The following is a 72,089-nucleotide window of genomic DNA, read 5'->3' as shown; positions in this document are numbered from 1 at the left end:
ACTCAGCAAAATGCAAAGCTAGGCCTTCCTCTCTGAATGCTCCTGTCTCAAAGTCTTCCTTAAATTTGTTGTAAGCATGTGTGTGTGTGTGTGTGTTGCAATATGTAGCCAAAAAAGTCATGATGGCCATAGTTGTTTTATAGATATTGCATGTGTCAAATATGCAACAAACAGGTTGCCATCTTGAGGGGATTTTTTTATGATATAGGAGGCATATATCATCCTTCAGAAAAGGGGGAAAGGCATTTAGTTTATATATTTTTATGTTTTTGTTTTAATTCTTCAAGAGCATGGACATGTGACATTACTATCATTTGGCATGACGAAAGATTTATGCTTTCCCCTTTAAATAAATCTAGGCATTGCCCATTGCATATTATAAAAGACAATTTAACTATTTTGGTTCCACTGAAAATTATATATAATACTTGATAGTTTATACAATAGTGTGACTGAGAGGCTACAGCATGGGTGTCAAACTCGATCATGTCACATGACGTATCATGACGTATCCCAACATTTTTTGCCTTTGTGAAGTCAGGGTGGGCATGGCCCATGCATGACACATCCGGCAGGCGGGCCACTAATTTGACAAGTCTGGGCTAAAGAGACGGGTATCTAAATCCAGGAATCTGATTTCTCAATATATTGAAACATGTATTTCTAACAATATAATTAACTATAATGTATTTATATGTAGCATTGAGACTAGATGTTGTGTTCGTAACTAATTTCTTTTGATTTTCTTCTATACAATTAATTGTACAATCATTAAGTTTTAAAGAGCCCAGTGTCATAAAGGGGAACAGAAACAGGACATAACTACATGCTCCATTAATAGCCAAATAATTTTCATGAAAACAGAGAACTGCCTATGAAATAAAAGAAAAAGGCTATTCAGGAAGATATGATTTCAAAAGAAGAAGTGTTAACAATGAACGAGTTAAATGATAGTTCTCTCTGATAAATCACAAGCCTAGGTTTAATTGTTAACTTTAATTCTGGACTGGTATCATTTGAAATTGGTCAAGTTCCAGATATAGGCAATTTCTCCTTTTTAAAAAAATATGTCTCTGATTTAATGATCCAAATTAACAAAACAGATTTGCTATTATATGTAAAAACAATGATAGAGTAAATTATTATTTCATCCAATTTACAGAGACAGCCAGAGACTCCTAGACTGATTTTGTTTTTGCTTTGAAACCCCAGAACCTACCATCATTTCTTCACCCTTCTTCTCACCTGTCTTAACTTGCTTAGTTTTCTAAACTGGTCCTTTTAACTCTTTCACCTTGCTCCCTCAAGCCAAAATCTGCTGGGTTTTCTATCCAGCTGTTTCATATCATCTTACTGTATTCACATCCAGACTAACCTCAATTACATAGAATTCCTTCATGGCAAATCTCAAGCAATGGATTGCTTCATGGCAGAAATATTACATTACACATTGGTCACAGACTAACTTGCTCTCTACTGAGGCCATACATGGTTATCTAAAAGCAGTTATGAGAAGAATTAAGTCTCTGCATCAGCAGGAGTAGTTAGTACTTTTTTTATATAGTTAAAAGCTTAACAGCTTTTCTATTGGAGGATGTTTGCATTCCCTTGAAGGATGATTATGATAAGGTGTGAAATTCTCAGAAAGCATTTTCTTCTTTGGACTAATTTTTTAAAAAAATAAAATTCTACCAGTCTTTCGGAAACAAGCATTGGTAAGAAAGCAATCTCTCTGCCTTTCCTCTTTCTGCAATGATATTTTAACAAATCCCAATGTTGGTTGAAAATATTGTTTGGCAGCAAAGAATACAGGTAATCACAATTTTCACCCAGAGCTGCTGTCTTTGCATTCACACTGTTCTATTAACATTCTAGGACAGGGGTCTCCAACCTTGGCAACTTTAAGACTTGTGGACTTCAACTCCCAGAATTCCTCAGCCAGCAAAGCTTGAGTTGAAGTCTACAAGTCTTAAAGTTGCCAAGGTTGGAGAACCCTGTCCTAGGAGGATATGACCGTCTGATTCTTTGTTTTGGTAGTTGCAGATCAGTGGAGATACTGTTCCAGAAATTATTTGTACTTTTCATTCTATTAGCTACTAGCAATATTATGAGTAGAGATAGCAAATAGAGATTCCTTTTCTTTATTCAGGGACGCGGTGGCTCAGGGGCTAAGACAGCTGAGCTTGTTCATCAAAAGGTCGGCGGTTCGAATCCCTAGTGCTGCCGTGTAACGGGGTGAGCTCCCGTTACTAGTCCCAGCTTCTGCCAACTTAACAGTTTCGAAAGCACGTAAAAATGCAAGTAGAAAAAACAGGGACCACCTTTGATGGAAGGTAACAGCGTTCTGTGCGCCTTTGGAGTTGAGTCATGCTGGCCACATGACCACGGAGACGTCTTCAGACAGCGCTGGCTCTTTGGCTTTGAAACAGAGATGAGCACCGCCTCTAGAGTCGGCAACGACTAGCACGTATGTGCGAGGGGAACCTTTACCTTTTCCTTTCTTTATTCCTCTCTCTCTCTCTTTGCTTGCTTCCCCATCTAGAATGCCCTTAGGCCTTCTCTTTAGCTGACTTCAGATAGCTGAATCCATGTTCTGCTAAACTGATCCCATGTCATCTAATATGAGAATTCCAACCAGGCTGCATCAACATTTTTCTCTGCAGGAACTATCATTTGCCATCCACCATTCCTATCTCATAATTAAGAAAATGACTTTTATGTCAAAGGCCTTATATCTCAGGGAGAATGCCTTGATGCCTATGACAACAAATCCAGGCAAGAGAATGTCAAGAGATTAAAACAGATGCTTTCACATAGCGTATGCATCAAAAATGATTACAGTAATTGTTTCATAGGCTTTAAATGCATCAAGTAATTCTGCTTTGGATTTGGCATTTAATAGTCCATGTAGAGAATGTGCAGCTCTTGATGCATAGCTGATGTTATTAATTACATAGAGTGGTTAGCTTATTACATTTTTATCATGCTTTTCATCTTTGCATGATTTCCAAGCAGTTTGCCTATTGTACATTAGGGCCTCATTGAGCAATATGTCATAGTGAAGAATCCCTTTTCTTATGCGCTTGTAATAATTCCTGTGCATTTCCCAGAGTTTTTTCCCCTCCAAAACAGAAGCTGTAATAGTGTTTATCCAAGGACTGCTCTTGGATATTAAAAAAATATTTTATATATACTGATAAATACACAAAGATATACACACACATGCACACACATACACACTGCAAATAGTAAATGTCTAGCTTTGATCTTTGTTATGCTACAAAGTGTTAACACAGAATCCATGCTGTTTATCTCTTTGGGCTATGTTCTGAACTGCATATCCAGCCCCATGATCTTCAGCAGAAATTGTGTGTAATATCCCGAAGGACATTCATAGAATTTGGGCCAAAGGGATTATTATATTATGCAGATGATACTGGTACTTCCCAGCCACCTGGCAAGATCAAAAGAAAGCGTGCGAGTGAGAAAGTGAACATTAAATTGCTATAAGTTGTTTTAGATACCAATCAGTTCAATTTTATTGGCAGGATACGGTTGGATGAAAGTCAGACATTTTAGATGAATACACCAATTCAAATAAATAGAATTATCTAGGAAATATACAGAGATCAAATCTGCACATCTCCTAATGGGCAAAGTAGCTGATAGCTAATGTCTGTATTGGGAAAAATATACAGGTAGTCCTTGACTTATGACAGTTTGAAGTTACAACAGACCCCTCCCAAAATGCCGCAGCACCCATTGTCATTTACTCTTACAACAAACTGCAAGAAATAGATCTCTGCAGCCAAACATCTATCCAAGGGAATCAGGGCAGCTGTATTGTGTAAGAATTGGCTAGAGTTTACAAGCCTCCGGCTTCCTTCCCACCCAGCGAACAAAGGGAGATCAGGCCATCTGGAGTTTGCAAACTGCTGTTGTTCTGCAACAGGTGCTATTGCCATGATCCTAGATCTAGCGGCTCCATTCTCTATCTCTAGAGGCTCCTATCTATCTATTTTTATTTATTTATTTATTTGTCACAACAGCATATATAAGCATAAGCATGAAATAACTATACAAATTTGATATAATCAAAGGGAACATTAGGACAGGGATGATAGGCACGCTGGTGCTCTTATATCTCTAGAGCAGGGATGTCCAAACTTGGCCCCTTGAAGAGTGGTGGACTTCAACTCCCAGAATTCCCCAGCCAGCAACTTGCTCATATTTATAGCTCACGCAGGCTGGGGAATTCTGGGAGTTGAAGTCCACCACTCTTCAAGGGGCCAAGTTTGGACACCCCTGCTCTAGAGGATCCATCTCTAGAACTCCATTCCAGGGTATGTTTGTTTGTGGAGTCTCTTTGAAAAGGGAGTACCCTACAGGTTCCCAAGAATAATATGTCCTTTGGCACAGGCTAGCTCTGTAAGAAAGCTGATCCTCTATTGGGTTGGGCACCTATCTCAGAAGCTGCAAAAAACAAAGGTGAATGGGGTTTTTTTAGACCCCCAGAAACCTAGGGGACGCAGTGGCTCAGTGGGTAAGATGCTGAGCTTGTCGATCAAAAGGTCGGCAGTTCAGCGGTTCAAATCCCTCGTGCCACATAATGGGATGAGCTCCCATTACTTGTCCCAGCTTCTGGCAACCTAGCAGTTCAAAAGCATGTAAAAAATGCAAGTAGAAAAATAGGGACCACCTTTGGTGGGAAGGTAGCAGCATTCCATGCGCCTTTGGTGTTTAGTCATGCCAGCCACATAACCATGGAGACATCTTCGGACATCTTCAGACAGTGCTGGCTCTTTGAAATGGAGATGAGCACCGCCCTCTAGAGTTGGGAATGACTAGCACATATGTGCTGAGTCCTGCAATTCCCTGGGTGGGAAGGAAGTTGTAGGCTTGCAAGCTTTATCTGTGATAGCTCCTTTACCAAAGGATCTAAACTGTATCTTTTTTTTTTAATGTTATGACACTTTTCTCCCAAGTATTGATATATTAAAGTATACAATATTTTCAGAGAAAATGCCTACTAAATACCTATTTGAGTGGACTAAAAACAAATTGCAGATTAAAAAAACACGTAGTAGGAAATAAATGGAACAAAATATGGTTATAACTGGAAAGGTATGACCATCAAATAGGTCAGACAGTGACAGATTCACCATTGTCTATCAACTATTGACTGCTATTGCATGGAACTTTTCCAGCTTTCAATCTGAACACAAACAGGTCATTCAAGACTTTGCCTTTAGCTGAAAAGGAGAAATGGAGATGCAGTGATGGATAAAAATATGGCTTAGTTTTGTCATATCATTCTGTCTATAGATCATCAAGGGGTAAGTGTTAGCTTTGCAATCATGCATGAACTTGAATCAGTTCCCTTCACTGAGGTCAATGGAATTGAATCAATTTATACACAAGCACTTTTATTTTACAAAATAATGGATTGGGCTTTTAGCTGAAAAAACAATTGATCTTTCTTGTCTTTTTCTTTTCTGTGTGTTTAAGGGTTTTGGGGTGTTGTTTTTTTTGTCATGGCCAAACAGTCACTGAGCTAATTCTGAATGCTATTGATAGTAGCAGAAACATGGTAAAAGGAAAAAAGCAAAAATAAGTATGTTAAGACTGAAATTCAAGAAGAGAACCAGTTGGAAATGTCAAATATGTTTTTAATTCAGTGTAAAAACAGTAAGACAGTAAAAACAGCTCCCAACAAGCAAAATCTGCTCTATCTTCTTTCTTGACAAAGTAGAATGTTTCATTAGCATTAATAAAAGTAAAATAAAATTGATTCTGAGAAGCCTAAAGGAAAATATTATGTTTTGGTATAATTTTTTTAAATTATTTAGGCTCATGATTGTAAGAAGAGTGAACTGACAGAGAAGGATATATGCATTTCCTTACATCAGAGAATATTATCTGGATAGTCAAGGTTAACATAAGGTGCTAAAGTGATAGTTCTATCATGATTTAGAGAAACCTAGGATGAAATCTCCACCTTAAACCCACTCTAAAATTAAAATGAATGAAGTCCTTGTTATGCCTGCAGAGTTGCTGTATTCAGTCCCAAACTCAAAGGTCTCACAAGATTTTATGAGCTAAAATTGTAACAGTTAAAGAATTGGATTCAAACAGGAAAGAACCTAGTTCTTATCCTAATCTCAGCCAAATCTTTTGGTAGCTTTGGACCAGCTTGGATTGCCTTTGAAAGGAATCTCACTGGATTGGAAAAGAGAACACGGTATACAGGTAGTCCTCAACTTATGACAAAATTGGGACCAGAATTTGTGTTGCTAAGCAAGTCTGTTGTTAAATACGTCACACTCATTTTTTGTTTTTTGCAATGGTTGTTAAATAAATCACTTTGGTTGTTAAGTGAATCACTTCAGTTGTTAAGTGAATCTCCAAAGCAATCAACTTCCATTTTTATTCTTACCTTTCTTTGGGGTTATACGTGTGAGATCACAGTTCCACCTAGTACAGCAAACTCATTATCCATAACTCCATTGAAAACTTACATTCTTTCCTGAATTTTTAGTCTGCATGATGTTACTGGTGTTATCATTGCATATTTAAGTTGCTCATTTTTCCACCATTGATCCAGTTGTGTGAAGTAGATGACTATCAGCATATGCAGTGAACGTAATTGGGTTCTTGTCCATTGAGTGTCAAGTATGGAATGGTAAATTTAAGTCAGGAAGCAAATTCTGGCCAGATAAATATAATGCCTGCAAAAGGGAACAGGGGATAAGAATTAAGGTGGTAAACAAGTGAGCTTTCACTAATGGTCAGAACTAAGATGGTGTTAGTCCTTAGAAATAGTCTAGAGAAGAAGTACAACAATAAATCCTAGTTTTACCTTTTTGCCCTGGTGAGTCAGTGGTTAGAATGTAGTATTGCAGGCTAACTCTGCCCATAATCTGGAGTTTGGTCCTTGAGATCCTTCTGAGATCAGTAAAATGAGGACTCAGATTGTTGGGGGCAATAAGCTGACATTGTAAACTGTTCAGAGAGTACTGTAAAGCATTATAGAGTGGTATGTAAGTCTAAGTGCTGTTGCTATTGCTATATTTATTGCAAGGCTACATTAACAAATAGAATTTCTCCCTTCTTCTTGCTTTTGTCCCCATAAAACTAAGGAAATCTTTCCAGTGTCTTCTCTTCTTCTGTGGACTGTTATTTATTTATTTATTTATTTATTTATTTATTTATTTATTTATTTATTTATTTATTTATTTATTTATTTATTTATTTATTTATTTATTTATTTATTTATTATTTGCATTTCTATACCGCCCTTCTCCGAAGACCATTCACTTAAATCAACAAATTAATGCTTTAATTCCCTTTCTACTATTCTTCCCCTGTTAACCATTTTCTTTTATTTATTTATTTATTTATTTATTTATTTATTTATTTATTTATTTATTTATTTATTTATTTATTTATTTATTTATTATTTGCATTTCTATACCGCCCTTCTCCGAAGACTCAGGGTGGTTTACAGCCAAGATAAAAACACATACAAAAGTTAAAACACAATATTTCAATTAAAAATCTGATTCAATTGGGCTGAAATATTAAAATAACGAGTAAAACTATAAAACCAAACCATCAATAAAACCACCCATTAAAATTGCCCTTAGGCCAGCCCTGCTCGATGAAACAAAAAGGTCTTGAGCTCGCGCTTAAAGGTCCGGAGGTCGGGGAGTAGGCGTAGCCCCAAAGGTAATTCATTCCACAGGGCAGGTGCCCCCACAGAGAAGGCTCTTCCCCTGGGGGCCGCCAGCCGACATTGTTTGGTTGACGGCACCCTGAGGAGGCCCTCCCTATGAGAGCGCACAGGTCGATGGGAGGCTATTGGTGGCAGTAGGCGGTCCCGTAAGTAACCTGGTCCCATGCCATGGAGCGCTTTAAAGGTGATCACCAACACCTTGAATTGCACCCAGAAGACCACCGGCAACCAGTGCAGCTTGCGCAGGAGAGGTGTTATATGGGAGCTATGAGACACTCCCTCTATCCCCCGCACAGCCGCATTCTGAACCAGTTGAAGTCTCCTGGTGCTCTTCAAGGGGAGCCCCGTGTAGAGAGCATTGCAGTAATCCAGGCGGGAGGTAACGAGGGCATGAGTGACCATGCATAACGAGTCCCGATCCAGGAAGGCGAATCAGGCACACCTGATAAAAAGCTCCCCTGGCGACGGCCGTCAGATGCTCTTCTAACAACAGCCATGCATCCAGGAGAATGCCTAGGCTGCGAACCGACTCTGTGGGGGCCAGTGACTTGCCCCCCACAGTCGGCGACGGAACTAGCTGACTGTACCGGGATGCCGGTACCCACAGCCACTCTGTCTTGGATGGGTTGAGTCAAAGTCTGTTCATTCCCATCCAGACCCGAACGGCTTCGAGGCACCGGGATATCATATCGACGGCTTCATTGGGGTGGTTCGGGGTGGAAATGTACAGCTGAGTATCATCAGCATACAGTTGGCAGCTCACCCCAAAACCACGGATGATCTCCCCCAGCGGCTTCATATAGATGTTAAACAGGAGGGGCAAGAGAACCAACCCCTGTGGCACCCCACCCGTGAGGTGCCTTGTGGCCGATCTCTGCCCCCCTGCCAACACTGTCTGCGAGCAGTCGGAGAGATAGGAGGAGAACCACCGAAAAATGGTGCCCCCCACTCCCAAACCCCCTAACCGCCGCAGCAAGATACCATGGTCGATGGTATCAAAAGCCGCTGACAGGTCTAATAGGACCAGGATAGGGGAATAACCCCTATCCTGGGCCCTCCAGAGATCATCAACCAACGCGACCAAAGCCGTCTCCATGCTGTTCCCAGGCCGGAAGCCGGACTGGCATGGGTCTAGATAGACAGTTTCCTCCAGGTACCGGGGAAGCTGCCATGCCACCACACTCTCAACAACCTTCGCTACAAAATGAAGGTTGGAGACAGGCCGATAATTAGCTAACACTGCTGGATCCAGGGAAGGCTTCTTGAGTAGGGGCCTGACCACTGCCTCTTTCAGGGCGGTTGGGAAGGTAGCCTCTACCAAAGAAGCACTAATAATTCCCAGGAGCCAGCCTCATGTGACCTCCTGTTTGGCCAGTACCAACCAGGAGGGACACAGATCCAGTAAACATGTGGTCGCATTCAGCCTCCCCAGTATCCTGTCCATGTCCTCGGGAGTCACAGAGTCGAACTCCCCCCAAATAATATTCTCAAGAACTGCCTCCGCCGTCCCACCCGAATCTACCCAATCAGCGTCTAGCCTGTCCCGGATCTGTGTGATTTTATCGTGCAGATACACTCCAAACTCCTCAGCACGTCCTTGCAAGGGGTCCTCCCAAGCTCCCTGAAAAAGAAGGGAGTGGGTCACCCTAAACAAGGCGGCTGGGCGGTTATCTGCCGATGCGATAAGGGCGGAAAAGTATTCCCGCTTTGCTGCTCCCATCGCCACTAAGTAGGTCTGAATATACGACCGTACTAGTGTTCGGTCAGATTCGGAACGGCTGTCCCTCCAATCACTCTCCAGGCGTCTTTTCCGGTGCTTCATCTCTCTCAGCTCCTCAGAGAACCAAGGAGCTGGTCGAGAACGGCGCCGGGTCAGAGGCCACAAAGGCACAATGTGGTCCAAAGCCCCCACCGCCGCCCTTTCCCAGGCAGCGACAAGTTCTTCGGCCGAGCCGTGGGCTAGATCCTCAGGAATTGGCCCAAACTCCATCAGGAACCTCTCCGGGTCCATCAGGTGGCTGGGACAGAACCATCGAACCGTCTCCATCTCCCTGCGGTGTGGGTTTGTGGTTCGAAAGTCGAGACGGAGGAGCGAATGATCCGACCATGACAGGGATGTAATAACTAAATCCCCTAATTCCAGATCATTCAGCCACTGTCCGGAGACAAAAATCAAGTCCAGCATGTTTCCCCCAATGTGAGTGGGAACATTCACTAACTGGGTCAGGTCCAAGGCTGTCATGGAAGCCATGAACTCCCAGGCTATCACCGATGCTTCGCCTACCGACGGCAAGTTGAAATCGCCCATGACCATAAGTCTGGGGGAGTCAACTGCCGCCTTGGCTGTCACATCGAGCAGCTCGGGCAGGGCTGCCATCATGTGGCAGGGAGCCAGGTACGTGATCAGCAAGCTCACCTTCAACCCCTGGCCCCACCGCACAAGGAGAGACTCATATCCGGCTATCTGCGGGACAGTGACTTCCCTTGGCTCCAGACTCTCATTAATAATAACCCACCCCCACCCCTACCTTGTACCCTTGGCTGATGGAATGCTCGGAAACCCAGTGGGCACATTTCTACAAGGGGGACCTCCCCTTCTGTGCCCAACCAGGCCTCTGTAATGCCCATCAGGCCCGCATCCCCCTCTCATATAACATCTGAGATGAGGGGGGCTTTATTCATCACGGACCTGGCATTGCACAGCATCAGCCAAAGGTCAAGGCCCTGAGGATTCCAGCCACCCAGGGAACGGGAAAAGACAGAGGGACCGGAGTGTGCAATCGCTTGAAAACAGCGAGGACGCACTCCCCGAACATGATATGGGCCCCCGCTTCCGCCATACCTGCCCCTCCCATTAACCATGCCAATTGAATAGCCCTCATGGCCTCGGGCACTAGCCTCCTCCCCCAATTTTGCCTCCGAACCTACCTCTAAATCGCGAGCTCTTGCAAGGTCTGGCCCCCGCCCAAGTGGGTCTCCCCCCTGACCTAACCTAACCCTCCCTCCCCTTAAAAACTCTTTAAAAGCCTTAATTAAAAAAACCCTAAGGTTCCTTTTTGACGCATGCCACCTCTCGGGAGATGCCAGTTGTCCAGTCTACAGCTCTTCTTCCTCCTATCTCCCAAAGTCACTGCCATATACCATTACAAATGACTAATGATTCTTCAGCAACCTATGTCAATGGGAGGGAGGGATGGTTGAAGTAGGAAGTTGATTCTAGCTTGTGAACATGGGAAAGGTGGTTCAGGCCACTTGGTGGAGCTCTACAAACTACTGGTGGACCATGAATCTCACTTTGAAATAACTCTTTTACAAGTATCCAGGGGGTTCATTCCTTTTGTAGTATGTTTGGTACATAACATATGCTAAGTAATTTGTTAAATTTGTAATTAAGATACCAAGGTAATAATTATCATCTATGTAATCTAGCAAACACCTTTTTCATATTCATTCATATTAGTCAAATCAAGCACATCTAAAAGCAAAAGTAAGCAGGTAAGCCTGAATTTCTAATGCCTTCATTTGCAGCTACTTTAATATTCCGTTGATCTGAGTATTTTAAAAGGTAAAGCAGACAAGAAAAAACACGATAAGGATTTTTGTTAATCTTTCTGATTTCATATGTGAGGGAAAAGAAATGCTAAAGTAACAACAGATCAGTTATAAAATTGAATTTGAGACAGTTGATGATAAATGATTGAGGTTTTCAAATAATTGCCAGAATTTCACTTACTGAGTTCAGCCAATGTCTTCGTATTACAGAAATCAAGCTTGACTATTTTGTGGTTATTGGCACAGGCTTAACTGCAAAATTGCTTTCATAATGGATTTGAGGATCATGCAGTTTGCAAACTTCTCTCTTCTCTTCTCTCTTCTCTCTTTCTCTCTCTAATGTTTAACAGGACAATGAAATTATCTTTTTAAAAAAAGTATAGGTTTCATTTCAAATTCATGGGGCAATTTCAAAGATGATGGTGATGGAAATCAAGTGCTATAGCAGAGCAATTTTTATAATACAAAATACAACTCAAATGAGGTGGAAAATAAAGGTTAGTCCTGAGAAATAAACAGTTATGATGCTAAAGTGTGGTTATATATGATGAAAGTAGTCTCTGTTTTATGTTAATTATGTTATACTATATTTTGTGCAATATATTGTACTATATTCTTGAGGGAGATGGGCACTCTACAAACACAAAATATAATATAAAATATTTTTAAGAAAACCCCTCCATATTCCAAGAAATGCAGAGAGAGAGAGAGAGGGAGGGAGAGAGAGAGAGAGGGAGGGAGGGAGGAGGGAGTATTCTTTGCTACTTACTGCCATATTACTGCATCACTATAATCTAAGCATAATCTAGTTTACAAAAACATAACATTCTCTGTATCTCATAATCATACCAATGATTATTGTAGTTTTATTCTGATAGTCTCTTGGATCTGTTGATCTTACCAAACCCCCACAAATAATCTGGTAAGAAGCCAGGTTTTATTAGTGTAGGAAATAAAGTTTTCTAAAATCTTTGTAGAAATTGCTGCAAAATTACAAATTAATATACATTCCTTCTCCTTTTGTGTTTTAAAAATGTAAATCCTACACCTGCAGTCTGAAAGTTTCCAGACTGCTGTACACATTTAAATATCATTGCAATATAAAAACCTCTGCTGAAAATCACATACATACTGTTAAGCACAGTTAAATTGAAAGCAGCAAACAAAAGTATTCAGCCACCTAAAATGACATCGTTTAAAACGTCTGAGTCACTTTAATCTGGTGGTGGATTGAATACAGTTCAGGGCTAGGTATTCTTCATTATATTTTAGATATGGGATATTATAATGCATCTCTTCTAAATAATGGAACATCAGAAGTTTCATCTTAACATGATGAAACTTAACCAGCTAACAAGATAAAACTTAATATGTGATGTTTAATATAAAATATTCCTACATTCCATACATTTGGCTTCCAAGTTATTGAAAGTGTATTTTTTAGTGATCTTCTGCCATCTCTACATATCACACTCTTTACCAAGAAAAATGACTATCTCCTCCTCCTCCTTCTCCCCCTCCTCCCAGGAACTGCTTTAACACCCAATTAGCCTTTCCAAAATGCAGGCAAGGCAATCCATTATCAAATGCCTCTACAGCAGTGGTTCTCAACCTTTATAGTGCTGCGACCCCTTTAATACAATTCCCCACGATGTGGCGACCCCTTTAATACAATTCCCCACGATGTGGAGACCCCAACCGTAAAATTATTTTCATTTTGAATTTATTGCGCCTGAAGCCGTATTGGTTAGTGATCTGAACTGCTTGCGATTGCCTTGAGGATGGAGGCATTAAAGCGGAGACTCCTCCCCTATTAAGTTTATCGCGCCTGAAGTCACATTAGGCTCGCGATTGGGAGTGATTGCAGCTGGCTTAAGAGGGAGACATCAGAGCAAAGATTTCTCTCTTTTTTAATTCATCGCACCTGAAGCCAAATTCGGCTAGCAATTTGAAGAGCCTGCAGCTGGCTTGTGGAGTCAACCATTGGGGTGAAATTCTTCGACTCGCAAGTATACTTCCCATATTTCCGATGGACTTAGGCGACCCCTGGCAAATCGTCATTCGACCCCCAATGGGGTCCCGACCCACAGGTTGAGAACCGCTGCTCTACAAGAACCTGGTCTCCACTGCTGAGGGCAAAATGGCTGTGGGGAACAGTGCTGAGAGTTGGGGAGGAGGTGTACCTAAAGTGACTTATCGATCTGTCTGCCTGTCATCATTGATAGCAGAGAACGAAAGAATGTTATGTCCAATGTCCAATCAGGCATATATTTTATGGTTGAGCAACAACTCAACAGCTAACAGCACAATAATATTTCTGAATGAGCCAGGCTGATCCATAGTGTGGGTGATGTTTTTTTTTTAAAAAAAAACAAAAACAAAATGGCTATGACCAGGGGTGGGATTCAGTCAATTTGGACTAGTTTGGGTGAACTAGATGTTACTTGTAATGGCTGACCCAGCCCACCCTGCTCCTCCCCTCCCAGAAGTATCCATGCGACCCGTTTTGGATGCCAGGTAAGTGCAGGTGCCCATGTGGAGGATCTGGGATGGAGAAAAATGGGCCCACTGGAAGTACCAGAACTCCAGAAACGGGCCAGTTTCCAGCCTCCAGAGGGCCTCCGGAGCCCAGGGGAGGCCCTTTTCACCCTCCAAGAGGCTTAAGGAAAGCCTCTAGAGTCTGGGGAGGGTGAAAATGCCTCCCCCCCACCGTGGTGCAGGAAGCTGACTAGGCCACCCTCCATGGCCACCCCCAACCAGAGACCAGGCAGAGAACTGGTTGCTAAAAAATTTTCAATCCCATCCCTGCCCATGAGTATAGCCTTGTTTCTTTTTTTCAAATTACTATTTCTGATCTAGAGACATCCTGTATTTTCAATCTGAAGCCAAAAAGGTGCTTTAGAGATCACATGGATGTACTGTATATGGTACACCTTTCAGGAAGTCTGCAAAAAGATATTTCTTTATGGAAGCTGCACCAACCCCGGGGGAAAAATCTGTTTGAGTCTATAAACGCAATGACTATAACTATAAACCTATGACTATCATTAAGTGTTGTAAGTGTTGTACCTTGATGAAGGTATCTTTTCTTTTATGTACACTGAGAGCATATGCACCAAGACAAATTCCTTGTGTCTCCAATCACACTTGGCCAATAAAATTTTAGTCTATTCTATTCTAAAGCTCCAAACAGGCCCAAAGTGTGACAAGTTGCTTTGGAACAGGCCTGGACATATTGATTGATTTATTCATTGATTAAAATTATATGCCATCCATCTCACCTAGAGATGACTCTGGGTGGCTTATAAAATATTAAAAACAAGATAAAACTTTGAAAATATTAAAACAATAAATATTAACACTAAAACTGAGTAAAAAATTACTCAGCAAAGTAGGCAGCAAAGCACACATTGGGAGGAGATGGGGTTTTATCTTAGTCTGTTAACCCCGTGCCTGGGTAGGGGGTTGGACTAGAAGACCTCCAAGGTCCCTTCCAACTCTGTTATTATATTAACCACCTCCAAATGACATGCCCCTGTTGGGATCCCCAGCCGGTTAGCAGAGTCAGGTCTTCAGGTCTCTCTGGAAGGCCAAAAGAGTGGGTATGGATCTCTCCTTAGAGAGCATGATCTTCCAGACAATCCTCCTTGACTCAGATTGTTATTCATTTTCTGGCAGGTTTGGCAAGCATAGTCACATTTTCTCTGAACCGTTGTTTTGACTTTGGATTTGAACCGCAGCCTATCTATATCTAGGTGTTCCTTCTCCCTTGCGTTCCTGGGGTGTGTAGAGCTGGCTATGATGGGAGGGCATCAACCTTCCCAAATATATTCCATCAGGAATTTTATCTATTGAGACCATCTTTTTATTGTTCCAGTGAAAGCAGATAATGAACTCTCTTACTTTGTTCTGCAAAGGAAATTGCAAAGGCCTTTGGTGGGATATTAAAAAAGCAGCTAAACTTGTTCAAACAGCCACACAGTGGAAATATTGGGTATGACTTCAGTCACTGGAAGAACCCTGATGAAATATGCATCATTGACCTGGGATTTGATGTAAGCTAGAAAGTGTTCTAGTATTGTGCAGAAACTTTTCCTAATCTGTCCTGGTTTATATCTTAATCCTTCTTAATGTGTCCTCCCCTGAACTGATCATATATTCACATTGGGTTTGGACCAGTGGTGGGTTGCTACCGGTTCTCATTGGATTGGGTGAACTGGTAGCAGCAGCAGCGGGAGGCTCTGCCCACCTGCCCGGACACTTCTGTGCATGAGCAGAAGCATCACGTGTGCACGAGCGAACCAGTAGCAACTTGTTTTGAAACCTATCCCTGGTTGGACCAACATATAAAAAAGTAGATCCATATAAATGTGATTATTAGTACTTTATTTTTGTCGAATCACTTTAAAACTGTATTTGCATTTTTTGCAGTTGTATAATATACAAAATAATACAAATAGAAATACAAATAATACAAATAGAAATACAAATAATACAATACAAAATAATAACCAAAAGCCAACATGGGTTTGTCAAAAACAGATCATGCCAGACTAATCTTATTGCATTCTGTGAAAAAGTGACAAAATTAGTGGACCAGAGGAATGCTGTCGATATAATTTACTTGGACTTCAGTAAAGCATTTGATAAAGTAGACCATAGCCTACTACTAGATAAAGTAGAAAAATGTGGATTAGACAGCACCACCACCAGATGGATTCATAACTGGCTGAACAACTGCACTCAACGTGTAGTCCTCAATGGAACTACATCCACATGGAGGGAAGTATGCAGTGGAGTACCCCAAGGTTCTGTTTTAGGCCCAGTACTCTTCAACATCTTCATCAATGACTTGGACGAGGGGATAGATTCCGAACTCATCAAATTTGCAGATGACACCAAGCTGGCAGGAATAGCCAACACTCCAGAAGATAGGCTCAAGACACAGAAAGATCTTGACAGACTTGAACATTGGGCACTATGTAACAAAATGAAATTCAACAGTGAAAAAAGTAAGGTTTAGGCCAAAAAAACAAAATGCACAGGTACCGGATATATGGTACCTTGCTCAATAGTAGTAACTGTGAGAGGGATCTTGGAGTCCTAGTGGACAACCATTTTGATATGAGCCAGAAGTGTGCAGCAGCTGCCAAAAAAGCCAACACAGTTCTGGGCTGCATAAACAGAGGGATAGAATCAAGATCACATGAAGTGTTAATACCACTTTATAATGCCTTGGTAAGACCACACTTGGAATATTGCATTCAGTTTTGGTTGCCACGATGTAAAAAGGATGTTGAGACGCTAGAAAGAGTGCAGAGAAGAGCAACAAAGATGATTAGGGGACTGGAGGCTAAAACATATGAAGAACAGCTGCAGGAACTGGGCATGTCTAGTTTAATGAAAAGAAGGACTAGGGGAGACATGATAGCAGTCTTCCAATATCTCAGGGGCTGCCACAAAGAAGAGGGAGTCAAACTATTCTCCAAAGCACCTGAGGGTAGAACAAGAAGCAATGGGTGGAAACTAATCAAGGAGAGATGCAACTTAGAACTAAGGAGAAATTTCCTGACAATTAGAACAATTAATCAGTGGAACAGCTTGCCTGCAGAAGTTGTAAATGCTCCAACACTGGAAATTTTTAAGAAAATGTTGGATAGCCATTTGTCTGAAATGGTGTAGGGTTTCCTGCCTAGGCAGGGGGTTGGACTAGAAGGGACCTCCAAGGTCCCTTCCAACTCTGATATTATTATTATTATAACACTCCTGACTTATATTCAGTCTGAAGTTGTTTTGCACAGAAGTGCTCGTGGGGAAAATTTACTATTACCAAGCCAAGCATTCCACATTGTATACTGTTTTCTGATCCCTAAGTGAAGATTTTTGCATATAGATATGTATAAAATTTAATTCTGTTATTGTCAGCCTGTGTCTATAACCCTTTAATATAGTCTTGCCTTTTATTTCTGTCTTCTAAAGTATCTTGTATCCCACTCAGTTCTGCATTATCTGGAACTTAGATGTCATTAAAGATAAATTTGTTGAAGAGTACAGGGCCCAGCTCTGACCCTGGCTTCCAACTTCCTGAGTTCTCTTCCTCTAGAAATAAACATCTGTTTTTCTATTTTATTTTCAGAATAATTTCTTTGGAGGTTATTTTATCATTGTGAAGTAACATGGAATACCAGTGCTGTTTTCTGTTAGATCTCTCTCCATCACTCCAGTCTCTCTAGCTTCCTGGTCTGAAATGCCTTATAGGAAAAGTTCCTACAGAAGTTTTCCCTTGATATGTAATTGAAATGTAGGACACCAGGGAGGCTTCTGACTGCTGGGGAGAAGTTGTAGAATGTAGGCTAGACACATGGACTCTCCTTGGCCTCAAATATATTCAAGAAACCAACGTGAATACTTTAGCAAACTTGTCTTTTGGGGGAAAAAGTAGCATTTTCCTACCAATTTGAATGAGACTTAAAAAATTGCAGAATCTCATTAGTGTAATTTATGTCTATAGCCCTAACTAAGCTAAAGTTTGGCCAAATTCCCTAGCTACATTTCAAATCAGAGATTGGTATCGTAGGCTTGACACCTTGAAATCTAACTCACTATTCAACTAACTTGCTACAAAGAAATTGATCTTTTTTTCTCCACGGAAATAGGGAGAAAACTGTATTTGTTTTCTCCCTATTTATAAGCTTTAAGGAGAACACCAGATGCAAGGATCAAGGTGCAAATGATTATTATTTTTATCTTGTGAAAGACAGGAAACAGGTTTGCACTGAGCTTTGGGATAAACCTTGTTAAAGCTCAGTTGAATGGCTTTAGAATTAAAATCCCTAATACATAACCAATTTGATTCAGCTCTGGTGAAGTTGTCACTTCTGGGGGCTGTCTGATGATCCTATCTTGCATCAGGAGGTCCCAGATAAAACGCCTTGAATTGGAAGCAACTTCAAAGCTGGTTCAACTGTGTCTAATATTGAATCCCGATGCCAAGAAAGTAATGACAGGTGTCTACCTTTATTAGTAAGAAAGGTAATTGATTTAACAGACCTGACTCTATCACTAAGATTAAGCAGGTATACAACTGGCCTTGCCAATAAAACATGGGAATCAAAGTTAATTGTTCTGAAATTACAGGCTTACAGGGCAGATCATGGGGTAGCTAAGTAACAAGAATTCTTTTGATGTTGTATATCTGGACAAAATAAAGGCCACACTAGATGAGATCCAAGTGGGTTTGAAAAGTTCTCTTTAGCAACTCATCATATATGGGGATTTGTCACTAGTAGAAAGGATTTACAGCTGCATTTGAGAAAATTGAGCTACTACTTGGGTTGAGGGTTCTTTTTTTTTTTTTTTGGATAAATTATTGAACAATGATGGCTTCCTTTCCTGATCTCCTATTTTCCCCCTAGCTTGCATTTAATGGCTTTCTTCCAAAAGACTGTCAGACTTAAGTAATTGTCAGCAAGGGCTTCTGATTCCAAGGGGAAGATCAAAGTGAGCCTGCATAATGCATAAAGCAGGCATGTTTATAAGACATCACAAACAATCCAAATGGTTGTGACTACAACACATTTTGCTTTAAGCCACAGAAATTTAGGAACTCCTAAATTAAATCACTGGATATAGTTTAGAAGTCTGATTTAGAACAGTTGAGTATAGTTCTTGACAGGAGGAAAGGATTTTTTTTTTCAGTTTAACTGGATCACTTCCTCTGAGACAAACCCATCAACCTCAATCAGAATGGCCAATAGCAAAAGATTACAGGAACTGTAATGCATATCTTATGTAGAACTCAGCTCCTTGCAGGCACTTGGAACAATGAATTTAAAAGTAGAATCAGGGCTTCACTTAAGGACCCTACAGTATACTCTGTAATTCCATAGTAAAAACAACAGTCAACCATTGCAAAACCTCCAAGATGTAACTCATTATAAAGTGTCTGATTCTTCCATTTGAAGACACTTTCACAAACAATCATCCTAGTCAGTGGTGGGATTCAAGTAATTTAACAACCGGTTCTCTGCCCTAATGATTTCTTCCAACAACCAGTTTACCAAACTGCTCAGAAAGTTAACAACCGGTTCTCCCGAAGTGGTGTGAACTGGCTGAATCCCACCACTGATCCTAGTCCAATAACTTGCTGTTGGGGTGGATACTTCTTAATCTGAAGTTGTCACATCATGTTCCTCTTTTGGAAACTGACTTGCAGACCTCCAACATTTTTCACTAAATAGGGAGATTCCTCAGAATGAGTTGAGTTTTTTTCACATATTGAGACATCAAAGTGCAGGAATGGAATCCATGCTTTCCATGATTAGTATTATTTCTATCTGTAGTGAAGATTCAACAGGAGATGGGAAAAAGCTTAGCTTTGAACTACCGGTTTTAATAGTGAACTAAAGCAATCGGATATTGAACTGGAAGATCCTTGGTGCTCTCTGAACTCATTTTCTTGCAGATGTTTCATTACCCAAACTAGGTAACATCATTATTGCACTGATGATATTATCTAGTTAGTTTGGTAATGGAACGTCTTCAAAAGAACAACCAAGCTCAGAGAGCACTAAGGATCATTCAATAGGAGATAGTTTATTGGCATGCACAACTACAATGATCACTGGGCTTCTCATTGAAGGGATGCAGAACAAGGCAAGGCTACAGATTACATCATTTTGATAGACTACATTGGAATGTTAAATAAAATATAAATCACTCCTATTGCTAGAATTTCTTAAATAAAATTTAGGGGATGATTTTATTGTGGCATGGGACTGTGGGACTTGATTCCTTCTGTAGATACTATATCATATACCATAAACAATATACCCATCTACTGCCTTCTTTCACACCAGAGAAAAGACAATAGTTTGGTTTTAGTTATCTATCTCGTTTTCAGGGTTGTAGTTTCAGCTCCCAGTACATCCATCCATCCATCCATCCATCCATCCATCCATCCATCCATCTATCCATATCATTCATATTCTTAAACATTTGCACTATTGATGTCAGTAACTGTGGATATTAGCCAGATTGAAAAAAACAACACCTATGTGTGCTAACATAGGGTAACTTTCCATATTTCCTGTAACAGGGTACCAGGAAGTATCTCAGTTGGATCATAATGTACTAGTGTGAAGAATGTGACCTCGTATGATACTATTGGCTATTTTAGGCTACTGTGGGCATGAATAGCTTCCACCACAAATTGGAAGCCCCACTCACAAGCCTTGTTACTGAAACAATAGGGCCTGGCAGTGAGGTCAGTTTGAAGGTGTGCCAGAAAACTCTTTTACCACTCACAGGCAGGAGGAAAATTTTAACATGACCATGTTGTGTCCCGAGTGTGAATATGCATAATGTGTACATATTTTGACCTATCGGGAGCCCTTCTTAAATAAATAAAACTGGGAAGGATGAAGAGGCCTCTCAATCAATTACCAGCAGCTTTACAGTAATTTTCAATTCTTATGCATGGATTCAAAAATGGAGCATAAATATATTTATTGCAAAATAAGGTAATATGTATTTATTACTAACCAAACAGGTGATTTAATGCTTTAAGTCTTGCTAAAAGTGCAGCAAGCAGGATTGCTCAGCAGATTCTTTGATTTGATTTTTTATGATTATTTTTTTATTCCACCTTTTTTGTGTGTGTGTGGGTGGGGGAAAGAAGGCAAGAGAAAAAAAATATTCCTTATGCATTACCAATTAAGGTATAATCCTTACCGCAGGTTTTATTTGTTCACAACAAATCCCTTCCCTGGCCCCTTAAAAAGCCAATTATCAGCCAAGATTCCCTCCAGTGACAGTCATTAGTCAACAGACAGGAGTGACAGTCTAGCTTGGTGTCAGCTCAGCTTCTGGGCCACAGCTGCCAACTGCGCAAACTTCAGCATTCTCAAACACTCAGTTGCAGGGTGACCTTGTGGTAATTGAGGTTATGAAAAAGCTCTTGTTCTTTAAAATCGTGAATGAACACCTTTCCCTGTGGGAGAGTAAGAAAGTCCAACAGATACTACTGTGTTGAAGTCATATGAACGAAAGTGGAAGAGAGTAGGGAAGAGAACAGGGAGATGTGGCAAGGATAAGGTCTACTTGAAGGGAATTATCCTTGCTTGTATTACTGCTGATGAATACACTATTTCAGCTTTGTAAATGTGATTAGTTTATTTCCCTTGGGTGGCCCTATTCATATATTAATTCTTATCCTGCAGGATCCTTTTTTTAGTCACTTGCAAGTCAGGTCAGATCAAATGCTGTAGCATCTCTCTGCCAATAATGGTCAAGTAGCCTAAGACTGGGGTCTCCAACCTCGGCAACTTTAAGCCTGGAGGACTTCAATTCCCAGAATTCCCCTGGGAGTTGAAGTCCTCCAGTCATCACTCTGCTAAACAAATAATTCCCTCAACATTGTCAAACTATTTACTAAATCTACACTACTATTAATCTTCTCATCGTTTTCATCACCAATCTCTTTCCACTTATGACTGTATGACTGTAACTTTTTGTTGCTATCATTAAGGGTTAAATTGCAACCTATGACCACCATTTGTGTTGTAAATGTTATACCTTTGATGTATTTTTTTTCTTTTTTCTTTTTCTTTTATGTATACTGAGCGCATATGCACCAAAACAAATTCCTTGTGTATTCAATCACACTTGGCCAATAAAAATTCTATTCTATTCTATTCTATTAAAGTTGCCAAGGTTGGAGACCCCGGCCTAAGAAACCTTAAGTCATGTAGAATGAATATGTGGATAAAGACCCTGTTTTAGGGTAGGCTAGGGATAGGTAGCTCGTGGGCCATAATTCCTTCAAGTAGACCATATCTTTGCCACAACTTATTCTTTTGGTTCTTATAGGCCCCATTGTGGAAATTCAGTGCCAAACTGCCTAAGGTGGGGAATGCTTTTTTTTTTTTTTGAGGAGGTTAGAAGTGATACAATACCTGACAAAGTCACATAGAAGATTAAATTGTTATTTATAATTTCAGAAAAGAAAGCACAGAACAGTTGATTTAAGATCAAAAGGGACAGATTTTGTTGAATATTGGGGGGGGGGGAGAAATTCCTAACTCTAAGAGCAGTTTGACAGTGAAAAAAATTACCTCAGATGTAGTGAGCTGCCCTTTAATATATGTACTGAAGAACTGAGAGATGTCTGTTGGGAGCTTTGCCCTGCAAGGTGTAGACTTGAATTTTATGGCCTAAATGGCCTCTTTGTGATAATATAGTAAAAATAAATAATCAATTTCTTGGGGAACGAGTCCCTAAAAAGAATGAAAAAATGAACATTTATTCTGCTCTTTCTAATCATATCTGCATCACTATCATTCCATCCAGGAACCCAGAGAAAGGAGAAGTAAAAGAAAATAAGTAGCAATGGTCACTGCAGCCATGTCCATTTTTGTGAAAGATCATTAGTTGTATCCTTCTATATTGCTTATGCTAGAGGATTATTCATACAGCTCTCTCCCTATATGAAGGATTGAATTTAGTACTTAATAATATACAAAGTATTCACTCTGTATTTTAATATGGCTTTTATGCTTAGTTTCTGAGTGGTGTCAGACCGATTAAGTGAAGAAGGATGATATGCAAACAAAACCTATTGTGTTTATTTCCAGTGTCAACCAGATTTTCCCATAGAACTAGACCAGCATAAGAAGCAGCAGCTGCAGTTCTACCAATATAATGCTGGATGAGTCCCAAACTTTCAGTTATAGTTACTGTTTCCCATGTAAAATATATGGTGAAATTTTATAGGTTAGTGGTTGGTTTGCATAATATAGCATTTTATGGAGCTGCTTCTATCACAGAAGATGTGACTGTACATGGGCACAAATGTTTATTCATACAAATGGTGCTGCAAGTTAGCTACAAAATAATATTTTGCGTCCATGGTCATCATGTTTTAAGCATCCTGGTGTAAAAGCAATCCTTTACTTGTAGTAAACTCAATCATTTAAAAAACTAATTCTAATGACTATTTCTTGGAAATATTTAAATTTCCACGTATGATCATTTTTGAGAATAGTCTACTTCACTAAGTAAGGTAATGGACTTAGACTGGGGAAGGTCAGATTTAAGTCTCCATTTGATTTCAGAATGCAGTGGATAACTTTGAATCCACCAGCTGTACTCAACTGAGCGTTCCTCAAATTATTGGGAGTAAATATAGGAAGATGTCCCCTGAGTACATCATCTTGAATTTGTAGAAGAAAGATGAGATATAAATATCATGGATGGATAGATGGAGGAATAAATTGAATAAAAGAGAGGCAACAATCCAAGAATGAAATGTGTCTAATCAGTAGGACATGAAATTATTCAGTTTTAGGGGAAACGTGTGAACTCCCAGACATTTTACTTTAAAATATCTCTTTGAAATGTGCCACTGAATTATAATAAAATTGGCCTGAAATGACAAGCGTTGATTCTGTAGGAAAGGAAAATAGCAAAAGGCCAACAGCATATCAAGAATTCTGAAGCTTCCAAACATGTGAGACTTGAAGGGTTTTTTGTTAAAAAGAAGTAACTCACACATTGAAAAATTCTGTATAAGATATGTGTAAGTCTTCAATCAAGCAGGCTTATTTGAATGTCAAATATATGCACTGAACATATTTACAAAATGAAATTGTTGATGACTTAACTCAAAAACTATGGAGTTTTAGGTCCTACAACAGATTCAAGATTCTAAACAAAATGAGAATTAATCCTTATCTTTTACAGATACTAACTTTTAAAATACACTCTGTCCTGTTACATACCTTGTCTACCTTGTCTACCCACTTGAGATGGGTCTGCAGATGTAACTGGGAAAAGATGGCCCTTTAAATAACCTGGCCGCAAGACATGTAGGGCATCAAAGGTGATAACCAACATCTTGAATTTGACCCAAAACGAATTGGTAACCAATGCAGCTCCTGCAAGAGAAGTACAAATCTAGACCTCCACAAAACCGTGCGGGTTGCTGCAGTTTGAACCAATTAAAGCTGCCAGATACTTTTCATAATAATGCATTTTCATACATAATATATTGTAGGAATTTCCTCATTGGCTGTCTCTGTCTTGGGATCAAGAGCTGAAGAATGACAAAAAGATAAATATGTTTATTATACGTTGTGTGATGCAAAGCCACTGTCAGCCTTGCTAGATAAACCAGACTAGGAAATCAGTTCCCCAGGAAGACTAAAGCTACTTTTATTGAGTCTGGAATCCAATCTTGCAAATTGGGTTATGCTGGGCCTTCTCTTTCTTATAATTTAATGAATTAGGGAAACATCTGCTGAGTTTTTTCCAAATGTTATCTTTTTAAAAATGCTTCATCCCCTTTTGCCTAGGTAACATATTTCTTGCATATTTCTGTCAAAGTCATCAACCTAAAGGCTTGATTGGACTTCTGCATCACTGCCCATTAGGAAACATATGTGCCTGTTGTTTGGAGACAGTTGCATAGTTGCTGCATTTATACTTCTGTGGATGTTAACATTCTGCTAAGGGGCACTCAAATGTTGTGGTCCACCAGCAGCCTGCAGAGCTGGCAATGGAGTCAGATAGAAATGAAGCTGAGGAAGAACATGGGCCAGTCCTGGAGGCTGGGAAAGGCCTGGATGAGGGCTCTGCGACAGAGGCTGAAGTGGGGCCAGGGCCATCGGGGAGTGAGGTGCGGACTCCAGAGCCTCCAGAACCTGAGAGTAGTGAGGCAGAGGAACAGGAGGAGCCTGCTCCTAATGCATGCATGAGAAGAGCTGCCAGAAGGCAAGAGCAGCTCAAGCAAAGAGGACAACTCGGGAGTAGGGCCAAGAGATGATTGGCCCCTCCCATAAGGTTTAAAAGACCAACAACGGCATTTGTGCTCTTTGCTGGAAAACAGCATTGCTAGCTTTGTCTTGTTGCATTTGTATCAGTGTCTTCTGAACTTTTGCCAAGAAAGGCCTTTGGCAGTTTGCCTAATTGGACCAAGGTTGGTGATAGAACTGAGGAATTATGTTGGGAGGAATTTGCTTTAATTTAGTTGAACTACACTGAGAATGAAGTAATTCTCAGCAGTTTGAATAAAGTTTGTTTTTACACTGACTGAGTTTCCTACTACCTACTTGGGCCTGGGTCACAACATCAAACAACAAAGCACAGAATAGGGAGTTGGCTCAATCAATCAGCATATAGGATGTGCATCTCCACACGATGTGTAATTGATATAAGGGAGATGAGCATGGCCTGTCTGCAACCTATGCTTACTCATCAAGCCCTTCACAGCATAGGTATGCAAGGTACAAATCTATATTAAGCTTTACTCTCTATAGCCACCAGAGTTGCTCTGATGGAATGGGCAGCCATCTAATCTAATCCTTCAATTATCTGTTCTTGAAATGATGTTACCTGTGCAAATTGTATTCAATTATATTGAAGTGATGCTAATTCTGAAAAAATGTGTAAGTAGATAAACCAGGTTTGCTAATGCCTTTGGTTTCACTGCCCCCCCCCCAAGTGCCCATCTCTATTAACATTGCAAATGTTAGTAAATTCTGACTTTCAAACCTGAGAGCTAAGCTGAAAAGATTTTTATTGCAGGCATGAATTAAGCTTTCAAGTATTAAGCTTATATACAATGTTCTAGAAAACATAAGAGAGAGACCAAATGGTTTAGCCTGATAAGTGTTTTAATAATCATCAGCAGATAATACTTAAAAAAGTCTCAAAGACAAATTGTGTTTATCATGCATAAAATAAATGTTATCTACTTTTTTTCGGAATCCATCTGGTGCAAACCAGAAAAAGGAGGAAATGTTGTTTATCTGAGCAATACAAATTTCAAATAATGTGTGGGCAGCGTTACTAAATCTGAAACTCCTGGTGATAATTTTCTTGTTACTGTTTGGATTAAATTGGATAAAAATATCAATAGATTCTGGAAATTATTTTATTCCATCAGTAAGAAGTCCAATATTTACAGAGCTGGTTGAGTTTTATGCTCTATGCTATATGCCATGTGGATTAGCATTCCTGTAATAAGATTACAAGTATATACTATGTAAAAATATTTTTTAATAAAATAAATTCATCCCTGCTGGATGAAACCTATGAAATCTAATAGACTGTATTTCTCAGTGGGCAGCTAGAGGCATTCAGAAATTTTACTTAAAAGCTAGGGAAAAAAACTAGTTTATATATTTCCATAGGAGTATGTCATCATTCTCACATTCTCTCATTTGCTACAAAGGTATGCAAACCCGGTTTAATACAAACATATTGGTTAATTATCAGTTGGCAATGCTAGTCAATGCTCAACTGTCTGGTTGATACAAAGCTGCTTTTAAAAGATGTTACTTACATAAAGCCAGTTTTCTGGAGAATTACGGTACCCATGAGCTGCCTTTACAAATAAACAGTTTACAAATAATGCTATGAAGTAGGCCGGTTATAAACATAGAAAGATAGCTTTTGGTATTTGAAATAAACAGAAAAGAGGAATAGGTTTGTTTTTGTTTGGAAGTATAGGTGTTCCATGCTATCTCTGGGCTAACAAACATGTTTTGGGTTGGTTCTAAAAGTCTAGTCCAAAAGTTAATGGCATGCAGTCAATTTAGCCAGAAGGCCTCTTAACTCCAAGGCCCAAGGGAGTCAACAAACTCTTGGTAGGCAAAAATAATTGTATATCTCAGGAAATGAATACAGAACTGCAGGATCGTGCCAGAGGCTCTGACCCTTCAATGGAGCAAACAGCCCACGGTCTCTTCCTCATGCCCTTCATGTCAAAGGGCAATATGTAGGCTTCCAGTGTGAGGACCCTGTATGTGCATCATTAAGTTGCACCTGTATCTTTTTTTTTTTGTCTTGGATCTCTAGAAACCACTGGGTGGCCTTCTCTACAGTCAGGAACAACAAAGTCCAGGTTGAACAAATTAAATTCATGGTACAAAGTAGTCATGAGAATGTCAGACTTTCAGACTAGCCTTTGACTGATGTAAGACCCAAAGGAATTAATGGGGTTTTAACAGATGAAGCTCTTGGAGCAGAGTTGCTAGTCAGAAGCAGCAAGTGATAATAGAAACAGCCAATTACATCCATTACCTTCTAGTTCATTTATCAAACATTTGATAGAATTCAGAAGGCCACCGTCCACCAGAGAATTCTTCTCAAATGCAATGAATATGAGTAGAAGGATTTGTATCAAGTTCTATCTTCTATTTCTCTCTTTCCCTTTCCCTTTCTCTCTCTCTCTCTCTCTCTCTTGTAAAGTGCAAGCTTTCATCATAAATCTCAGAGGTTTTTCAACGGTGGAATTTTAAAATGACTATCCCTGGTTGTTGCTGGCCTGCAGGGTGAAAAATCTACTATTTATATTTGCTTTCCACCAGCTTCTTTGAACTCCCTCTCCCCATGTCTCACCAAACAAGGCAAAGCAAATAACCACAAACAAAGTGCTATTTATGCTGTAGCATCATGTTTCTGGCTTGCATTTTAAGGAAAACTCTTAAAATGACTGGATATAATTCTTTGGCTAGTTTGACAGTGATTTTTATTGTGCTGTCTGCATTACTCTTTTTGAAGTTGTTGCTGGCTTTCATCCCTACTCTGCTATTGCTTTTATTTTAGGTTATGTATACCATTACTGATTTGTACATTGCCCAGAGATCAGTGGTTGCTGGGAGATCTGAAAATGAACTGAAGAAATGGGGAAAAAAAATCACAATTTTAGGATCATCAGATACTAATTGATTGAGTGATCAGAGAATACATGTAGGGCAATTGAGAAATTTGTTTTATCTTAGACATTTTGACAGTTTTGAAATAACTCAGAAACTACTAACACCTGGCCTATTTCAACTCATCATGTTTGTACATTGTCAAATTTCTGTGGATGTGGATAAATATACAGGTGGTCCTTGACTTAAAATAGTTCATTTAGTGACCATTCAAAGTTACAACAGTGATGAAAAAAAGGACTTATGAACATTTTTTACACTTATAATATTGCAGCATTTCTGTAGTTACTTGATCAAAATCAAATGAATATGAATATTTTGAATATTTTAATTTGTATACCGCCCTTCTCCCAAAGGACTCAGGGTGGTGAACAGGCAGATAAAATACAGATACACACAATAGTTAAAAACATCCCTTAAAAAACTAATTTAAATTTGCCCAAATGTTAAAATAACATACTTCCCCATAAAATTATAAAACTTTAAAAACCCATCAAATTCAATTAAAATTTAAAGATAAAAATCAGGCTAGTCCAGCCATACGAAATAAATAAGTTTTAAGTTCGCGGCGAAAGGTCCTAAGGTCAGGTAATTGTCGAAGTCCGAGGGGAAGTTCGTTCCACAGGGTCGGAGCCCCCACAGAGAAGGCCCTCCCCCTGGGGGCCGCCAGTCGACACTGTTTGGCTGACGGCACCCTGAGGAGTCCCTCTCTGTGGGAACGTACCGGACGATGGGAGATAGAGGCCGGCAGTAGACGGTCCCGTAGATAGCCCGGTCCTAAGCCATGGAGCGCTTTAAAGGTGGTAACCAATACCTTGAAGCGCACCCAGAAAACAACAGGTAGCCAGTGCAGTCTGCGCAGGATAGGTGTTATGTGGGAGCTCCGAACCGCTCCCTCAATCACCCGCGCAGCCGCGTTCTGAACTAGCTGAAGTCTCCGGGTGCTCTTCAAGGGGAGCCCCATGTAGAGAGCATTGCAGTAGTCCAGGCGAGAGGTAACGAGAGCATGAGTGACTGTGCATAAGGCATCCCGGTTCAGGAAGGGACACAACTGGCGGATCAGGCGAACCTGATAAAATGCTTGGAAACCGACTCAAATTTATGACAGTTGCAGTGTCCTGTGGTCATGTGATCCCTTTTTGTGACTTTCTGACAAGCAAAGTCAATGGGGAAACCAGATTCACTTACCAACTGTGTTACTAACTTAACAACTGCAGTGGTTCACTTAACAATTGTGGGAAGAAGGGTCTTCAAATGGAGAAAAACTCACTTAACAAATGTTTCACTTAGCAACAGAAATTTTGGGCTCTATCATGGTTGTAAGTCAAAGATACCTGTATGCAAATAGAGGATAAGAAAGTAAAAATTGGAATTATGTTTATGTACACAGACATATAAGAGAATTTCACTAAACTTAATACATGTTAGAGAAACACGCACCCTCCCCGTTTTGTCTGTGAGTAATTGGAACGGCACAATTGCAACTTGCAACTGCAAAGAAATATGGGAGAAGTTCCTACCAATAAGTTCTGGCAAATGTCTAGGTATCCATGTTTCAAATCCTGTGGATTCATTGCCACTCACATCCTACAGAATAATAATAATAAAGCATAGACCTTAAAGGTAAAATAAAAAAAAATGATTTAGGATTATCTAATTATAACTCTGTTGCCTGTAGCTAGCATAATCTAGAGTCCTTTGGAATGTGGCATATTTCATCTTTGGAAACAATTTAGTTAAGCCAAAATAAGTGGCTTAAGCAGATAGTGCTAAACATCCTTAAAGTTGTATCACATAAGTGTGATGATCTTTGTTCCATATTGGAAAATCTGTGGTGACAAGCTTTGCCAGGTGCTGGCACTCGCTGAAACTCATGTGAGAGCTATTTCAGAATTTTGGTCATGGATTCTGGTGAACAATTTCTTTCAACCTAATAATATTACTGTTTTGGGACCCTGTTAAACAAATGTTCCAAACATAATTGTACTGGTATACTTTATGCTTTAATTCACAAGACAGAAAACTATCCTTTGAAAGGCTAGTGCTTTCCTACTTGAAAACCATCACGGATCTGCTGTTAGACCCCTTGCAATTTGCATACCGAGCAAATAGATCAACAGATGACGCTGTTAATATGGCTCTGCACTACATCCTACAACATCTTGAATCTAGACTTCCGGTTTGGCACTGTAGGTGATGGCGGTGATCTTTACGATCACCAACCTCTGGATTATGTGGAATCGCTAGGACAGCTTAAATCTGCTGTCCAGCGGTTCGGAAAACCCCCTCTTCGGGAGAAGGAGAAGGTGGTGAGCTGAGGGCAGAGGTTGAATTTCCCTAAAGCCCCTGAGAAAAAAGGGGTTTGAAGGGTTAAGTTCCCTCCAGTAACCCGAAGTGCTCCAGATCCGAGGATTCTTCTGCTTTGGCGGAACCAATCACCACGACCAAACGCCGAGATTTATTTTGGACAATAAAGGATTATACCGGACAGAACGAAAGTGGGAGAACTTTATGCAAGTAGCCAAGCCGATTCCCCGATACTTTGTAACAAGCTTGAAAACAGTAAAAAAATGGAGGCGAATTGTTAACAAGTTAACGAGTGGAAAGCGAAGCGATACTTTCAGCGTTGCCGTCTGCAGTTGGTAATTTGCATGTTACTTGCTTTTACTCTTTAACTCTTTGCTGCCTGCTGATAGAATCTAGGGAGATTTTTAAATACTGCTTTAAAAGACTGTGTTTTTAGAGGTTAAGAAGATTTAAAGTGAATATTAAGTTGGAAATAAATAAATAAATAATTTTATAGAAGATGGCAGCCAAACAATTAAAGTCTACTGTAACAAAGAGCTCTGGAACTTTATCAGCTGGTGCCTCCAGCTCATACAGCAGAGACTAGAACATTGAATTTAGAGGCGTTACAAGAGAACTTAAAAGGCTTTATAGAAGAAAAATTTAAAGTAATAACTGATGAGATGTCTGAAATGAAAGAGCAGATATCAGAAATTCAAGTGGGAAATAAAGAAGTTAAAGAAGGATTTGTAATGGCAGTACAAGTTTGGCAACGAATGTGATTTTATTGGAAGAGGAGGTTGAAGAAATTAAGCAACATAATTTAAAATTAGAAAATAAAATGGATGAATTTCAAAGTAAAATGGAAAAACAGAGGATGAAATAGTTTTGATACAATATAGAAATATGGAATTTGCTCTTAGAATTCGAGGTTTGAAAGAAAATAAGGAAGAGAATTTAAGGAAATTTTTCTGAAGTATTTGCTGAGATATTAGCAGCTCGTCCAGCAGATGTGGCTTATCAAATTGATAAAATATATCGTGAATTCTTGGATAGCAAGGCAAAAAAGTTGCCAAGGGATGTTGTTATTTATTTTACAAACAGAACAGTGAGAAATCAGATTTTGCAAGCTTCATATAAGGGGAGAAGATTCAGATTGCTGGTCAAGATATTTTGATATTAAAGGAAATTCCACCAAAATGTTAAGGGCTAGGAAGGAATTTGCCTTCCTGGTGAATGAACTTAAAAACATCAGATTGAATATAGATGGGATATTCCAACTGGTATAATAGTATATTATGCAGGGAAAGTACATCGTTTCAATACGGTTGGAAAAGCAAGAGAATTTTATGTTGAGGTATTAAAAGTTGGAAGTCTTCCCCCATTGGAAGCTAGAAGAAGGAGGCTGAAGTGAAGGAAAGAGAAGTGAAGCAGGTACAAGAACAGATTGTGATGGAAGAAGATTTATTACAAGTGTTGGAAATACCTACGACGGGTTTAGATTCAAAAGAACAAAGGCTGACAAGAGCTGCTGCTAAACGCAAGGAACAAGAGATGAAGGCACAACAACAACTGGCAACTACTACAATGGAAACAGTGGAGGAGCAAGGCCTAAAGTAAAATGTGATCTGCGGCTGGTGTTCCAAAAGTTTCCTTGGCCGATAATGGCAATTAAACTATTATCTTGGAATGTTAATGGCCTGAATTCACCGCAGAAGAGAAGGAAAGTATTTCATTATTTGAAACAATTTAAAAATGACATTACCTGTTTACAAGAAACACATATTAGATCTTGCTAAATGTTGGAGATGCGATTGTGAAGATGCTACTTATTACCATATATGGTGGACTTGTAAAAAAGTTAAAGCATTTTGGATTAAAGTATGGTGGATCATGCAGAATATTTTGAAAAAGAAGATTAAGTTTACTCCGCAGTTCTTTCTATTAGGAATAATTATGGACTATACAGCTATAGAGACTAAATTGATTTTGAACTTAATAACAGTCGCAAGACTTTTGATTGCTCAGTATTGGAAGAAAGAAGAATTACCTATAATCGAAGAATGGACACTCAAAGTATCAAATCTGGCAGAGATGACAAAAATCTCCGCTTACTAGAAAGACTATACACTAGAAAAATATATTCTAGAAAGGAAAATGTGGATTGATTATATTTAAAATAAGTATCAGATAAAAAAAATATCGAATAGCATATGAGTAAATTTAGGAAATATTTTGTATTAGATATATTTTTGAAGGAGAGGGGAATTGAGAGTGTGACTAAGTGTGGTGTGACTAGAGATTATAATTTAGGAATTATTTTGGATTATGATTGTTAATTTTGATACCCTGCATTTTGTTCTGGGAAGTCGGGGTGGGGGTGGGGGTAAGGGGAGGGAATTGGGGGTTTGGTAGAGATGGAGTGATGGTTAATGTACAGGGATTATTGAAGAAATATAATTAATGTAGGGTCAGGTCTGCATAGTTACCATTTTAGAACGGTGCGGAGGGAGAAAAGAGAGAGTAGGAGGTAGGAAAGAGGAGAAGAGGAAGGAAGAGGGATAGTAGAGGGAGAAGGAAGGTGTAGGGTGGAGGGAGGAGCGGATGTAGATAAGAGAAGGAGAGGAAGGTTTGGAAAGTAAAAGAAGGTAGAAGAGGGAAGAGTGTTAAAAAGGGTGGTGGTGACTGGGCAAGCCTGACTAATTGTATATAACTGTACATTGGATGAATTATTTGATATGATTGTAAAAATAAAACTTTTTATTAAAAAAAAACAACAAAAAAAAAACATCTTGAATCTCCAAAAACCTATGCAAGGGTCCTCTTTGTAGACTTTAGTTCAGCATTCAATACCATCATTCCAGACACTCTTCTAGCTAAGTTAAACCAGCTACAGGTACCTGAACAGACTTGTAAGTGGATCACAAGCTTCCTAACAAACAGAAAGCAGCAGGTGAAGCTAAACAGGACCACATCAGATACCTGTAGAATTAGCACAAGGCCCCCCCCAAGGCTGTGTGCTCTCCCTACTTCTCTTCTCTCTGTATACCAATAACTGCATCTCCAACGATCCATCTGTTAAACTACTGAAGTTCGCAGATGACACAACAGTGATCGGTCTCATTCAAGACTATGACGAATCCGCATATAGACGAGAGGTCGAATGACTAGCCTCGTGTATGACCGAAACAATCTGGAACTGAACACACTCAAAACCGTAGAAATGGTGATAGACTTTAGGAGAAACCCTTCCATACTTCCACCTCTCACAATACTAGACAACACAGTATCAACAGTAGAAACCTTCAAATTTCTAGGTTCTATCATATCGCAAGATCTAAAATGGACAGCTAACATCAAAAAACATCATCCAAAAAGGACAACAAAGAATGTTCTTTCTGCACCAACTCAGAAAGCACAAACTGCCCAAGGAGCTGCTGATCCAGTTCTACAGAGGAATTATTGAGTCTGTCATTAGCACCTCTATAACTGTCTGGTTTGGTTCTGCAACCCAACAAGAAAGACACAGACTTCAGAGGATAATTAGAACTGCAGAAAAAATAATTGCTACCAACCTGCCTTCCATTGAGGACCTGTATACTGCACGAATCAAGAAGAGGGCCATGAAAATATTTACAGATCCCTCACATCCAGGAAATAAACTGTTTCAACTCCTACCCTGAAAACGATGCTATAGAGCACTACACACCAGAACAACTAGACACAAGAACAGTTTTTCCCCCGAAGGCCATTACTCTGCTAACCAAATAATTCCCTCAACACCGTCAAACTATTTACTAAATCTGCACTACTATTAATCTTCTCGTCATTTCCATCACCAATCTCTTTCCACTTATGATTGTATGACTGTAACTTTGTTGCTGGTAATCCTTATGATTTATATTGATATTGATTGTTCCTGATTGCTTATTTGTACCCTAAGATTATCATTAAGTGTTGTATCATTAAGTGTTAAATTGTACCCTATGACCATCATTTGTGTTGTAAATGTTGTACCTTGATGAAGGTATCTTTTCTTTTAGGTACACTGAGAGCATATGCACCAAGACAAATTCCTTGTGTGTCCAATCACACTTGGCCAATAAAAATTCTATTCTATTCATGGATAGATGGAGAAGGATTTCCTACTTAATGTTGGCTTCGAAACATTTGGTCCTTTCTTCTGCTTAAAGGGAATGGAACGGAAGAAGACCAGAGATGTCAAGCACAGGTATAGAGCTCCAGCTATTCTTTGTAACATGGCTTAAGGGAGACAATCCTCATGTTGGCATTTTTTTGAGAGAGAGAGAGAAAGAGAGATGATTCACTCCCAATAAAGATCTATAGCAGTGGTAGTCAACCTGGTCCCTACCGTCCACTAGTGGACATTCCAGCTTTTATGGTGGGCGGTAGGAGTTTTGTCCGATACTGAAGCACTTTCCTTTTTTTTAATTTAATTGACTTTTTAAAAAATTTTCATAGCATCATTTAAAAACATTTGCATTAGGTTTTCATAAAATTCCCCGTGACAATTTAAATTTCTGAAAATATACTATTTGTATCGCCCATGCATAAGTTTAGTTCACATTACGTAAGTGAAACTAAATAGCGCTATAACAAACCAACGAGCCTCGTCCCAGAATAGCTCGCGCATCTCCCACCACACCTCCCAGCTGTAACAGACAAGCAGAACTGGTAGCCGGCGCCCCTTCCCCCAAACCCAACCCACTATGCGCGAGACGTATGCACAGACGACGATACACAGTGCATTACTATGGAACCAGTGGGCAGTTAGAAAATTGTACTGCTAACAGAGATACAAAAGTGGGCGGTAGGTATAAAAAGGTTGACTATCCCTGATCTATAGTAAATATAAAGATTGGAAGAACATAAAAGGAGAATATTTGTAGCTCAGGGTTGAAATGGGTCTTTGGTGCTCTCTGGGCTTGTTTGTTTTCTTGCAGATGTTTCATTACCCTAACTAGGTAACATCATCAGTGTTACCACAAGCACTAGCACTATGCTAGCATAGTTAATGTAACCTAGTTAGAATAATGAAATGTCTGCAAGAAAACAAGCAAGGCCAGAGAGCACCAAGAATCCCTCAAGAACATAAAAGTAAAAAATTAATTATGTCCTTCTGTAGAATAGAATTTTTTTCCATTTCTTAAATATATGTGTATATCAAAAAATCACTACTGTATCAACCAAGATAGAAATTTATGTTCTAGAAGAATTTATGGAATGGGAGTTTAATTTCTCATTTTTAATGTATTTCTGTAATGTCTGATTCTGCCATGAGAAATTTACTGATAAGTCCTCAAAGCACAAACTACATTTTGGAAAATTGCTTTTGCAATAAACAAGTGTTTATAAGCAGGCACACAATGTATTATTTTTTTTCTCAAATACATATCAAGAAAATTTGAAGACAGTGGCCCCTGGAAGCAGTCCCATGGAAGCAGAAACAAGGAAGAATATATATATGTCTTTGGTTATTCGGGTTTTCTCCCGCGTAAAATTGGAAGTGTCTTGGCGACGTTTCGACGAAGTCTCATTCGTCATCTTCAGGCTTCAGCTTCGTGCTTCTGGGAGCAATGTGTGATTGCAGCTGTTTCTTCCTTTTTAACTGCTAGTGGGGGTTTGAACTGATTGGGTGGGAGCTTGGCTGTGCTCTGATTGGATGGGGGTTTTTTGTGCTCTGATTGGATGAGGGTGTATCCTGTTTGGGTGGGGGCTTGGTTGTGCTCAGATTAGTCTGAGTTGCAGGGGGATTTGAGCTGGTGAGCTGCATTGCTGTTGTTTGGCTTCGTGTTTGTGGTCGTGCTACATCTTCATAGTGGGTGTCAGTCTGCTGCATGTATGGATTGGAGGGGTTTGAAATGGCTAATGTTGCAGCTGCGGTCTGGCTTCTGGTCCTTGGTCGTGCTTCATGATCAGTGTGGGTTTGGGTCTGCTTTCTGGGTGGATGTGTGGTGGTGACATCCTGTGTGGACCTCGTGAGTGTGGTCTGGTGTCATTCCTCGTGTTAGGGACTCGTTTGTCAATAAGAGCGGGTTTCCAAATGGCTGGTAGGCGGGAGGTGTCATCTCGTTTGTTCATGCTGTGTGGCTGTTTTTCTATCTCGATGGCTTCTCTAATTATTCTGTTGTTAAAGTGTTCAGTTTTGGCGATAGTTCTGGTGTTTTTAAAGTCGATATCGTGTCCTGTGGCTTTAAGGTGTTGGACCAGGGAAGAAGTTGGTTCCTCTTTTTTGACTGAGTTCTTGTGTTCTTCAACGCGTGCACTTATTCTTCTGTTATTCTTTTCTGTTTTCTTATTCTATTCTGTTGTTCAACAGAATCTTAACATCTTTTTTATAGTGTGGTGACAAAAAATATTATCTGTATTAGTTGAATACTGATTAATACATTATTATTATTCCCACCCTTTGAAAAAGAGTCTCCTCCAATTAAACTACTAAATCTATTTGCAAATTATTGATCTATCAGCTTTATACTAGATTAATGACAAAATAGTTAACAGAAAGAACAGTAATAATACAGGCAAGATTAAAGCTTCAAAACCCTCTGTTAATAAACTGTTATTGTAATCAACTCATAGAAAATTTACCATGGCATCTTATCTATCCCAAATCATCCCTAGAGTTAAGAATAATTTATATGGATCAAATGTCCAAATTATTAATGTCATAATTAAAAATATTCAAGGTGCTTTAAAGAAGAAATGTTGTCTAGCCGGAGCCTCCAGGATTATTTCTGGGAAAGCGCCCTTGTAGAATGTTTGTAGATTCCACACAAAGCATGCTGAGATATGCCCAAATTGTGGTCAGACTCACAAAGAAAAACTCCTTGTAAAAAAGCTGGGGTAACAGTGAATGATGAAAAATATCTTGAATGGTTTATCCTGCTTGGTTCCTGCTGCTTCTGCTTCCATATATTTACTTGCCTTTTATCTACCTGTGAATGAACGGATCTGAATTGTTCTAAAGGGAATCTTCCTCCTTTTGTTAGTTCTAATTTGCGGCTGTACAAGTTGGCTTCTCACCTGGTTTTCGTCTTCTCCTGCATACTTCCTTTCATACCCAGCTAACTTTTGTACTTTTTCCATCTTACCTTATTTATTACATTTGATACAGATCCCCCAGGATACAGCCATTTCTTGGAAGAAATGTGTTGTCACTTATGCACACTTTTTAAAGGACCAAGCCCAATTCAACCCAAGGACAATTGTATTGAAGTATAGATAATAAGGCCTGGGTTGTCACCACAGGATATGCATCTCATTTTCTTGCTGTAAATACTTCCTACTGTAACATTATTCAGCTGTAAATCCAGCTATGATTGTTTGAAATAATCATTTCCACATTCAACCTTCTACAACATATGCAATGTATTCTAACAATCCTATGTATCTAAGAGGAAGAAGCCGCCTTATGTTGGAATGTGATGATTAATCCAAGGTGAAAAATTCTCCCATGTGTTTAAGTGTTCTGAAAAAGCAGGCCACAATTGGAAAAAGGGGTGTGGGGGGAGTCACAAAAAAAAAAGAAAAGAACATAGTTAAGAAGATTCAATATTTTGGATAAGAAGTACATCTGATTAATGTCATGAGTTGGTTTGGCAAACAAAGCAACATCAATGAAGATGTCTCCAGTGATGGGGGAGCAAAGTATACAATCTAGAAACTGAAGGGTTTGACTCAGCTACTTAAATTTTGTAACTGCATCTGCAGGAGGGAGCAAATTCACCCCAGAATGGAATCAAATTACCTAGTTCCACAGCTGCTTCTGTTGATTGTCAATTAAAAATTGCCTTCTGGCTGTATTTCCATTAATGCTTATATTGTTGGTTCTGAGGAATTTCCCACTTCTTTTAATGGGATGGCTGGAGAGATTAGCTCTTGCCATTTGAGAAGCTGACACAGGCCAGCTATAGCCAAAGACTCATGCAGATTTCAACATGTCTTCTCAGCATATCCCACATTATAATGATAATCACTTTCTTGTTAACTGTAACCAAGGAAACCAGCAAATTAGTTATTTATTAATTCATTGTCTCAAAATTTTGCATACAGTATTTTGAACAAGTGAGGAAAGCAAATGGTAGTTTGCATTTTTACTGCTTTAATAAGTATTAAGAAGAAATCACACCCACATATTTGTTTCCGGAGCAAAGTTAAGATCAATTATCATAACTTGCAGAGAAAGCTAAAATGTAGCACACTGCAGTTGTTATCTGGCACAAGTGGTTTCTGATGATAGGATTAGAGCATCTTCTGGAAGAGAAAAACTATCATTATATTTTTTGTTGAAATGCTCAAAACTGTAATACCATAAAGAACATTTACTAAACTGATGATCTTACAAAGCAAATGGAGGCCATTCAATCCAATATTGGAACTATTTAGGTTTCTGTTCTGTTGACTAACTAAAATTTCATATAGGGTGAAGCTCATTATAGGTCCAAATTTGTATATGACTTGCTTAATATTACAATAAGTGGAAGAAAGCTAAGAGACATACATCTTTCTAAAGATTGTTCCTACCATCTCTCACCATTGACCTACTAATGAGGATTGAAAATCTTACAGAAATTTAACTTGGATAATACATGGGACTGTAATCTGTTTCTTAAGTGCATTTTGAATTTTCTGTGAGAGATTAGAATGTTTTCCATTTTGAATAGGTATGTACAAGAAAAACTTCACTTTTTTAAAAAAAAAAAACCTGCTGAACTATTATACATTCATTTTTGTCGATGCCCATTTCTGTTAAAGCAGAGGTCTCCAACCTTGGCAACTTTAAGACTTGTGGACTTCAACTCCCAGAATTCAACTCCTAGGAGCTGAAGTCCACAAGTCTTAAAGTTGCCAAGGTTGAGACCCCTGTATTAAAGGTAAGGCATCTTGGCACCTGCCTGGCCCTTAGCCCTATTTTTGCAACTTTCAGGGTCCAGAAAGATTTTAACTTTGAAATTCAGGGACATTGTGGTCTTTGGTGGCATATGTCTATGATTCTATTCATGTAAACTGCCATCCCTAAATATATATTTTTTTAAAGGAGCAAAAAGTGTCTGCTGTCTCTGATGTTGTCCTCAAGCTCCTTGTGGTTTGTAGGGTGTGTGTGTGTGTGTGTGCGTGCAAAAATCTTTAAAAATTTAAAAACAAATGCAGTCTGAAGCAAAAAAAACAAAAATAAAAAATCCCACCTCTGCCAGACAGAAATGCTAATTAAGAGCAGTTTCTCATAAAGAATTGTTTTGTACACTCAATACATTTTATTGTTTCTTGGAAGGATTGGATTGTTGGTGAAGTTCATTCTAACAGGTAAGCAAACAAAAGTGCACTTTTAGGTGTGATGTAAAGAAGTAAGCAGATTCCATTACTCGGCTACATACTGGTTTATGTTTGATCAATAGGAACGCTCATGTGGCCATTTTGATGTCTCTTCCCCACAGATGCCCTTTTTAAAAATACTTTTGGGGAGGGTTTTTTTTTTTTTTTTGCAGTTACCTATCATTCTAAATTACAATACAATTTAAGCAAAGCTAGTTCACATCCTATGCATTCCAGTGGCTCTGGCATTGCCCAGTTTTTCCACACAGGATAAAATATGCACATATATAAGCTGTAATAAAACGTGAGCAAATTGCATTAATATTTTTTTGGCTGGCGTTGCGATCCGTTAAAAGCCGGTGACCGCGGTTAAAATGGATAAAAGAATTTGCCTTCTCCTCCAGCTGCAGCCTCCGAAAATAAGCACATAGAATATGGAAATGAATTCAAGGCATTGAAATAACAAGGGGGGAAAAAACTACTCATATATACGCCATTGCTGCTATCACATGGAGAAAAATGGTAAATGGATTTCCTAAGTTTTGGAAAAATGCCACCTACCTTTCCAAATTATTTGAGTATCTGATTATTAATTTTTCCCCAGCACCTATTCTTCTAGCTTCTTATCTGTAAATGCAGGTGTACCATAATACTGTCAAAAAATTATATACTGTCCATATGACATTATTAAATGTTGAACTGAGACAAAGGATGACAAATGGAGAGGAGTTGAAATCCTGCCCTATATATAGAGAGTTAAGGCAAGGTGGACATCAAACGTGCTTTATTTATGCTTCCTATGTTGTATTGCAGGGTTGTCAAACTCACATCCTCACGGTGACATCATGTGATGTATTGTGACTTTTTTTCTCCTTCACTAAACTAGGCGTGGGTCTGGACAGCACATGACGCATCCAGGCCACGAATTTGACAGCACTGCTGTATTGTAACTATTTATTTATTTATTTATTTATTTATTTATTTATTTATTTATTTATTTATTTATTTCATCACACAGTACATATAAGCATAAGCATGAAATAATTATACAATATATAAGCATATATATGAGTGTGAGTATGCAATAACTATATTAATTGGATATAACGAAAGGAAACAGTAGGACAGGAACGGTAGGCACGTTTGTGCTCTTATGCACAAACTTATCATCACTTGCCATCACTTTATTTTTAAAAGCACTTTGGGTGCCTTCTTTAGCTTGTAGTTAGTAATGAGTAGAGTTGTGGCAAATGCTTTGTAGGAACATGTGTTGCCTACCAGCAGCTTCATCAATGGAAGTTGACTCTTTTTATTAGCATGTTGAGGGCCCCAAAGAAAGGAAAGATCTACACCGCTTGATTTCAATACTTGCTATTCCAGATTTCTATTGGTTGTTTCACTTGTGTCTTGTGAACCTAGATAATTGATTCAACCAAGCATCTGATTACTGTAAAATTAGATGGAGTCATTTTAAGAAATCGTTTATGCCTTTAACTAACTCCAATTCCTTAATTTAAACTCAAATATCAATGTTCCTTTCCATAAATTGTTATTTATGCTAGAATCACATGGGAGACAGACCTGATGTTCTTCTTCTAGTCATACTAGAAGAGTTACTGAATGTAACTCAAACAGGATTTATAGTAGCTTATTGAAACTGGTTGTGTTTCTTCACCAGGTTTCCTTCAGCTTCTTCCTGAGTTTCTTTTTGCCTTTATGAAGCCAATTACTTTCTTCTGTTGCTCTGACCAGAAATTGTCCTGGAGAATGACTTATGTATTTTTCTCCTGAGCACCTTTTATAGTTTCTCACATTAGTAGGATCTGCTGTAATCTTATACCTCGTTCAAGGTTATTTTTTAAAAAGATTTCTCTGCTGACTGGTGAATTTTATAACTGCTTATTTTTAAACATTTAGCAAGGGTTTTGACTGATTACCTACAATTGCTCAATATTGGTTAATTCTTTAATTTATAAATACAAACCAGTAAAAACCAATAAAATGTCTCAACAATATTTAACCTCGTGAGTAATAACCATAAGCTATTAAAACAGGATTACAAAATATTTTGGCCAATAGTGAATGGCATTGTGAACAAATGTTATTGAATATTGAAGGATATTTAGCTTACAGTATATTTGGCATATGTTCACTTAACCAAAAAAGTCCAACATTATACAATAATTTCTTCTGAAAATTATCCAATATTATGGCTTTCATATTAAAATTAAGGCAGTTATATAATGTTTATGTAAGTGTGTGTATATATAGACACACTTATATATATAAGCTTCATAAATAATGCATACAAACTATGTTATTAATTGTCATCTAAAATGACTAAATCTTTCAGCACATTTTCCTGTGCAGTGTCTTACGCAAAATGCTCATTTGCTTTATCTATCTTAAAGTGTTAGGTCTTTTTACAAGCTTTTCTTCAACTAAAATGATATACAGTACATTCAGATTTTTTTTTGAAGTGCTTCCTGATAAGATATGCTATAAAAATAATACGGTAACAAAGTAATTAGTTTTCTAATACATACAGAGGCAAGTTTGCATCTGTGATTTGCCATATTTACACCTAAAGATCCGTAACAGATAATACTGAACTTCAAAAAGAATATTATCCAAGAATTATTGTTACAAAGGGTTCTCCTGATGTTATCTAACCAATGCAAGTCTTATCACAAAACCCGTCCTTCCTAGAATTAAAAACAATGTATTACTAGATAGTGCCATATGATCCTGTTTTATGAGAGTATTCAAATGGCATATATAGCATAGTAATATAGTAACTCTGACTGTGCTAAGATAGAATTAGAATGGACTTGCCTAATCAATTTCTATAAATCTGGTGGGGGGAAAAACCCAAGGCCAAATAAAAACAAATCTTACATATTGTCAAAGACAGCATTTCTCTTTATAATAAGAGTTCTTAATTATCTTTTTATTTATCTTTTAAAAAAAACATTTGTAAGCTTCCCAGAGTCATTTATTGGTGAGATGGGCAACATATAAATTTAATAAATAAATAAATAAATAAATAATATTATAGTTAAGGCAGTTTACTGCACATGGCCTTTCTGTATATGCAAATTTTCCACTAATCTTATGAAAATAGCAAAAGACTTAGGACATTACAGAGTCTAGTTCTAGTTCTAGTCCTGGTGGAAAACTTCATGTGGAGATAAACTTACCTTCTGCAACAGTCGTTCTGTTCTCCTATATTTTGCAGGGACATCAATAGTATGTCTTACAGGAGGGAAAGGGTATTTTCACATTCAGTCCTGTACCCAAAAGTTTGTCTAAAGTGACATTATACATCCTACAAAGATTTTCAGCTAATACAAGATCACTGATTTGATCCCTATGAAAAAAACAAGCGGTGTGTGTGTGTGTGTGTGTGTGTGTGTGTCTTTGTGTATGACAGAAACAGACAGAAAGAGTATTAAAAACATTTTGACACAGGTGCAATCAATTTTTTTTTAAAAAAGTTCACTTGTAGAGTCATAAGTGGTACAAGTATCCCTTATTATTTATTTATTTATTATTTTAGTCATTTATTTTGTAAGTACATATTAGATAATATATATAAGTATAAGCATGAATTGAATACATAAAATGAATACAATTAAAGGGAACATTAGGACAGGGACGGTAGGCATGCTGGTGCTCTTATGCATGCCCCTTACAGACCTCTTAGGAATGGGGTGAGGTCAATGGTAGACAGTCTTAGGTTAAAGTTTTGGGGGTTTGGGGATGAGACCATAGAGGCAAGTAGTGCATTCCAGGCATTATCAACTCTGTTACTGAAGTCATATTTTCTGCAATCGAGTTTGGAGCAGTTCACTTTAAGTTTGTATCTATTGTTTGCTCGTATATTATTGTGGTTGAAACTGAAGTAGTCATTGACAGGTATGACATTGTAGCAGATGATTTATGAGCTATGCTCAGGTCATACCAAAGGCGGCGTAGTTCTAAATTTTCTAAACTCAGAATTTCAAGTCTGGTGGCATAAGATATTTTGTTGCGAGCAGTGGAGTGGAGGACTCTTGTGAAATATTTCTGGACGCGCTCAATTGTATTACTGTCTGATATGCAGTGTGGGTTTCAGACAGCTGGAGATATAGTCAAGAATTGGTCTAGCAAATGTTTTGTATGGTCTGGCTAGTAGTGTAATATTACTGGAGAAAAAGCTACGGAAGATTAGGTTTACAACTCTTAATGCCTTTTTGGCAATGTTATTACAGTGGCCTTTGGCACTTAAATCATTTGATATGAGTACTCCAAGGTCCTTGACAGAGTAAGGGTCATCTACAAGGTCATGTTCACTTAGCTTATATTTTGTGTTCTGATTCTTTTTGCCAATTTGTAAGACAGAGCATTTGCTGGGTGAGATTTGGAGTTGCCAATTTTTTGACCATTCCAACCCAAAGTCAAGGTTTTTTTGAAGGGTAGCAGCATTGTTGGTGGTGTTAAATAGTTTAACATCATCAGTGAAGAGAACACAGTTACTTATAATTTGATCACAAAAGTCATTTATGTATAGTATGAAGAGTGTTGGTCCTAGAATGCTGCCTTGGGGGACACCACTATTAACAGGTGCAGAATTTGATAGGGCACTCCCTATTTTGACCACTTGTTGCCTGTTTGACAGGAACGCAGTTATCCAATTATGGAGGGGTCCGGAGATGCTGTAGGATTTTAGTTTTAGAAGTAGTTTGTCACGTACCACCAAATCAAAGGCTTTACAGAAGTCTATGTAAATTGCATCTATTGCTTTGCCCTGATCAAGATTTGTAGTCCATATGTTTTTGCAATGTAGAAGTTGTAGATTAAAGGATAATTTTTTTCTGAAACCAAATTGTTTATTAGAAAGTAGGTTGTTTGTTTCTAGGTGGAGGGTAATGGATTGGTTGATGATTGAGTCCATTACTTTGCAGGTGATGCAGCATAAAGAAATTGGTCTGTAATTTTCAACTAGGCTGGGGTTTCCCTTTTTGAAGATAGGGATGACCGTGGCTAGTGACCATAGATTGGGTAGGGAGCTGGTCCTGAAAGATTTTTCAAAGATTATGCTTAGGAGTTCTGCTATAATAGTGGAAAACTTTTTTAAGAAGTATGCACATAGTCCATCAGGTCCAATAGATACAGATGGTTTCAGTCTATGTAGTGCCTTTTCAACATTATCTTCTGTGAAATCTATTTGTGTTAGATCGTTGTAGTCATTATTAGTATGACTAGGGAATGTTGGGCATGAGCCATTGCTGTTAACAAAGACTGAGCCGAAGAATGTGTTAAAGAGGTTTGCTTTAACTGCTTCATCATTGCATTCTTTACTGTTAGGTCCTTTTAGGGGTGGGATGGATCTCGAATCTTTAAGTTTATTGTTTACAAAATTATAGAATGCGCAATTGGATTTCGTGCGCAGAAGGTTTTCTTCTTGTTTGATGTGGTAATTGGTGCATTCAGTCTTTATTTGGTGGGTTATATTTTTGTAGCAGCTTTTAAAGTTAGCTACATAGCCAGTTTGTTTTTTTGCCAGAGGGATTATTTTTTTCGGATTGGAGCTTTCTTATTGATATGGATAACTTGTTTTTCCTGGTTTTGGTGGTGATTAGTGGTACATATAGTTTAATAACTCTATTGACTTTGAGCAAGAAAATATTATTGTGGTCTTCGGCAGTGATACACTTAGAGAATAGAATTTGCCAATCAAGAGATGAGAGGTTGGTGTCTATAAGATCATAATTGGCTTTTTTGAAGTTGTAGTTGGGTATCCCATTATTATGGTGATTTTTGTAAGGGCGTATACTGAGACCAAAGTCTATCATACTGTGGTCACTGTTGGAAAAGGGTTCTTATATTTGTAGTCCATAAATTGAGTTTAAGATGAGGTCGAGGCAGTTGTTTAGTGTTGTTAGTTACTAGTTGATCTAGACCTAGATTTGTAACAGCATTGTATAGGGTTGTATGGATGAGTTCAGTTGTACATTCATTTATTTTCCAATTAATAAGAGGTAGGTTGAGGTCACCCAGAAAGATGAGAGCATAAGGGCAAAAGGCTACCCATGTTAGTAGTGTGGTTAACTTGTTCACATGTGCAATGTCGCAGTCGGGGGCTCTGTAACGTAGTAAGAAGCGTGATATTAAAGAACAGTTCACAGATGATAGTTTCTGGAAGAGCGAGTTTATGTGCAACTTGAATATTTTTTAGGTTTAGTGACTTCTTGTAGACGATAGCCACTCCAACTCCTCTGTGGGTTTTGTGATCAAACCAGAAAACATGATATTCTCTTACTGCAATGATGGAGTCAGGGAGGGATATGTTTAGCCATGTTTCACAGACAAATATAATGTCAAATGTACCAGTATTTAATAAGAGGACAAATTCAGGAATTTTGTTTACGATGCTTCTTGCATTTATTAGTTTGCATTTAAGTTCATTAGTGATTGGTATTGAGGAAATAAGGAATGTGTATACCTAGTTTTGGATGACAGCTGGTTGAATGTTCTGTACAATGGATGGTTGGATGTTTTGCATGATGGAGGGTTAGATGTTGGGCAACTGATTGTAGGTTTTACTTTTTATGCAGTCATCGCGGTAGTCGATGTATAGGTTAGATTTGCCTTCGTCTTGGTGATCTACTATAATGTTCACTACAGCCATAAGACTATAGAGCATGGCTAAGTAATCACCATGGACTAAGAATGAAGTACTTCATATGCTGCTTGTGAACATGTAAATAGGCTCCATATAAAGAAGAAAAGAGCAAAAGTAAATAAATTTCCTTTTGTGCCTATAAAAAAGAAGAGATCACTTTATCCCCAGGCATCTACGAGAGATAAAGAAATGTAGATAGCAATTCTTTAATACATATTAAAAAGGAACAGAATTTAGATCATATAATTGCAGCTGCCATCTTAACTCTCCTGGGAATGTCCCTGCTTATCCCCATCTTTCTCCTTTATTTGAAAAGTGTGTAATTGTGACCAGCTTTGAACATTCTTCTGTTCTTTCTTTGTAAATTGTGTTTAATTAACCATGATTATTATTTAATGAGAACGCTAAAGAGTCCTCACAACACTTGGGAGACTGTTTTTAACCAAGAAAAAGTTTCCTTTTCTCCAGTTTTTGAATATGAATTGGATTCCCCCTACCCCCCCCCCCACTACTTCAAATGATGCTATTTGAATTCAATCTTCTTCTTTTTCAGCAATGGAACTAGAATGAACTTTCAGCTCAGCTTGAAACCTTTATCTTCCTTCCACCATCATTCTGTCCAACCCGAGCCTTACTCTATCTAATGGTAGAACTAGCTTTTTCTTCAAATTTTACTGGATATTGCTAAAACAAAGGCAATAAAAGCAATTGTGTGAGCAATTTGGGCCATTTGCTCTTGAAGTGTTTAAGGTAATGCTTGCAGAGGAAAATTCAATATCTTTCTCACAATAAAATGTACAATCTCTAAATCCAATAATTCACATCAGCATTTTGCTGCTAAAATGATCTCCAAATCTTATGCAGCGTCAACTCTGGGTTATCATCTATCGAAAGTGGGATCAACAGCTGATTTTGTACCTTGTACTCAGCTTTGAGTTGATAGCTAAATAATTCCTTATACAGTAATTACTGACAAACTGGGCACTTGTTGAGTATCCTAGAAATAGAATAGCTATCCCCAAGACCATGCTTTTTTTTTTAAAAAAAAAAGTATATTCTTTCTCTTTTTTATGTAAGGTGGGAAAATCCAACCAGAACTTTCTTGTCAATTTCCAAAGGCAGTGAACACAGCAAGCCACAAACAAATATTTGCATTCCAAAATGGTTTGACATAGAATTGGGTGGATTGTTGCCAATTTTTTAATCAACATGTTCTAAAAGTCTTTCTGAAGCAATCAAAATCAGCTACATTTCAGCAGCCCTGCAAGTCTTAGCAGTTTGGTATATTATTCACAATTTCCAACTGGCTTTTCATTCTGTAAGGAATGTGTTCACCTGTGCTTACTTTTATTTGACTAATGATTTTTTTTCCACTTTTTTCCCCATTTAGAATTGTAAAAATTGTAAAGATACATCTCCTAGAGATGGTAACAGCTGAATCCTTTGGGGATATTAGTAACATTTGTGCAGACTTCACTGAATATGAGATGAGCTCAAGCTGTCACGCTTCGCAGCAACTTTCACACCCATAAGACTCATGCGTTGTTTGATTTTATTGCCTTAATGATGAGCTGAGTTTGCTTTAGCATCACTGTCAGGTTTCCCCCACCCCCCAATATGTTCTGCATTTTCCTTTTCTGCAAAATAGCACTTTAGCAAAGTGAAAAGGTACTATTGGAAAGAAAAATTCAGTGAAAGGACTTAGTTGCAATGCAGCTTGTCAAGCTCAGCTTATCTGTGTGATAATAAATGATATTTTTGCAAGGGGTAAAATGAATGCAGTTAGGAAGTGCTGAAAGAAATAGGACTTAAATATAAAAGTTTCTCAAACTGAGTAAGGAGAGCTGTCATGTACTTATTCATATTAGATAAGGACTTATTTAAAACCACAGAATCAGTGTTAATTTTATTTAACTGAATTAATAATCTTATGGAACTTGAGTTCAAGCTATGTTCTATTTTATGATATTGTTCTATTCATGCTTACTTTCGGTTGCTTTCCATCTGCTAATATATAAAACTAGTCGGGCAAACAGGAATTTTGCCTCATTTGAATGAAGGTTATATTCTACAGCTTCTACTGTACTGAGAAAGTGGTCCTGAGTGAAACCGAAAGCCAAGGCATTAATAGTTTCCTAAATTAAAATAATGCTAATTGTTGGCAATCTCAACATTAGAGGTGTTGTTTTGGGAGAAATATATATTTTGTTGTCTTAAGGCATGTTGTCAATTCACCACGGCCAATCCACCATAACCAACTCACCATACCCAACATGCCACAGCCAACTCGCTGTGGGATAGCTCACCATGGCAAACTCGCCACAAGACAGTTCGCTGTGGGACAAGAGTTACATTAAAATCAAAGAAATGGTGGAACAGAATTGTTAAAGAATGGATGCAAAAGGAGGGACAGAATGAAATGTAAATGATTTTTTTAAATTTTAAATGATTGAATTGTTAAATTGTCCGATGGCAAGTTGGCCATGGCAAGTTGTCCCATTCCATGGTATGGCTGGCCACAGATTTAGGGGATCAACATTACTGTGATTAAAAGGTAAGCAGTGTCTGGTCCAGTTATTAAACATGGTTTAGGAATTATCTATAATATGCTTTATTTCACTCAGAAAAGAATGTCTCCATGCAGGCATAATCACATGCACCCTTCATTTCATATGTTTTTTTATCCATATTCATGAAAGTGTGGTGAGAGTGAAAGCATACTTGCACTTATTGCAATAATCTTGATAACTTTGCAGTTTGAAAAGGCAAACTATCTGACTCTTTTCTGCTTACTACAGACATAACTTCTAAATGTTTTAAAATATGCACTTCCAAATTTTCCTGTTGTAAAGTGCCAGGTAATTCCCAGTACTAATCCTAGGAATTAGTAAGTATGAATTGCCTGCATTTTCCCAAATGGAGGTGGAATGTGCTTATAGGTTTGCTAGGATCTATCATTTCAATGGATTCTAATAACTGTAATGAAAGGTGTTACTTTCCTTGATTTTTTTTTCTTTGCTTGGGCTAAAGGCAAGATGTAAACAAATTGGTTAACAAAATCAACTGCACCTAGATAGGGATAATTTTTTTTTTAAAAAAAAGCCCTATAAAAGTGCTCTGGAATTGCCCTTTATGGCAATGCATTTCTAAATATATCACTAACCTCATAAAAATGCACTACATGGATTACCTCATATTTTAGATTTGAACACAAACTGCAAATTATCAGAATGAATTAACAGTTGAACAGGAATGGAGAGAACCTGGGGCAGGGACCACCAAAATTGCTCTAATACATCATATTCCATTTCTGAATGGCACAAGGGCATTGTGTCTTGACCTTTACAAAGTGCTGGAAGACAAGTTGAGATGTATGAGAGGCAGCCACAAGGTGCCTTTTCTTGGCTTCTTCTTTTTAGCCCACCTCAAAAGGTCTGGGAGGGGGGGAGGTAGGTAACGGGTAAGCTGTCTGGCTTTACATATTCCAGCCAGCATTAGCTCCAATTCATCAACCTTCTGTTGAGGTCAAAGTTCAGAGATTTAGGCTGAACCAACTTTTTCTCTATTTTGGCTATATTTCCAGATGACTAATCAGTCCTGATAAGAGTTAAAGATCCATTAATTCCTTATAGCTTACCCATCCAACTCTAGTTAAACAGCAATTTATAGCCATTTTTTTCTTAAACTTGAAATCAAATCAAGCCTAATTTAAGACATATATTCTAGGTATGGGACAAATGTGATGGTTTATTAGGACTGCTTTTCAAACAAATTCACGAAATTTGCTCTGATCAGAATGACAATATAGATGGGGCATGAGAGCCATTAGAGTAGTCTAATGGCTAAGGTGCTGGACAAGGAGCAATGAGACCCAAGTTAGGAAAGGAAGCTGACTTTGAGCAAGTGCCTCCATCCTAGCTAGGATGCTGAAAACGATCAGATTATCTTTAAAGGACTGCTTCCCCCCACTTATTATTGATCTTCCAATTTAGGAACACTTTTTTAAACTCCAGGAAGCCAGTTTTGTGTAGTGGTTAAAATACATGGGTAGAAACTGGGAAATTGTGAGTTCTAATCTAGCTAGGTGATTTTGGAGCAGTCATTTTTTTTCTCAGCCCTTGGAAGGAAGCAATGGGAAATCATTTCTGGAAAACCTTGCCAAGAAAATTGCATGTATTTGTCCATGCAATCTGTGAGAATCAGACCCAACTGAATGTGAGAAAAAGAAATCTTCTAAGGAAACCTATAGTCTTGAAAATCACAGTGACAGGAATTGCTACGCAGACAGAATCTAATGTACGTTCTTTGATTTTTTTTATTTTCAACTACCGTATATGCAGCTTAATACAAAATTCAACATAATGACATCAGTGAATTTTATCCCATTCAAATAACTTGTTGGTAAAATGTTTTAGTAAGATAAGAAATGGAATTTATCTCAGTGGTAAGCACAAAACGGATCTCTTGAGGCTCAGTTATCACTTGTGATAAACTATTGTTTATGCTCACTCAGCCAGTTTCAGACCATAAAATGGTGTTTGTATCCAGATCAATTTGATTTTACAGAATTAGTCTGAGAGGCACCATACCTAATGCTTCACCAAAATGTGGATGTATCTGCTTGCATTACATTTGGTTCAACTACTTATTTTGTTAGTCTACTCAAGAAAGCAATCTTTCCCCCTTTCTTATGAAAAACCAATCTTTACAATAAACCCATGTTGTTTGGTGTTCCTGATTCAATTTTTCTGATTTAAACTGAGGTAGAGCGCAGCCTGCACCAAAAAAAGAACCATGCCAATTCTGCGTAGATAAAAGCCACATGCTGTATCTGAATCAAAATTGGGATCAAACTATCTATAATTCTTTGTGATCATGTTTTCTCTGTGGTGAAAAATACTTCATGTTCCTGTGATCATCAGGCCCTTTCTGTGAAAATGTATCCTTGCTCATATACAGATCCAATATTTGCTTTTATATTTACATTTATTAGCATTTGCTAAAAGAATGAACAAGAGAAACTTCCACCAAATCAAACTGGAAACAGAAATATTTGCAGCAGGTTTTTTTGCAACTGTATAAGTTTTTGCAACCGTTGAAATGTTCTTGCCGCAATTTCTAATTAGGCATAAAAAGGGACTATCTGAGTGAATCTATGTTTTGATACCACTTGGGAAGCAATATTCCCTAAAAGTGCCTCCACTAAAATCCCATTTACAATTAAAATATATGTGCATCATTTTTCTTTTGCATCTGCTTGTTTTAATGTGCAGCCTTTTGTTTGCTCTTAGTAATAATGATCACCTTTGGATTTAAATCTGCATTTTTGTTTTCCTTTTTATAGTCTGTTCTTGCATTAATAGTTTGAACTTAATTTTTCCCTTCTTCTGCACAATAGCTGCCCTGTGGGTTCAAAGAAATATTTTATAAAGTATTTTATATAAATTTTGTAGAACTCTATATTAGTATTATCTTTTCCAGAACTTTCTTGACGGTTCAGATCATGAGTGATTCTTCCTCCGCCTTCAAGAAAAAGGAAAACAAATAATAAGTAGCCTCTTTCTATCTGGGATAGTTGTCCTTTTGTACTGAACATACACTTCAGGAAGAGAAGAACATGGAGTTCTGAGGGAAGCAGGGTGCAGTCATACAGCCAGTCAGATCAGCCCAATCAACTCCTGTAATCAACGGGGTGACAGATGTTGCATCCAGATCACCCATGCTCAGCATTATGTGTTACAAGACTTTCAATTTCCATTAAATTTCTGAACATTGCCTCTTGTTTCCAGCAATAACACCTAGACTTATATGCTGCTACATATTGCTTTACAGAATTCTCTGAGCAGTTTACAATGTCAGCATATTGTCCCCAACAATTTGGGTCTTGATGATACCAACTTCGGAAGGATGGAAAGCTGAGTCAACCTTGAGCCGCATCAGGATTAAACTCCAGACTGTGGGCAGAGTAAGCCTGCAATGCTACATTCTAACCACTGTGCTACTAGAATTCTATTAAGGTTAGGCTAATTATCTGGGAGTATTGAATTCAACTGAGTGTGACAAGACTTAAAAATCTTAATCTTGTCTTGTTAATAATAAAGTCTTGTAACCTAAACAAATTGTCCACAGAGAAAATTATTAGTGATTTCTTTATCATAAAAGTAGATATTCAGTAACGAAGCAAGAAGGGAAATGCTTTTTCCCTATATTTATCCTAAGCATTCAGCCTAAGGCTGCTTAATATTACATAAATTCATAAATATCCACACTAACCAGGTTCTCCTCTATGAAAATCTTCCAGAAGGAAAATAGGTAAGATGTGCACAAACATAGTGCAACAATTCAGAATGACAGAAGGAAGAAACAGACCAGCTATGCAACATCTTCCAGCAAAAGATCGCACTTTTATCAAAAAGTGCCTGATCTCACAACCTGTTACAGCACAACTAATACAACCTATGAAAAAAATTAACACTCCTGTGCATCAAAAACATCTCAGAAACAACCAATATGGCACCATTGTAGCACAGAAATCAACTAAAGCTCTCCAAAATATCTTATACAAGCAAAAGACCCAGTAGCCCAATAAATAAAATCAGGACTAATCTAGCACAAACAACTCAAAGAATGTTATAACATGGAGCACATCCATGACCACCAAATTGCTGTCAGAAGACATGATGAAAACTCCTTAATCTCACAACACATGGGCAGACTCAACCTCAGTTTTAACTGGGAAATTATTAGCATCTTAGACCAAGCCAAATACAAAAATGCTAGGAATTCATCGAAGCTTGGCATTCAGACAAATCAGCCATCATCAGACAAATCAACATATTTACATATCATCCAAAGGAGAGATTAAAAACCAAGGAAGGAAACAAAATGACTTCAACATATCCCTTCTAGCAGCCAACATTCAAAGAAGCAGGGATAAGGACTAGACAAAAACCCAAGCAGAAAACAATACTATAATTAAGGAAATACCAAAGAGAAAAACCACACTCCCACCAAAACTGGCGGGACCAACTACTGCACATAATCAGCCAACAAATCCCACACTTTCTCGCACTGATGATTTTACCTGGCTGGGTAATGAAACAGATCATCACCAAGAACACATTATATAATATCTTCAAAATAGTTCATTTCTGTATATATCGCAGAATAGACCATAGATATATATCCCCTATATATATATATCTATGCAGGGACACGGTGGCTTAGTGGGTAAGACGCTGAGCTTGTCAATTGAAAGGTCAGCAGTTCAGCAGTTTGAATACCTAGTGCCGCGTAACGGGGTGAGCTCCTGTTACTTGTCCCAGCTTCTGCCAACCTAGTGTTTGAAAGCACGTAAAAAATGCAAGTAGAAAAATAGGGACCACCTTTGGTGGGAAGGTAACAGCATTCCGTGCATCTTTGGCGTTGAGTCATTTATTTTATTTATTTATTTTATTTATTTAATCATATTTATATACCGCCCTATCTCCCGAGGGACTCAGGGCGGTTTACAGGCACTAAAAACAGATAAATACAATATAAATACAATATAAAAACAATTAAAAAACTTATTCTAAAGCCCATTAATTAAAAAGTATAAAAATAAAACCCAATTTAAAACCCATAAATTTAAAATCTAACTCAGTCCTGCACAATTAAATAAGTATGTTTTAAGCCCGCGGCGGAAGGTCCGAAGGTCCGAAAGCTGACGAAGTCCGGGGGGTAGATCGTTCCAGAGGGTGGGAGCCCCCACAGAGAAGGCCCTTCCCCTGGGCGTCGCCAGACGACATTGCCTCGCTGACGGCACCCTGAGGAGACCCTCTCTGTGAGAGCGCATGGGTCGGTGAGAGGTATTCGGTAGCAGTAGGCGGTCCCGTAAATAACCCGGCCCAATGCCATGGAGCGCTTTAAAGGTGGTCACCAAAACCTTGAAGCGCACCCGGAAGGCCACAGGTAGCCAGTGCAGTCTGCGCAGGATGGGTGTTATGCGGGAGCCACGAGGGGCTCCATCTATCACCCGCGCAGCTGCATTCTGGACTAACTGCAGCCTCCGGATGCCCTTCAAGGGGGGCCCCATGTAGAGAATGCCGGCCACATGACCAGGGAGACGTCTTCTGAAAGCACTGGCTCTTCGGCTTTGAAACAGAGATGAGCACCGCCCCCTAGAGTTGGGAATGACTAGCACGTATGTGTGAGGGGAACCTTTACCTTTATATATATCTATGGTCTGTGTAAGGTCTGATCCTTCCAGTGAAGGTTATATCATCCATTCAAAAATTTATATTAGGCAAGTGGCATGAATCTGAAATTCTGGGCATCTGGTTCTTTTGAATCTTGCAAGTTCTTTTTTTTAATCCTTGGTCTTTTGTTAGACCATATATAATTCATTACCTGTCTATGCCAGTTGCTTAATACCTTATTCTTAATAGAAACTGCAGCGATTTGAAATTGAAAATTTAGTCTCCATAAAATATTCATTTTAACTGATGCATTTCTTCCTAACAAAGATAAATTTAATTTCTTCCATCTAGAAATGCTGTTATATGTTTGCATATTAATAAATAATTGTTCCTAAATCCTGATTTCACTTGCAATTATATATCTTACCTTTAGTGGGCATTTGAACTATTCTGTTGTGTCTTCATGAGATCTCATATAGTACTAAACATGGCAGTTTGTTGTGTGCATTTTCATTCTATCACCCCTGACTGAAATACTCTGCATACCAGCTTGCGTGAACTGCTTGCAACACAGTTCATTATAAATAATATTTTTTTTAAAAAATCCAATTAAAGTTCTCCTAAGGTAAAGAAGGATGGAACGCAGTGGCTTAGTGGGTAAGACGTTGAGCAGGCAGTTCAGTGGTTCGAATCCTTAGTGCCGCATGATGGGGTGAACTCCTGTTACTTGTCCCAACTTCTGCCAACCTAGCAGTTCAAAAGCACGTAAAAAATGCAAGTAGAAAAATAAGGACCACCTTTGGTGGGAAGGTAACAGTGTTCCATGCACCTTTGACGTTGAGTCATGCCAGCTACATAACCATGAAGATACCTTCCGACAGTGCTGGCTCTTCAGCTTTGAAATGGAGATTAACACTGCCCCCTAGACTCGGGAACGACTAGCACGTATGTGCGAGGGGAACCTTTACCTTTACCTAAGGTAGAGAAAGGAATATGGGTTATACAATAATGCACTTGTCCACAGACATAAAAAGAGGAGACAAATAGGCATTTATCCTAAATGCTATGAAAGAAGTAACACAAGATGAAACATTTAAATATGTTAGGGATAACTTTGATTTTGTTCCTTTGGAAGTGAATTTAGATTCATGTTGAAAAGATTTTACCAAATGGATGCAGGACCAAGAAAAAAAAATCTATGGATACATGTAAAATAAATAAATAAATAAAGAGCAGAACTTTGTCTGCATAGTTACAGCTACTATCTTGATTTTTTTGACTCACTCATGTCGATAAACATGGTAGACATTCAGAAATCTTTATATTACATCTGAAATCTGAAGAAGACCAAATCTAACTGAAACTGATTCAAAAATCTATGTGATTTTTTTCATGCAGCCTGCTTGACAGATGAGATCTGCTATTACTGGAAATCTGACCTTATAATTTGTCTCTTTTTTGTTCATATGCTTGCTTTGACATTCTCACAAAACCCTTCTAGAGTTTTCTGCTAAAATTAATGTAAAGTGGACACCCTTCAGTTTTTTTTCATTTGCATTTATTTTCTGGAAATAAATCTTATACCTTCCTGTCCTTCTCAATCCTTTTTGGTGAGGAATGAGCTTAATCAAGTCATTCTAGCATAAAATTATTCTATTTGTGAGAAAGCAGCAACTAGTCCTGAAGTAAATCAGCAAGGATTAGCTGAGATAGTTATTGGTTCCACACACCTTGCATATAAGGGAGAAATACTTCTGCTAGGGGAATTGGAAGATAGATAAAAGGACTTCTGCAGTGTCCAGCACAACTCTCTTCCAGGTTTTAACAGCAGTTTTAAATACTGCAGTTGAACATGGAATACGTGAGAGAGTGAAGATACTAAAGAAATCCTCTTCATTTCTAGTGCAAGTTGCCTTATTATTCACATACGTTGCCTTATTATTAACTTTAAGACATTTGTTGTCCAAGGCTACAATTTCTTTATATTACATACAGCAAGGATAAGAACTATAGATTGTAAATTTAGTCATTGGGGCCTTTCTTAACAGTTTCATGCTCTGCCAGCTATTATAGATATTGTACCAAATTTTAATTTAGATATAAATATGTAGAAGAAGGGAGTGAAATATTTGTGCTGTGATGAATAATGACTTACAGACTGCATGACATGATGAGGGCCTCTATTTCAACAAGCAGGCAGTGTTTAGAAAAAGAAGTGTTTAGAAGCAGATTCTATCAGATCCAACACCAAACTGGATTTTATGAAATATATTGTGATTATTCATCATGTATGTTAACAGTTTTCTGCTTCAGTCAACACACATATGCACACGCAGACAGACAGAGAGACACACTCTTACATAGACACACATACATATATCCAGATATAGACACAACCTTTTAGGTAATCTAGAAACTCAGATATTTGCATGCAGGCTACGACCTCAAGCTGTGACGTTCTGGAAGGGTTCCTGATCAATAAGGAATAATATACAGCTTTTATGTTTTTATGTCTTTTTGTGTATCACCCAGAATCACTCTATGAGAGAGATGGACAGTTTTTAAACAGGATATACAAATAAAAATAAACAGCTAATGCCATACAAGCCTAACTAATTTGGATATTATCTGCAACAACGTCTGATTTGCTCTACCTTTTGAGCTAAGGTACTGAAGCTTCTTACGCTTTCTACAATATTTTCTTGACTTGTCTGTTATGGATCCTTCTTCCACTTTCTGTTTATTTAGTGACAAATTTGACATTTAGGAAAATAAAAGTTTTCTTCTAGTCACTTATATCATTACTTTAAATATATATATTTACAATACTTCTATGATTGATGAGACTTATATGAACTATAGATAACAAGATATTTTAAAGATTTATTAAAACATTAGAAAAAAATGATTTGGATTTGAGTTCTAAGATCTAAGTCTTAACTTTTTATTATTAGTATTTGATATCTGATAATATATTGTAACATTTTGTTTCTGCTTTATTTTTTAAAGTGGCTATATTTATTATGATGATGATCTGTTGCACAGCCAGCCAGATCGGATTTGGCATTTTTGTCCACCTATCAAGTTCTTCCCAAGGGCCTGGGATAGGCAGATGTGGATATATAGTGATATTGTCACTGGATGTAAGCTGTTTCCAGTAAAGTAGCCTTTTGCAATTGATGAATGATGGATTTGTCAATGCCAATAATGTTCAAGTGGTGCTCCAGTTATTTTGGGATTGCACTCAAGGTGCCTATTACTATTGGTATTACCTTTGTTTTTTGTTTTTTGGTTTTTTTACCATAGTTATTCTATTTCTATTTGCAGGTCTTTGCATTTTGTTATCTTCTCTAGTTTTTTCTCTTCTATTCTGCTGTCTTCAGGCACAGCCCACAATCACTATCAAGATTTCTTTGTTTTTCTTATTGTTACGTTTGGGGTGTTATGTGGTAGGTGCCTAGTCTGTTTAAAGTACCAGAGCACTTTAGCTTCATCATTTTCTATTACTTTATCTATTTTATGGTCTCACCAGTTCTTGCTTTCAGGCAAATAGTATTTCTTGCAGATCTTCCAATGTACCACTGTTGCTATTTTGCATTGCTGTTGTTTGTAGTCATACAACTGTAAACAAGTATACAACTGACTACAGCAATACAAAGTAGCAACAATGGTGCAGCAGCTGACCTAGTGACCCACTGTTTCTTCAACAGCTAGCAAGGTGGAGCTTGCTATCTATTGCTGTCTTCTCAATTCTGGTTTTGTATGCATTTGTTCTTAAGGTTTGGTTTTGTGCAGCTAGAATTTTCCCCTCCAATTGTCCAATTTCTCCAATTGTCCTTCTCTTAGCCATTGCAAGGACCTGTTATTATCTGCTTTCCTTGCTATTTTTTAAAAATGTACTGGCCGTGTAATGCTTTGTGTTCCCATGTCACCTTTCTGCTGTTCATTTGGTCTTTTTTGTAGACCAGTTTGGTCTCGCCAGTACTCAGTAGGCCTTCTGGTGTATTAGCTTTAGTGCATCTTCTTCACTATTGTTCAGATATTTTTCCAATGCCCTTTTTTCTTCTTCAACTGACTAGTATACTTGCAATATTCTATGCCCACATATATTCCTTGGTAAGTAGTGTCGTATCACTGCATGGATGAACCACATGATTCATTGTCATTTTTCTGGTCTTCCTATGCAGAGCCTTTAGTTTTATTTATTTTTTATTTATTTTATTTATTTTGTCACAACATCATATAAAAAGATTATATAGTATATAAACATACATATGAGTAAATATTAGGAGGCATAAGCATATATATATGAAAAAGAAAAGAAAAACAATAGTTCTGCTTGAATCCAGTCCACTATTCCAGCTCTGTATCTAACTAGAATTGCCCAGGTGTTTGATTGCCTTGGTGGTATTTCTTCCACTGAGTTTGGACTTTAAGGTCTTCTTCACTGTCTTGATGTATTCCTTTCTAGCATTTTTTCCTTGATTTAAGGGTGCTTGTTAGTATTAGCTTGAATTATTATTATTATGGCTAGTTGTGCTGTCAGCCAGATGTTTAGACTTGGATTTGGAATTTTTATTCACCTAGCAAGTCGTTCCCAAGGATCTGGGATTGGCAGATATTGTTGTTTGATGATATTAAAGGTATCATCGCAGGATGTAAGCTGTTCCAAGGGAAGGTACCTTTTGTAGTTCGCTGATGATGATTTTGTCAATGCTGATAGTGTTCCATGTATTTTGGGATTGCACTCAATATGTCTATTATTACTATCTTTGCTTTATTTTGCCGTAGTTATTCTATTTGCAGATATTTGTATTTGTATTTTCTGATTTTTCTCCAGTTTTCTGTTCTATTTTTCAGTCTTCAGCTACTGCTACGTCCACTATCCAGATTTCCCCCCCCTTCTTATCAACATTTGTTACAACTAGGGTGTTATGTGGCAGGTGCTTGTCTCTTTTTTATTATTATTCCAATCAGTAGTTTCAATGAAGTAATATTTTAATGTAAATTATCTCTAAACTGCATACAAACTATAACTACTATAGTTTTAACCACTATCTTATTTACCTATTTTGGGGTGATCAATGATGAGAGAGATTCATTTATCATAAGTATTGTATCTTATTTGGCCCCTTTTAGGGTTATATCCTTCCTTCTTCCTAGAGTTCAGGGAATGAATATATGCCGTGTTTCCCTGAAAGTAAGACTGTGTCTTATATTTTTTTGAACCTTGAAATAAGTGCTTGGACTTATTTATTGCCATGTGCTCAAAAGCCCAACTGGGCTTATTATCAGGGGATGCCTTATTTTGGGGGGAAAAGTATATACTGTATGTGTGCATGTGCGTGTGCGTGTGTGTGTGTGTGTGTGTGTGTTTATAAACACACACACACACACATATACACATATATATTGCATACACACACACACACACACACAAACACACACACATATTTTTTTTTCCTCACACATCCCTGGATTATAGGATGGTCTGAAGATAGTCCTTAGTCCAATGAACCTCCATGATTAAAGTAGTCTTGATGTTATGCCCTTTTTAATTCCCTTTTCAGCATTTTAATAATTATTACACACAGGTTCTCTTTGTCTGCATTCTACTACAACATAATGATGAAATAGATGGAATGTACCACCACCATAAAAAAAAATTAATACAAGGGCAAATGGAGGCAAAAGAACTACAATTTTGCCTCATTGCTTTTTATAAACTCATATCTATCTGTGAGTGCAAAGATGAAAGTGTGTTGAATAAAGCCAGAAAATATACACTGAAATTAAATCCTCATAAATTCCATATTGATTTTAACATCATTTGTAACAGAACCAATTTACAGCTTATTTTGGAAAAAGTTAAGAGATGGCTCAAGTGAACAGCAGTAATAACTCCTGGCATCAATTTAAAACTAGCATATAAATTTAGAATTTGTTGGATTAGCCACTAAATGGACTGATAGTTGTATGGGTGAATAAAATGCTGCTTTGCAGGGGTGGCAGTGTTTTTAATCTACAAACATTAGCAATACAAGGACAAATCAATTTTTTACAAAACAGCCCTTAAAAGATGTTAGCATGCAGCAGACTTCTTTAGATAGCCACTGCTACAGGAACTAATTTTCTCACTATTTATTGAGCACTTTGATGATGAATGTAGCTAGCTGATATTTAACAAAGGAAATCCTCAGCCTGCTTCATTTCATAAGTTTACTGCTGTGAAAAGTAACTGTGAACATTTGAAGATGGTAGCATTTGAGCTGCGAGTCTTCCTGGCGCTGCCCAATCAGAGGAGGTGTTTGAATGGCCACCTCTGAATCAGGGCCTACAGGAACCTATTCTCTGAAGTAATTTAATTAAATTGGGAAAGAAAATTCAGCAGGCAGGCACTTTGGTGACTATTACCTATTTCTAGAGAAGTGGTTGGCATTCAACCTTTTATGTCACTGCCAGCCCTTTTATGGCATTTACCAGAGTCCCCTTCAACTTTACAATGTATTTTCTTCTGAAAATTGGCAACATGGTTTCCTGTCTTTTGAAAACAGAAACATTCCCAGATGTTTTAAAGCCTTAACCCCCCCTTTTTTTAAAAAAAAAACCCAAAAAACTATAAAATCTGAACTACTAAAAAAAGAACTAGAAAAAAAAGCATGCCAATGTTGTAGTTCTACCTTCTATTTCAGTCACTAAATCTAAAAGACTCCAAGAATGGGAGAATGTCTAATCCTATTCCAGACCAACCCTGTCTTCCTTATGTCCCATACATGCTCATGTTTTCTTAATAAGAGCTTCATTCTTTTTTTTTTTTAAAGGCAGGCCTACAGTGAGTTATGTCACTTTGTGATTAGCTAATGGGGATGTAGTCCAAGGTTATATACAATAGCCACCCATGTTCACAGATGCTCTAGGGAATTAATATCCTTTGTCTCTGCAAGAGTGGACTGACCACTACAAGGTCTGGGAAAAAGTAGAAAAGTAATAGTTTTTTCTTTGACTTTCATTGTTATACACAGAGAACTTGGCTTCTTTGTTACTCAACCTAAAAATCTTCTTGTCTCATGCCTATAATGCTCATTTCTCCCATTTTCTCTTTTTCTTTTTTTCTTTAGGGTAATTTCTGTGCTATCACTTTTTATCTGAATTTTGGAATCCAATTAGTTTCCTCAGTATGCCAGTAGTATTGCAATACTACTAACTTGCCTAGCGTTGCTGCCCTAATGTTCCCTTTGATTGTATCCAATTTGTATGGTTATTTCATGCTTATACATATATATACTGTTGTGTTTGACAAATAAATAAATAAATAAATATAACTGCGGTAACAATTTACTCAAGTAATTCCTACATATTTTTATATATAAAAATCCATTTTGAGAATGAGTCATGTAAAGCTAATATAATGATATGTAAGTCAGATGTATGCTTTCATGAGAAGGAATGAAGCGCAAGAGTTTAGGGTTTTAAAAGTAGTAAGAATTCCTATGAAGCACTTTCCTGGATCTTTGTGAATAGCACAAATGAGGGTAGATGAACTGATCAATTCCAGGGTCTCATGTTTTTCCATTCATAAATTCAGTTCATCTCATTTGTCTACCAAAAAAGGAATATACTTTTATTCTCTTCTAAATAGACAAAGTTTTATTTCCATTTTTTGGCAGAGGGTTAGGGTTAAGGTTTAGTTTACACAAATATGTTTTAATATGGATTTTTACATTGATTTTATGAATATATGATTTTCAATGCTATTTTCTTTATTTGTACATCATTTTGTGATTGTGAAAATACATTGCAAAAGAAGCAGTATGAATTTCAAGCAAATTGAGAGTTATATTTATATAGCCTTTATATTAGTTGTAAAATACAAAGTTAATTGAATTTATAACCACATGAGAAATACAGGCATTTCTCCCTTTCTCTGTTTCTGTAGGACCAAGCAGATCCAAGCTGTTCTTTTTTTCCTCCAACACTATATTTGTTTTCAAAATACATCCTGCACTAAATCTAATGTTCGTCCATTACAACAGTCACTCATTTCTGAGCTTCTATGTCCAATGATTCATTTAGATTTGAAGTCTACCACCTAACTGTAAATTTGCTCATTTGTTATAGGTTCAAGATAGACTGTTATATCGATTTATTTTTCTTCCTCATGTTTTCCTGCAAGTGGAGGGTTCACTTTTTTTAGATCCACCAAGTGTTGATCATGGGGGATGACAGAAATTGACACCGGTTTGTCACATCATGGTGACTGGCCAAAGTCATTTAGAACTCACAGACTAGTTTCTAGTCTGGTGCCTGAACCACTAGATCACACTGACTCTCTAGACTGAATTATAGATATGTTCAAGAAAATGATACACTTCCTGAATTACTCATATTTTTTAATCACAGACATTTCTATCATCATTTTAGCCATTGTCTATTCCCTGCAAGATGGCCTTTTCTGCATGTTTCCAACCAATATAGTCCTGATTTTTCTTTTGCCAATTGGGTCTGCAATACTTGCTGATGTTGGTGATCCATCTTGTTTTAGGTCTCTTTTGTGGATGCTTTTTATCCAGTGGGATCCATTCTATGACTGTCTTGGCCCACCTGCCATCAGTTCTTCTTGCTATGTGACCAGCCATTTCCACTTCAATTCTTTTCCTCTCTTGATGATATCATATACTTTTGTTTGTTCTCTAATCTGTGTGCAGGTTTTGTTTTGTAATACCACACATGTATCTTTCTATGGCTCTTTTGCACCACTCATAGCTTTTGTATCGATTGTGAGGTTAGTGTCCATTTTTCACCAGCATTTAATTTCAACTTTTAAACAATTAGGAACTAAGCGATGTTTCTTCCTATCTTCAAATTCTAGAAATTACCCTATAATCCCCTCCAATGACCAGTTGAATTCATAGGATCAATAAGGTTTCTCCAAGCTTTGCACTCTGAACATATAGGCTAATATTCTCTCATGGGGAAATCCAGTTTCTACCCTAAAATTAGTAGGGTTTTTCCATGCCAATTTAGAACTGAAATTTGTGTATTTCATAGTTCTAAGTTAAGAGTGAAGTTTTATGTTTCTTCTGAAAAAGCAGAATATACTGGAATCTTGTTAAAACTTTCCTTTTTCTCTTTAATGTATGAAGGAGAGAAATAGGTTACAAGCTATTTGGATGCATAAATGGTTTACCTGCACAGGATTATTTTCACAAGTGTAGATATGTGAATAAGATTTCTGGGCACATACATTTAGAAGAAGTACAGAAGAGGTGCCCCCCCCCCCATAATTCAATGGATGAGATTCAGGTCAGTATATATGAGTATTTTAATTCTCGCTTTGGCCCATGTAAGAAGGACTTGACTTTTCTTAGATAATTTAAAAAACAAAGAAACTCCTAAGCCACTTAGAAAAATGAATGTTTGTAACTGCATTGCCCAAGGCATGCTAAATATGCATATATAAAAAAGGCTCAGAACAGGTTACTGGCGCATTAGATAAAAAGGTGGAACATCATGTCACAGAAGCAGCCAATTTCAACACAATTGCATTAGAGGTTGACTACTGATTCATACATATGCTTTAGGTTGGATTTCAGTTGATGGTAAATCTGATCTGAGATAGGCTCATGCATTCTTCATTAGGGGATGCAAACTTAATGTACTAATTATTCTTGTATTCCACATCAGCGAAAAGGACAAAGCAAGGGAAAGGGGGCCATTCTATACTCTTCTGTTTTTGCTAGTGTGGTTTGGGAGCAGATAAGAAGCCATTTTGTGGAAAGTAGCTGATAACCTTTACATTGAAAAGCAGCTCTTATTCTTCCATTGATAGAGAAAAGATTGCTGAAGTAAATACTAGAGAGAAACGAAGGGAGTTCATATCTTAATTTTTTAAATCTCAGCTAAAACATTTGAATTTTTGCCTGCTTTCCCCTCCTCCAACATGCTTGTTTTGTATTCCTTTCTTTTGTGGCTTAGCCTTAATATAGCTAAAATTGGATACCAATTCTAATTTTACCTGGTCTCTGGTGCATTAGAGGGTGGGTATATGGGTAACGTAACTCTAGGATTCTTCAGAGCAGGAAAAAATATCATCTACTGGACAGTGATAGGAACTGGCTTATTCTGGCACTTGATTGAAGGTAATATTGAGAATTTTGAGTATAACTTTGGCTATTGACAGATTGCAGCAGTGAATATAAAAAGACTTTAAAAAAAGAATTAAACAAAAAGAATCCCTTCCTTGTTCCTTTGATACGGTCTCTACATTTCTCTAAGACATAATGCTTATTTCCAGAGCTGTATATATCTCTAAAAAAAATTAACTGGGTTTCATCTTGGTAAAGGCTTTTTTTAAAGGACAATGTTTTCTTATAGGTTTGGATTACTGCAATGGACTCTACATGGGACTTTCCTTGATGACTGTCTGAAGCCATAACTGATCCAGAATGAGGCAGCCTATTCATTTATGGATGCCCTAGGTTTATCCATGCAAAATATCTGTTGTGTGAGTTACATTTCCAGTTTCCTTCCTGGTTGCAATTGAAGAAGCTGATCATCAAAGGTCTACATGGTACAGGGTCAGGTTATCTACAGGACTACATTTCCCTTTGAACCTGTACCCATCTATGCTCCCTTCCATTAAATATTTCTACTTTATGGGAGTAGAAAACTTGCCTTTTTCATGGCAGCCCCTGTCCTATGGAACACTCTTCCCCCTAAAGTTTGGCAAGTGCTACTCTCCTAGCCTTTAAAAAAATATTGAAGACCTGGCTTTTCCCTAAGGGTTGGGAGAAGATGAATAGCAATAGCACTTAAACTTATATACTACTTCATAGTGCTTTACAGCCCTCTCTAAGTGGTTTACAGAATCAGCATATTGCTCCCAACAATCTGGGTCATCATTTTACCCACTTTGGAAGAATGGAAGGCTGAGTCAACTTTGAGCCTGGTGAGATTCGATCTGCTGAACTGCAGCTAGCAGTCAGCTGAAGTAGCCTGCAGTACTGCACTCTAACCACTGCACCACCTCAGCTCTGAATGAAGTGACTGAAAGTGATGTCTAACTTGTGCCAGGTTTTATTGAAAAAGTTAATATATATATTATGTTGTTTTGTTACTGATAAATAGAGTATACCAGGGTTTCCAACAAGCAAAGCTGGCTGAGGAACTCTGGGAGTTTAAGTCCACAAGTCTTAAAGGGACCAAGGTTGAAGACCCCTGGAGTATACCATAGTTTGGTATAAGATGGGGGCTAAACAAACAAACAAACAAACAAACAAAATGGGATGCAGACAGATGACAATCTGTGTAGCCAGAAATAAACAGAAATGAGTTTGAAGGGTAATACATTCAGACATTACTCATTGGAAAATGGGTCTTGCTCATCAAAATTTACTACTATATCATTAAGTAATGTTTCCTTAGGTTATTCACCCCTCCCACCCAAAAAAAATCTTCCCATGTTTTCATTCTTTGTTAAGGATATGCAAATCTGCCTAGACAGAATTCTTACTACCTTTAGTTCCCTTTCTATAGTCAGCTAGAATTTTAAAACAAATACCCAAATAATGCCTTTATATATAATGTTAATAATGTTTGTTAGGCAAAAATAAGTTATCTCCAGGCAAGATGGGTGGCATCAGTGGTGGGTTTCTACCAGTTCGCCCTGGTTCAGGTGAGCCAGTAGCGGCGATGGTGAGCTGAGAATGAACTGGTTCATTCCGACTGTCAATTGGGCCTTCCTGACCGCCCCTGCGCTATACCTATCTATATTTGTTCATTTTTAGCCCAGCTGATAGGTGTTGCAGAGTGGATTGCCGCACCTCAGCTGTTCTGTAATGCAATGCGCTTGTGCAAAGCGCATGCCTGAAGCAAACCGGTTGTAACACCAGTTGAAACCCACCACTGGGTGGCATACAAATCTAATAAATAAAATAAATAAGCAATGTTCTATTAAGTTCGTGGGCTCCTTCAACCAGCCCCAACTGCTCCTCCTTTCTTTTTTCTTTTTTCTTCTCATTTGCAGTCAGCCCATATCATAGTACAGATTGCCAGCTTCTTCTTAGTCAATTCTCTGTCTTGGATGCCATTTAGCAACTTGTCTCTACTGAATTCAGCACTTATAGCTACACAAGAAGCTTAATCTCCCTGTAAGCTAAGAATGATAGCTAGCTGATCTCTGGTTATGAAAACACAATGGAGGAGGAAAGAGTAATACCCAGACCAATGGATATTCAAGCCACCTACCAATTACGGATTCAGGTAGGCAATAAAATCCTGAAATGAATGTTGTTTGACTTATAGTATCTGTTATGATACGGCTATTGGGTTGACTCCTATTGGACAAACAGCTTTCTTCCCTGCTGCATCCAGTTATGAAAGTAGTTTTGCTGCTATAAGAGTCAGATGAGGAAGGAATAGCAAAAAATGATTTCGCTGTGAAATTCAGATGTACAGACAAAGCAGAACCTGTTGTCTGCAAAATACCAGATTACTACTACAAGTAGGTCTCACTTAATGACTGCCCTGTTTAGCCACCATTCAGAAGTGTGACAGCACAAAACAGTAACTTTACAACTGATCCTCACAGTTATAAGCATTGCAGTCACGTGATTGAGATTAGGGTGCTAATCTCCATCACATGTCTATTGTTTATCCCCATTTATCTGGGTGTTGATTGCTGGCAAGAAGAGAGTTTTGTCTTCTTTTTTTGTTTCCTTTTTAGGTTTTTGATTGTGTCTTTTGAATGGCATGTGGATATTGCTTATCTCTAAGTGCCTGTTGATGGCTGATTTGTCAGAGTGCCAGGTTTTCAGGAATTCTTTAGCATTTTTGGATTTAGCTTGGTCTAGAATGCTCCCAGTTTCTCAATTGAAACTATGGTAAAGTCTGTCCATGTGCACGTTTAAGGAGTTTCCATCATGTCTTCTGACTGCTAGTGGCTGCTCATGGATGCATTCTGATAATTTTCTCCCTGACTGTCCTACATACTGACTGTTACAGTTCTTACAATGTGTGTTATAGATGATATCTATTACTTCTTCTGGGGCAATGGGTCTTTTGGTTTACTTAAGAAGTTTTGAATGACTTTAAGTCTGCATGTTTAATATGATGATGCCATGTGTTTGTAATAGTCCACTTATGACTGTATGACTGTAACTTGTTGCTGGCAATCCTTATGATTTATATTGATATATTGATCATCAATTGTGTTGTAAATGTTGTACCTTGATGAACGTATCTTTTCTTTTATGTACACTGAGAGCAAATGCACCAAGACAAATTCCTTGTGTGTCCAATCACACTTGGCCAATAAAATTCTATCCTATTCTATTCTATTCTATTCTAGTTTGATTAGTTCTGAGATGCTTTTGTGTATGACAGTGTTATCCTTAATAAAATCCTTTATTGCACTATAGCTTAATCAAGGAACTCTCAAGAAGAAAATAATACTCCTACCAAAAGTGGCACATAAGCCACTGTATATAATTATACAGCAAAGCCTACAGCTTTCTAGAGGTCACCTAGTTGAGTAATGAAATGTCTGAAAGAAAGCAACCAAGCTCAGAGAGCACCAACAAGGGCTTCACACTTCAACCCTGAACTACAAATATTCTTTTCTGTTGAGATTTGTATAGCAGCTCACAAAATTCAAATTCCTTGAGTTTTCCTATAATTAACTTTGGAAATGTGTCCTGCCTTTTTATGGCACCTTCCCACCACCTGAAGATTCATTCTCTACTTCAATATTAGAATACAATTATTTATTTAATTATTGGACTTATTATCTATATTTTCATTAAAAGAAGCACTTAAGGCAATACACACTAGAGGAATGTGCTTTTAAAATGCCCTTGAAATGTTTATCGTTTAAATTGAAAATACAACAGTACGATTAAAAAATAAACAGCAGGGAGGTTGCGCTTCTCTGCACTGTGGACTAATGATGCCAGATAGTCTCTAAAAGTGATATGGCTAATTAATCCCTGGCATCTCCAGGTAAAGTAGGAAAAAAATCTGCATTTTTCTTTTCCATTTTTTAATACTCTACTCTTGTAGTAATAGTTTGAATTTATTGTTTCCATTGATTTGCATTGTGAACTCCAAAAAATAAAAAAAATAAATCCACCTAGAAGCCTCTCCCACTGAGAGTAACATACTGGATTAGTTAGCCAATGGTCTGGGTTAATTTAAAGTAGTGTTGTCTAAAAGCTAAAGGCTGGTGTATTTTAACTGTTTCAATTTATTTATTTATTTATTTATTTATTTATTTATTTATTTATTTATTTATTTATTTATTTATTTATTTATTTATTTCGATTTTTATACCGCCCTTCTCCCGCAGGACTCAGGGCGGTGTACAGCCAAGTAAAAATTCACTATATACACATTAAAAGAGATTAAAAAGGAACATATTATAATGTGGCCAAAAATTTAAAACAATTTAAAATCTTAAAATATAAATAACCCCAATAAAATTTTAATCCAGTCCCGCTTGAATAAATAGGTGCGTTTTCAGCTCACGGCGAAAAGTCCGAAGATCAGGCACTTGACGTAAACCAGGGGGAAGTTCATTCCAAAGCGTAGGAGCTCCAACAGATTTAATGGATTTAAGACCAGTTTTGTAAACTGCCATGTGTTGTGGTCTGCCAGCAGCCTGCGGAGCTGGCAATGGAGTTGGACAATGATGAGGCTGAGGAAGAGCATGGGCCAGTCCTGGAGGCTGGGGAAGGCCCGGATGAGGGCTCTGCATTGGAGGCTGAGGTGGGGCCAGGGCCATCGGGGAGTGAGGTGTGGACTCTAGAGCCTCCAGAGACTGACAGTAGCAAGGCAGAGGAAAAAAGCATCTTTGGGACAACCATGACCTGGATGACTGAGAATCTCCATAGGTATACATTCCATAATTAACTAAATGATTTTAAATTGGAAAAAAAAAAGAACATTTAAAAATGTTTCTCCTTTCATATTTGTAATGTAGTCCTACCCTCAGTAGTGTGACGTTCAGACAAAGTAATTGGGCTATAGAAGCACCCACAGATAAACTGCCAAAATGACAAGACATGTTGATAAAGTAGATTTAGTATTTAGATTTCTGTATGTTGCATTTATTGTTGCATGTGTTGTGAAAATATCCCAAGTGAAGCAGTCAACAAGAGATAGCAATGTGACCCTCCATTACATTATAAGAACAATGAATATTGGCCAGGGAAAAAAGGGAACTTACCGAATAATAAGAGTTCCCTGCCTCCCTCCCTCCCTCTCATCTATGTACATATGTATTATTTTGTGATTAATAAACTTGCATCATAAACATGTACAACTTTGTTCAAGTGGATTCCTTACATCTCCAGTTTGTATTTTTTTTACAATTGGAATCTGAAGTGGCCATGCCAATTATTATTATTATTATTATTATTATTATTATTATTATTATTATTATTATTATTATTATTATTATTATTATTATTTAAATTTTTATACCGCCCTTCTCCCGAAGGACTCAGGGCGGTTTACAGCCAGATAAAATAAACAGTACTGTTACAAAATAAATAATATTAAAATACCTCTAAAAAACTTATTCAATTTGGCCGCAATTAAAATTTAGCAAATAAAAAAACCCATTAAAAACCCATTAAAAACCCATTTAAAACCCCTTAAAAACCCACGAATTTAAAAACTAATCCAGTCCTGCGCAGATGAATAAATGTGTTTTAAGCTCGCGACGGAAGGTTCGGAGGTCCGGAAGTTGACGAAGTCCTGGGGGGAGTTCGTTCCAGAGGGTGGGAGCCCCCACAGAGAAGGCCCTTCCCCTGGGTGTCGCCAGACGACACTGTCTCGCTGACGGCACCCTGAGGAGTCCCTCTCTGTGAGAGCGCACGGGTCGGTGAGAGGTATCCGGTAGCAGTAGGCGGTCCCGTAAGTAACCCGGCCCTATGCCATGGAGCGCTTTGAAGATGTTCACCAAAACCTTGAAGCGCACCCGGAAGGCCACAGGCAGCCAGTGCAGTCTGCGCAGGATAGGTGTCACACGGGAGCCACGAGGGGCTCCCTCTATCACCCGCGCAGCTGCATTCTGGACTAACTGAAGCCTCCGGATGCCCTTCAAGGGGAGCCCCATGTAGAGAGCATTGCAGTAATCCAGGCGAGACGTAATTCATCAGGTCAGCTAGAATTTACTTCAGGGCACTAGTTATCTAGTTCTTGCTACTGTCTAAATAATGTTATTTCATATTTTCCATTTTTCAGCCAAGGATTTTTCCCACTTTTATTTATTTAATTATTTCATTTTATCCCAGGTTGGAAGAGGAATCAAGCTATCATTGTAATTCCTCTGCCCCAACCATGCGTTTTCCTGTCTGGGCTGCTCGGCAGGCAGCCTCAGCAGGCAGACTGGGCAGGCAGTTGTGATCTTTAGATGGGCTTTTATTTTGTCAACCCAAGGACAGAGAGGTTGGGAAAGGTACTTAGGAAATCGCCCTGTCTCTGCAGCATCGGTCATGTGACTGAGCGGGCATGGCCAATTTGATGCCAATGCTGCCCCACCTTGTTGTGAATGATGTTGAGTTGGCCATGCCCACCCAGTCACATGCCCACCTAGCCACGCCAACCTAGCCATGCCCACAGAACCTATTGTTAAATTATTTGAATCCCACCACTGGTAAAAGGATTCATGCAAAAACCACAATTCTCAAATACATAAGCAAATGACAAATCTGAAAGGGCAGAGGCTCTGTTTGGACTCCTAAATAAGAAGTTTGATTATGAATAATGGTCTAATCACACAGCCCTACCAGGCTGTATGCTTCAGGCCTAATTGTAATCATTATTTTTAAGCAGTTAGAATTACTTGGCCTTCATGTCCTACAAAACTAGCAAAGCAGACTGTCAAATGCCAGCAATACCAAATATCTGTCATATTGATTTAGAAGAATGAATGTGTAGGATTTTAGTAAGATATGGGTGTTAGCTCGAAACTTTCACCTTGAAATATGATTCCATCCTTTCTTCTTTGCTAACCAGATTCTTTTTTAAAAAATAATTTCACCTGCTATTGATCACAGTGCTACTCTCTCAAACTGATTCTGTAATAATCTTGGTTCTTTTGAATAAGGAACGAAAAGCGGCAGACTAGCCTGGCCTTTCTCATGAACATGTCTATATGACAGATGGCTAAGCAGTAGCCTGGGAGCAAGTTCACATATGCATTTTCATCACTTTATGACTGCAACATCAGGACATGATTTATATGTGCAAATGAGTTAATAGAATGGATAGACCTTTTGAATAGCCCCACATCATAATGTTTTTAGTAAGTTAATTCATATACTTAGCTGCCAGACATCAAATATGAAGTAGCTCAGCACAGAAATCTAAAGGAAGTATGAACACAGATTTTGATCCAGACTCTCTTATGATCATAATTAATTTTTTAGCTGAGGTTGGAAGTGAATAGGTAGTCAATGTAGTTCTTGTGGAGTAATAAAGTCCAAATTTCAATTAAGAGATCTAAATTCTGAAAATCTGTGTATGCATAAGATGAAGCTTCTTTACGAACAGTGACATATATACTATAACATTTTACTGGGAGAAGTAAAAGACACTTGAATTCATTTTGT

The 72,089-nt window shown here is 38.1% G+C and overlaps 1 long non-coding RNA gene across 1 annotated transcript; it reads left to right on the top strand.

Annotated features, from left to right (window-relative positions):
- Nucleotides 1–34,367: 34,367 nt before the first annotated feature.
- Nucleotides 34,368–66,677, top strand: LOC131200042 (uncharacterized). Its single transcript, XR_009155485.1, has 3 exons — nt 34,368–34,522; nt 64,849–64,978; nt 66,500–66,677. It is a non-coding gene; the product is annotated as an uncharacterized LOC131200042 (long non-coding RNA).
- The last annotated feature ends 5,412 nt before the right edge of the window (nt 66,678–72,089 follow it).

Source organism: Ahaetulla prasina, chromosome 5 (assembly GCF_028640845.1).
Source record: "Ahaetulla prasina isolate Xishuangbanna chromosome 5, ASM2864084v1, whole genome shotgun sequence".
NCBI classification, from domain to species: domain Eukaryota; kingdom Metazoa; phylum Chordata; class Lepidosauria; order Squamata; family Colubridae; genus Ahaetulla; species Ahaetulla prasina.
The sequence above is the reverse complement of the archived record's forward strand: the minus strand, read 5'-3'. Positions and strand labels throughout refer to the sequence as shown.